Here is a 72,089-nt window from a genome sequence, read left to right on the forward strand (position 1 = left end):
ATTCAATCCCGATGCAATTTCTGTGTTTTGTCAACACTTTGAAGGTCCACAGATTACAGAATGCCTCCAGATGTGCATCGGAAACTACTACAGGTCCTCCAGCGAACGATCAAACCGTAGACTGTTTGAGACATTAGTCCCGTGGGGGAAAGTACGCATGGTGACTGTTGTATTCAATCCCGATGCAATTTCTGTGTTTCATCAACACTCTGATAGTCCACAGATTACAGAATGCCACCAGATGTGCATCGGAAACTACTGCTGGTCCTCCAGGGATCAATCAAATTGTAGACTATTTGAGACATTACTCCCATGGAGGAAAGTGCGCATGGTGACTGTTGTATACAATCCCGATGCAATTTCTGTGTTTCATCAACACTCTGATACTCCACAGATTACAGAATGCCTCCAGATGTGCATCGGAAACTACTACTGGTCTCCCAGGGAACGATCAAAGCGTAGACTGTTAAAGACATTACTAATATGGAGGAAAGTGCGCATGGTGACTGTTGTATTCAATCCCGATGCAATTTCTGTGTTTCACCAACACTCTGATAGTCCACAGATTACAGAATGCCTCCAGATGTGCATCGGAAACTACTACTGGTCTTCCAGGGAATGATCAAAGCGTAGACTGTTTGAGACATTACTCCCAAGGAGGAAAGTGCGCATGGTGACTGTTGTATTCAATCCCGATGCAATTTCTGTGTTTCATCAAAACTCAGTTAGTCCACAGATTTCAGAATGCCTTGAGATGTGCATCGGAAACTACTACTGGTCTTCCAGGGAACGATCAAAGCGTAGACTGTCTGAGATATTACTCGCATTTAGGAAAGTGCGCATGGTGACTGTTGTATTCAATCCCGATGCAATTTCTGAGTTTCACCAACACTCTGATAGTCCACAGAATACAGAATGCCTCCAGATTTGCATCGGAAACTACTACTGGTCTTCCAGGGAACGACCAAAGCGTAGACTGTTAGAGACATAACTCCCATGCAGGAAAGTGCGCATGGTGACTGTTGTATTCAATCCCAATGCAATTTCTGTGTTTCATCAACACTCTGATAGCCCACATATTACAGAATGCCTCCAGATGTGCATCGGAAACTACCACTGGTCTTCCAGGGAACGATCAAAGCGTAGACTGTTTGAGACATTACTAACATGGAGGAATGTGCGCATGGAGATTGTTGTATTCAATCCCGATGCAATTTCTGTGTTTCATCAACACTCTGATAGTCCAAAGATTCCAGAATGCCTCCAGATGTGCATCGGAACTACTACTGGTCTTCCAGGGAATGATCAGAGCGTAGACTGTTTGAGACATTACTCCCATTGAAGAAAGTGCGCATGGTGACAGTTGTATTCAATCCCGATGCAATTTCTGTGTTTCATCAGCACTCAGTTAAACTGGCAGAAGTAAAGCTGTGAGTACCGGGCGTGAGTCGTGCTTCGGTAGCTCAGTTGGTAGAGCACTTGCCCGCGAAAGGCAAAGGTCCCGAGTTCGAGTCTCGGTCGGGCACACAGTTTTAATCTGCCAGAAAGTTTCATATCAGCGCACACTCCGCTGCAGAGTGAAAATCTCATTCTGGGAACACTCAGTTAGTCCACAGATTTCAGAATGCCTCCAGATGTGCATCGGAAACTACCACTGGTCTTCCATGGACGATCAACGCGTAGACTCTTTGAGACATTACTCCAATGAAGGAAAGTGCGCATGGTGACTGTTGTATTCGATCCCGATGCAATTTCTGTGTTTCATCAACACTCAGTTAGTCCACAGATTTCAGAATGCCTCCAGATGTGCATCGGAATCTACTACTGGTCTTCCATTGAACGATCAAAGCGTAGACTGTTTGAGACATTGCGCATGGAGATTGTTGTATTCAATCCCGATGCAATTTCTGTGTTTTGTCAACACTTTGAAGGTCCACAGATTACAGAATGCCTCCAGATGTGCATCGGAAACTACTACTGGTCCTCCAAAGAACGATCAAAGCGTAGACTGTTTGAGACATTACTCCCGTGAAGGAAAGTGCGCATGGTGACTGTTGTATTCAATCCCGATTCATTTTCTGTGTTTCATTAACACTCTGACAGTCCACAGATTACAGAATGCCACCAGATGTGCATCGGAAACTACTGCTGGTCTTCCAGGGAACAATCCAATTGTAGACTATTTGAGACATTACTCCCATGGAGGAAAGTGCGCATGGTGACTGTTGTATTCAATCATGATGCAATTTCTGTGTTTCATCAACACTCTGATACTCCACAGATTACAGAATGCCTCCAGATGTGCATCGGAAACTACTACTGGTCTCCCAGGGAACGATCAGATCGTAGGCTGTTAGAGACATTACTCCCATGGAATAAAGTGCGCATGGTGACTGTTGTATTCAATCCCGATTCATTTTCTGTGTTTCATTAACACTCTGACAGTCCACAGATTACAGAATGCCTCCAGATGTGCATCGGAAACTACTACTGGTCTTTAAGGGTACGAACAAAGCGTAGACTGTTTAAGACCTTTACCCATGGAGGAAAGTGCGCATCGTGACCATTGTATTCAATCCCGATGCAATTTCTGTGTTTAAATAACACTCAGATAGTCCACAGATTACAGAATGCCTCCAGATGTGCATCGGAAACTACTACTGGTCTTCCACTCCATGGGAGTGCATCGGAAACTACTACTGGTCTTCCAGGGAATGATCAAAGCGTAGACTGTTTGAGACATTACTCCCATGGAAGAAAGTGCGCATGGTGACTGTTGTATTCAATCCCGATGCAATTTCTGTGTTTCATCAACACTCGGTTAGTCCACAGATTTCAGAATGCCTCCAGATGTGCATCGGAAACTACCACTGGTCTTCCAGGGACGATCAACGCGTAAACTCTTTGAGACATTACTAAATGAAGGAAAGTGCGCATGGTGACTGTTGTATTCAATCCCGATGCAATTTCTGTGTTTCATCAACTCTCTGATAGTCCACAGATTACAGAATGCCTCCAGATGTGCAACGGAAAATACTACTGGTCTTCCAGGGAAAGATCAAAGGGTAAACTGTTTTAGACATTACTAACATTGAGGAAAGTGCGCATGGTGACTGTTGTATTCAATCCCGATGCAATTTCTGTGTTTCATCAACACTTTGAAGGTCCACAGATTACAGAATGCCTCCAGATGTGCATCGGAAACTACTACTGGTCTTCAAGGGATCGATCAAAGCATAGACTGTTTGAGACATTACTCCCATGGAGACTGTTGTATTAAATCCCGATGCATTTTCTCTGTTTCATCGACACTCTGATAGTCCACAGATTACAGAATGCCTCCAGATGTGCATCAGAAACTACTTCTGGTCTTCCAGGGAACGGTCAAAGCGTAGATAGTTTGAGACACTGCTCCCATGGAGGAAAGTGCGCATGGTGACTGTTGTATTCAATCCCGATGCATTTTCTATAATCCATCAACACTCTGATAGTCCACAGATTACAGAATGCCACCAGATGTGCATCGGAAACTACTACTGGTCATCCAGGGAACGATCAAAGCGTAGACTGTTTGAGAATTACAACCATGGAGGAAAGTGCGCATGGTGACTGTTGTATTCCATCTCGATGCAATTTCTGTGTTTCATCAACACTCTGATGTTCCACAGATTACAGAATGCCACCAGATGTGCATCGGAAACTACTACTGGTCCTCCAGCGAACGATCACAGCATAGACTGTTTGAGACTTTACTCCCGTGAAGGAAAGTGCGCATGGTGACTGTTGTATTCAATCCCGATGCAATTTCTGTGTTTCATCAACACTCTGATAGTCCACAGATTACAGAATGCCACCAGATGTTCATCGGAAACTACTGCTGGACTTCCAGGGAACGATCGAAGCGTGGACTGTTTGAGACATTACTAACATGGAGGAAAGTGCGCATGGAGACTGTTGTATTCAATCGCGATGCAATTTCTGTGTCTTATCAACACTTTGAAGGTCCACAGATTACAGAATGCCACCAGATGTGCATCGGAAACTACTACTGGTCGTCCAGCGAACGATCAAAGCGTAGACTGTTTGAGACATAACTCCCGTGAAGGAAAGTGCGCATGGTGATTGTTGTATTCAATCCCGATGCAATTTCTGTGTTTCATTAACACTCTGATAGTCCACAGATTACAGAATGCCACCAGATATTCATCGGAAACTACTGCTGGTCTTCCAGGGAACGATCAAAGCGTAGACTATTTTAGACATTACTCCCATGGAGGAAAGTGCGCATGGTGACTGTTGTATTCAATCCCGATGCAATTTCTGTGTTTCATCAACACTCTGATACTTCACAGATTACAGAATGCCACCAGATGTGCATCGGAAACTACTACTGGTCTCCCAGGGAACGATCAAAGCGTAGACTGTTAGAAACATAACTAACATAGAGAATAGTGCGCATGGTGACTGTTGTATTCAATCCCGATGCAATTTCTGTGTTTCATCAACACTCAGTTAGTCCACAGATTTCAGAATGCCTCCAGATGTGCATCGGAAGCTACTACTGGTCTTCCAGGGAACGATCAAAGCGTAGACTGTTTGAGACATTACTAACATGGAGGAAAGTGCGCATGGAGATTGTTGTATTCAATCCCGATGCAATATCTGTGTTTAATCAACACTCTGATAGTCCACAGATTACAGAATGCCACCAGATGTGCATCGGAAACTACTGCTGGTCCTCCAGGGAACAATCAAATTGTAGACTATTTGAGACATTACTCCCATGGAGTGAAGTGCGCATGGTGACTGTTGTAATCAATCCCGATGCAATTTCTGTGTTTCATCAACACTCTGATACTCCACAGATTACAGAATGCCTCCAGATGTGCATCGGAAACTACTACTGGTCCCCCAGGGAACGATCAAAGCGTAGACTGTTAGAGACATTACTAACATGGAGGAAAGTGCGCATGGTGACTGTTGTATTCAATCCCGATAAAATTTCTGTGTTTCACCAACACTCTGATAGTCCACAGATTACAGAATGCCTCCAGATGTGCATCGGAAACTACTACTGGTCTACCAGCGAATGATCAAAGCGTGGACTGTTTGAGACATTACTCCCAATGGAGGAAAGTGCGCATGGTGACTGTTGTATTCAATCCCGATGCAATTTCTGTGTATCATCAAAACTCAGTTAGTCCACAGATTTCAGACTGCCTAGAGATGTGCATCGGAAACTACTACTGGTCTTCCAGGGAACGATCAAAGCGTAGACTGTCTGAGACATTACTCGCATTTAGGAAAGTGCGCATGGTGACTGTTGTATTCAATCCCGATGCAATTTCTGAGTTTCACCAACACTCTGATACTCCACTGATTGCAGAATGCCTCCAGATGTGCATCGGAAACTACTACTGGTCTTCCAGGGAATGATCAAAGCGTGGACTGTTTGAGGCATTACTCCCATGGAGGAAAGTGCGCATGGTGACTGTTGTATTCAATCCCGATGTAATTTCTGTGTTTCATCAACACTCTGATAGTCCACAGATTACAGAATGCCTCTAGATTTGCATCGGAAACTACTACTGGTCTTCCAGGGAAGGACCAAAGCGTAGACTGTTAGAGACATAACTCCCATGCAGGAAAGTGCGCATGGTGACTGTTGTATTCAATCCCAATGCAATTTCTGTGTTTCATCAACACTCTGATAGCCCACATATTACACAATGCCTCCAGATGTGCAGCGGAAACTACCACTGGTCTTCCAGGGAACGATCAAAACGTAGACTCTTTGAGACATTACTAACATGGAGGAAAGTACGCACGGAGATTGTTGTATTCAATCCCGATGCAATTTCTGTGTTTCATCAACACACTGATAGTCCAAAGATTACAGATTGCCTCCAGATGTGGCTCGGAAACTACTACTGGTCTTCCAGGGAATAATCAAAGCATAGACTGTTTGAGACATTACTCCCATGGAAGAAAGTGCGCATGGTGACTGTTGTATTCAATCCCGATGCAATTTCTGTGTTTCATCAACACTCAGTTAGTCCACAGATTACAGAATGCCTCCAGATGTGCATCGGAAACTACTACTGGTCCTCCAGCAAACGATCAAAGAATAGACTGTTTGAGACATTACTTCCGTGAAGGCAAGTGCGCATGGTGACTGTTGTATTCAATCCCGATGCAATTTCTGTGTTTCATCAACACTCTGATAATCCACAGATTACAGAATGCCACCAGATGTTCATCGGAAACTACTGCTGGTCTTCCAGGGAACATTCAAATTGTAGACTATTTGAGACATTACTCCCATGGAGAAAAGTGCGCATGGTGACTGTTGTATTCAATCCCGATGCAATTTCTGTGTTTCATCAACACTCTGATAGTCCACAGATTACAGAATGCCTCCAGATGTGCATCGGAAACTACCACTGGTCTTCCAGGGAACGATCAAAGCGTAGACTGTTAGAGACATTACTCCCAATGCAGGAAAGTGCGCATGGTGACTGTTGTATTCAATCCCAATGCAATTTCTGTGTTTCATTTACACTCTGATAGCCCACATATTACAGAATGCCTCCAGATGTGCATCGGAAACTACTACTGGTCTCCCCGGGAACGATCAAAGCATAGGCTGTTAGAGACATTACTCCCATGGAATTAAGTGCGAATGTTGACTGTTGTATTCAATCCCGATGCATTTTCCGTGTTTCATTAACACTCTGACAGTCCACAGATTACAGAATGCCTCCAGATGTGCATCGGAAAGTACTACTGGTCTTTAAGGGTACGAACAAAGCGTAGACTGTTTGAAACCTTTTCCCATGGAGGAAAGTGCGCATCGTGACCATTGTATTATATCCCGATGCAATTTCTGTGTTTCATCAACACTCAGATAGTCCACAGATTACAGAATGCCTGCAGATCAGCATCGTAAACTACTACTGGTCTCCCAGGGAACGATCAAAGCGTAGGCTGTTAGAGACATCACTCCCATGGAGGAAAGTGTGCATGGTGACTGTTCTATTCAATCCCAATGCAATTTCTATATTTCATCAACACTCTGATAGTCCACATATTACAGAATGCCTCCAGATGTGCATCGGAAACTACCACTGGTCTTCCAGTGAACGATCAAAGCGTAGACTGTTTGAGACATTACTTACATAGAGGAAAGTGCGCATGGTGACTTTTGTATTCAATCACGATGCAATTTCTGTCTTTCACCAACACTCTGATAGTCCACAGATTACAGAATGCCTCCAGATTTGCATCGGAAACTACTACTGGTCTTCCAGGGAACGATCAAAGCGTAGACTGTTAGAGACATTACTCCCATGCAGGAAAGTGCGCATGGTGACTGTTGTATTAAATCCCAATGCAATTTCTGTGTTTCATCAACACTCTGATAGCCCACATATTACAGAATGCCACCAGCTGTGCATCGGAAACTACCACTGGTCTTATAGGGAACGATCAAAGCGTAGACTGTTTGAGACATTACTAACATGGAGGAAAGTGCGCATGGAGATTGTTGTATTCAATCCCGATGCAATTTCTGTGTTTTGTCAACACTTTGAAGGTCCACAGATTACAGAATGCCTCCAGATGTGCATCGAAAACTTCTACTGGTCCTCCAGCGAACGATCAAAGCGTAGACTGTTTGAGACATTACTCCCGTGAAGGAAAGTGCGCATGGTGACTGTTGTATTCAATCCCGATGCAATATCTGTGTTTAATCAACACTCTGATGGTCCACAGATTACAGAATGCCACCAGATGTGCATCGGAAACTACTGCTGGTCCTCCAGGGAACAATCAAATTGTAGACTATTTGAGACATTACTCCCATGGAGGAAAGTGCGCATGGTGACTGTTGTAATCAATCCCGATGCAATTTCTGTGTTTCATCAACACTCTGATACTCCACAGATTACAGAATGCCTCCAGATGTGCATCGGAAACTACTACTGGTCCCCCAGGGAACGATCAAAGCGTAGACTGTTAGAGACATTACTAACATGGAGGAAAGTGCGCATGGTGACTGTTGTATTCAATCCCGATAAAATTTCTGTGTTTCACCAACACTCTGATAGTCCACAGATTACAGAATGCCTCCAGATGTGCATCGGAAACTACTACTGGTCTACCAGCGAATGATCAAAGCGTGGACTGTTTGAGACATTACTCCCAATGGAGGAAAGTGCGCATGGTGACTGTTGTATTCAATCCCGATGCAATTTCTGTGTATCATCAAAACTCAGTTAGTCCACAGATTTCAGACTGCCTAGAGATGTGCATCGGAAACTACTACTGGTCTTCCAGGGAACGATCAAAGCGTAGACTGTCTGAGACATTACTCGCATTTAGGAAAGTGCGCATGGTGACTGTTGTATTCAATCCCGATGCAATTTCTGAGTTTCACCAACACTCTGATACTCCACTGATTGCAGAATGCCTCCAGATGTGCATCGGAAACTACTACTGGTCTTCCAGGGAATGATCAAAGCGTGGACTGTTTGAGGCATTACTCCCATGGAGGAAAGTGCGCATGGTGACTGTTGTATTCAATCCCGATGTAATTTCTGTGTTTCATCAACACTCTGATAGTCCACAGATTACAGAATGCCTCTAGATTTGCATCGGAAACTACTACTGGTCTTCCAGGGAAGGACCAAAGCGTAGACTGTTAGAGACATAACTCCCATGCAGGAAAGTGCGCATGGTGACTGTTGTATTCAATCCCAATGCAATTTCTGTGTTTCATCAACACTCTGATAGCCCACATATTACAGAATGCCTCCAGATGTGCAGCGGAAACTACCACTGGTCTTCCAGGGAACGATCAAAACGTAGACTCTTTGAGACATTACTAACATGGAGGAAAGTACGCACGGAGATTGTTGTATTCAATCCCGATGCAATTTCTGTGTTTCATCAACACACTGATAGTCCAAAGATTACAGATTGCCTCCAGATGTGGCTCGGAAACTACTACTGGTCTTCCAGGGAATAATCAAAGCATAGACTGTTTGAGACATTACTCCCATGGAAGAAAGTGCGCATGGTGACTGTTGTATTCAATCCCGATGCAATTTCTGTGTTTCATCAACACTCAGTTAGTCCACAGATTACAGAATGCCTCCAGATGTGCATCGGAAACTACTACTGGTCCTCCAGCAAACGATCAAAGAATAGACTGTTTGAGACATTACTTCCGTGAAGGCAAGTGCGCATGGTGACTGTTGTATTCAATCCCGATGCAATTTCTGTGTTTCATCAACACTCTGATAATCCACAGATTACAGAATGCCACCAGATGTTCATCGGAAACTACTGCTGGTCTTCCAGGGAACAATCAAATCGTAGACTATTTGAGACATTACTCACATGGAGAAAAGTGCGCATGGTGACTGTTGTATTCAATCCCGATGCAATTTCTGTGTTTCATCAACACTCTGATAGTCCACAGATTACAGAATGCCTCCAGATGTGCATCGGAAACTACCACTGGTCTTCCAGGGAACGATCAAAGCGTAGACTGTTAGAGACATTACTCCCAATGCAGGAAAGTGCGCATGGTGACTGTTGTATTCAATCCCAATGCAATTTCTGTGTTTCATTTACACTCTGATAGCCCACATATTACAGAATGCCTCCAGATGTGCATCGGAAACTACTACTGGTCTCCCCGGGAGCGATCAAAGCATAGGCTGTTAGAGACATTACTCCCATGGAATAAAGTGCGAATGTTGACTGTTGTATTCAATCCCGATGCATTTTCCGTGTTTCATTAACACTCTGACAGTCCACAGATTACAGAATGCCTCCAGATGTGCATCGGAAAGTACTACTGGTCTTTAAGGGTACGAAGAAAGCGTAGACTGTTTGTAACCTTTTCCCATGGAGGAAAGTGCGCATCGTGACCATTGTATTATATCCCGATGCAATTTCTGTGTTTCATCAACACTCAGATAGTCCACAGATTACAGAATGCCTGCAGATGAGCATCGTAAACTACTACTGGTCTCCCAGGGAACGATCAAAGCGTAGGCTGTTAGAGACATCACTCCCATGGAGGAAAGTGTGCATGGTGACTGTTCTATTCAATCCCGATGCAATTTCTATATTTCATCAACACTCTGATAGTCCACATATTACAGAATGCCTCCAGATGTGCATCGGAAACTACCACTGGTCTTCTAGTGAACGATCAAAGCGTAGACTGTTTGAGACATTACTTACATAGAGGAAAGTGCGCATGGTGACTTTTGTATTCAATCACGATGCAATTTCTGTCTTTCACCAACACTCTGATAGTCCACAGATTACAGAATGCCTCCAGATTTGCATCGGAAACTACTACTGGTCTTCCAGGGAACGATCAAAGCGTAGACTGTTAGAGACATTACTCCCATGCAGGAAAGTGCGCATGGTGACTGTTGTATTAAATCCCAATGCAATTTCTGTGTTTCATCAACACTCTGATAGCCCACATATTACAGAATGCCACCAGCTGTGCATCGGAAACTACCACTGGTCTTATAGGGAACGATCAAAGCGTAGACTGTTTGAGACATTACTAACATGGAGGAAAGTGCGCATGGAGATTGTTGTATTCAATCCCGATGCAATTTCTGTGTTTTGTCAACACTTTGAAGGTCCACAGATTACAGAATGCCTCCAGATGTGCATCGGAAACTTCTACTGGTCCTCCAGCGAGCGATCAAAGCGTAGACTGTTTGAGACATTACTCCCGTGAAGGAAAGTGCGCATGGTGACTGTTGTATTCAATCCCGATGCAATATCTGTGTTTAATCAACACTCTGATAGTCCATAGATTACAGAATGCCACCAGATGTGCACCGGAAACTACTGCTGGTCCTCCAGGGAACAATCAAATTGTAGACTATTTGAGACATTACTCCCATGGAGGAAAGTGCGCATGGTGACTGTTGTATTCAATCCCGATGCAATTTCTGTGTTTCATCAACACTCTGATACTCCACAGATTACAGAATGCCTCCAGATGTGCATCGGAAACTACTACTGGTCCCCCAGGGAATGATCAAAGCGTAGACTGTTAGAGACATTACTAACATGGAGGAAAGTGCGCATGGTGACTGTTGTATTCAATCCCGATAAAATTTCTGTGTTTCACCAACACTCTGATAGTCCACAGATTACAGAATGCCTCCAGATGTGCATCGGAAACTACTACTGGTCTACCAGGGAATGATCAAAGCGTGGACTGTTTGAGACATTACTCCCAATGGAGGAAAGTGCGCATGGTGACTGTTGTATTCAATCCCGATGCAATTTCTGTGTATCATCAACACTCAGTTAGTCCACAGATTTCAGAATGCCTAGAGATGTGCATCGGAAACTACTACTGGTCTTCCAGGGAACGATCAAAGCGTAGACTGTCTGAGACATTACTCGCGTTTAGGAAAGTGCGCATGGTGACTGTTGTATTCAATCCCGATGCAATTTCTGAGTTTCACCAACACTCTGATAGTCCACTGATTGCAGAATGCCTCCAGATGTGCATCGGAAACTACTACTGGTCTTCCAGGGAATGATCAAAGCGTGGACTGTTTGAGGCATTACTCCCATGGAGGAAAGTGCGCATGGTGACTGTTGTATTCAATCCCGATGTAATTTCTGTGTTTCATCAACACACAGTTAGTCCACAGATATCTGAATGCCTCCAGATGTGCATCGGAAACTACTACTGGTCTTCCAGGGAACGATCAAAGCGTAGACTGTTTGAGACATTACTCGCATTTAGGAAAGTGCGCATGGTGACTGTTGTAATCAATCCCGATGCAATTTCTGTGTTTCACCAACACTCTGATAGTCCACAGATTACAGAATGCCTCCAGATTTGCATCGGAAACTACTACTGGTCTTCCAGGGAAGGACCAAAGCGTAGACTGTTAGAGACATAACTCCCATGCAGGAAAGTGCGCATGGTGACTGTTGTATTCAATCCCAATGCAATTTCTGTGTTTCATCAACACTCTGATAGCCCACATATTACAGAATGCCTCCAGATGTGCAGCGGAAACTACCACTGGTCTTCCAGGGAACGATCAAAACGTAGACTCTTTGAGACATTACTAACATGGAGGAAAGTACGCACGGAGATTGTTGTATTCAATCCCGATGCAATTTCTGTGTTTCATCAACACTCTGATACTCCAAAGATTACAGAATGCCTCCAGATGTGCATCGGAAACTACTACTGGTCTTCCAGGGAATAATCAAAGCATAGACTGTTTGAGACATTACTCCCATGGAAGAAAGTGCGCATGGTGACTGTTGTATTCAATCCCGATGCAATTTCTGTGTTTCATCAACACTCAGTTAGTCCACAGATTTCAGAATGCCTCCAGATGTGCATCGGAAACTACCACTCGTCTTCCATTGACGATCAATGCGTAGACTCTTTGATACATTACACCAATGAAGGTAAGTGCGCATGGTGACTGTTGTATTCAATCCCGATGCAATTTCTGTGTTTTATCAACACTTTGAAGGTCCACAGCTTACAGAATGCCACTAGATGTGCATCGGAAACTACTACTGGTCGTCCAGCGAACGATCAAAGCGTAGACTGTTTGAGACATTACTCCCGTGAAGGAAAGTGCGCATGGTGATTGTTGTATTCAATCCCGATGCAATTTCTGTGTTTCATCAACACTCTGATACTACACAGATTACAGAATGCCACCAGATGTGCATCGGAAACTACTACTGGTCTCCCAGGGAACGATCAAGGCGTAGACTGTTAGAAACATAACTAACATAGAGAAAAGTGCGCATGGTGACTGTTGTATTCAATCCCGAAGCAATTTCTGTGTATCATCAACTCTCAGTTAGTCCACAGATTTCAGAATGCCTAGAGATGTGCATCGGAAACTACTACTGGTCTTCCAGGGAACGATCAAAACGTAGACTGTCTGAGACATTACTCGCATTTAGGACAGTGCGCATGGTGACTGTTGTATTCAATCCCGATGCAATTTCTGAGTTTCACCAACACTCTGATAGTCCACTGATTGCAGAATGCCTCCAGATGTGCATCGGAAACTACTACTGGTCTTCCAGGGAATGATCAAAGCGTGGACTGTTTGAGGCATTACTCCCATGGAGGAAAGTGCGCATGGTGACTGTTGTATTCAATCCCAATGCAATTTCTGTGTTTCATCAACACTCTGATAGCCCACATATTACAGAGTGTATCCAGATGTGCAGCGGAAACTACCACTGGTCTTCCAGGGAACGATCAAAGCGTAGACTGTTTGTGACATTACTAACATGGAGGAAAGTGCTCACGGAGATTGTTGTATTCAATCCCGATGCAATTTCTGTGTTTCATCAACACACTGATAGTCCAAAGATTACAGAATGCCTCCAGATGTGCATCGGAAACTACTACTGGTCTTCCAGGGAATAATCAAAGCATAGACTGTTTGAGACATTACTCCCATGGAAGAAAGTGCGCATGGTGACTGTTGTATTTAATCCCGATGCAATTTCTGTGTTTCATCAACACTCAGTTAGTCCACAGGTTTCAGAATGCCTCCAGATGTGCAACGGAAAATACTACTGGTCTTCCAGGGAACGATCAAAGCGTAAACTCTTTGAGACATTACTCCCATGGAGGAAAGTGCGCATGGTGACTGTTGTATTCAATCCCGATGCAATTTCTGTGTTTCATCAACACTCTGATACTCCATAGATTACAGAATGCCTCCAGATGTGCATCGGAAACTACTACTGGTCTCCCAGGGAACGATCAAAGCATAGGCTGTTAGAGACATTACTCCCATGGAATAAAGTGCGCATGGTGACTGCTGTATTCAATCCCGATGCATTTTCTGTGTTTCATTAACACTCTGACAGTCCACAGATTACAGAATGCCTCCAGATGTGCATCGGAAGCTACTACTGGTCTTTAAGGGTACGAACAAAGCGTAGACTGTTTGAGACCTTTTCCCATGGAGGAATGTGCGCATCGTGACCATTGTATTCAATCCCGATGCAATTTCTGTGTTTCATCAACACTCAGATAGTCCACAGATTACAGAATGCCTCCAGATGTGCATCGGAAACTACTACTGGTCTTCCAGGGAATGATCAAAGCGTAGACTGTTTGAGACATTACTCCCATGGAGGGATGTGCGCATGGTGAATGTTGTATTCAATCCCGATGCAATTTCGGTGTTTCATCAACACTCAGTTAGTCCACAGATTTCAGAATGCCTCCAGATGTGCATCGGAAACTACTACTGGTCTTCCAGGGAACGATCAAAGCGTAGACTGTTTGAGACATTACTCGCATTTAGGAAAGTGCGCATGGTGACTGTTGAATTCAATCCCGATGCAATTTCTGTGTTTCATCAACACTCTGATACTCCACAGATTACAGAATGACTCCAGATGAGCATCGGAAACTACTACTGGTCTCCCAGGGAACGATTAAACGTAGGCTGTTAGAGACATTACTCCCATGGAGGAAAGTGTGCATGGTGACTGTTCTATTCAATCCCAATGCAATTTCTATATTTCATCAACACTCTGATAGTCCACATATTACAGAATGCCTCCAGATGTGCATCGGAAACTACCACTGGTCTTCCAGTGAACGATCAAAGCGTAGACTGTTTGAGACATTACTAACATGGAGGAAAGTGCGCATGGTGACTGTTGTATTCAATCCCGATGCAATTTCTGTGTTTATCAACACTTTGAAGGTCCACAGATTACAGAATGCCACCAGATGTGCATCGGAAACTACTACTGGTCGTCCAGCGAACGATCAAAGCGTAGACTGTTTGAGACATTACTCCCGTGAAGGAAAGTGCGCATGGTGATTGTTGTATTCAATCCCGATGCAATTTCTGTGTTTCATTAACATTCTGATAGTCCACAGATTACAGAATGCCTATAGATGTGCATCGCAAATTACTTCTGATCCTCCAGGGAACGATCAAATCGTAGTCTGTTTGAGACATTACTCCCATGGAGGAAAGTGCGCATGGTGACTGTTGTATTCAATCCTGATGCAGTTTCTGTGTTTCATCAACACTCTGATACTACACAGATTACAGAATGCCACCAGATGTGCATCGGAAACTACTACTGGTCTCCCAGGGAACGATCAAAGCGTAGACTGTTAGAAACATAACTAACATAGAGAAAAGTGCGCATGGTGACTGTTGTATTCAATCCCGATGCAATTTCTGTGTTTCACCAACACTCTGATAGTCCACAGATTACAGAATGCCTCCAGATGTGCATCGGAAACTACTACTGGTCTACCAGGGAATGATCAAAGCGTAGACTGTTTGAGACATTACTTCCCATGGAGGAAAGTGCGCATGGTGACAGTTGTATTCAATCCCGATGCAATTTCTGTGTATCATCAACACTCAGTTAGTCCACAGATTTCAGAATGCCTAGAGATGAGCATCGGAAACTACTACTGGTCTTTCAGGGAACGATCAAAGCGTAGACTGTCTGAGACATTACTCGCATTTAGGAAAGTGCGCATGGTGACTGTTGTATTCAATCCCGATGCAATTTCTGAGTTTCACCAACACTTTGATAGTCCACTGATTGCAGAATGCCTCCAGATGTGCATCGGAAACTACTACTGGTCTTCCAGGGAATGATCAAAGCGTGGACTGTTTGAGGCATTACTCCCATGGAGGAAAGTGCGCATGGTGACTGTTGTATTCAATCCCGATGTAATTTCTGTGTTTCATCAACACTCAGTTAGTCCACAGATATCTGAATGCCTCCAGATGTGCATCGGAAACTACTACTGGTCTTCCAGGGAACGATCAAAGCGTAGACAGTTTGAGACATTACTCGCATTTAGGAAAGTGCGCATGGTGACTGTTGTAATCATTCCCGATGCAATTTCTGTGTTTCACCAACACTCTGATAGTCCACAGATTACAGAATGCCTCCAGATTTGCATTGGAAACTACTACTGGTCTTCCAGGGAAGGACCAAAGCGTAGACTGTTAGAGACATAACTCCCATGCAGGAAAGTGCGCATGGTGACTGTTGTACTCAATCCCAATGCAATTTCTGTGTTTCATCAACACTCTGATAGCCCACATATTACAGAATGCCTCCAGATGTGCAGCGGAAACTACCACTGGTCTTCCAGGGAACGATCAAAGCGTAGACTGTTTGTGACATTACTAACATGGAGGAAGTGCTCACGGAGATTGTTGTATTCAATCCCGATGCAATTTCTGTGTTTCATCAACACACTGATAGTCCAAAGATTACAGAATGCCTCCAGATGTGCATCGGAAATTACTACTGGTCTTCTAGGGAATAATCAAATCATAGACTGTTTGAGACATTACTCCCATGGAAGAAAGTGCGCATGGTGACTGTTGTATTCAATCCCGATGCAATTTCTGTGTTTCATCAACACTCAGTTAGTCCACAGATTTCAGAATGCCTCCAGATGTGCAACGGAAAATACTACTGGTCTTCCAGGGAACGATCAAAGCGTAAACTCTTTGAGACATTACTCCCATGGAGGAAAATGCGCATGGTGACTGTTGTATTCAATCCCGATGCAATTTCTGTGTTTCATCAACACTCTGATAGTCCACAGATTACAGAATGCCTCGAGATGTGCATCGGAACCTAACATTGGTCTTCCAGGGAACGATCAAAGCGTAAACTGTTTGAGACATTACTAACATGGAGGAAAGTGCGCATGGTGACTGTTGTATTCAATCCCGATGCAATTTCTGTGTTTCATCAACACTCTGATACTCCACAGATTACAGAATGCCTCCAGATGTGCATCGGAAACTACTACTGGTCTCCCAGGGAACGATCAAAGCATAGGCTGTTAGAGACATTACTCCCATGGAATAAAGTGCGCATGGTGACTGTTGTATTCAATCCCGATGCATTTTCTGTGTTTCATTAACACTCTGACAGTCCACAGATTACAGAATGCCTCCAGATGTGCATCGGAAGCTACTACTGGTCTTTAAGGGTACGAACAAAACGTAGACTGTTTGAGACCTTTTCCCATGGAGGAATGTGCGCATCGTGACCATTGTATTCAATCCCGATGCAATTTCTGTGTTTCATCAACACTCAGTTAGTCCACAGATTTCAGAATGCCTCCAGATGTGCATCGGAAACTACTACTGGTCTTCCAGGGAACGATCAAAGCGTAGACTGTTTGAGACATTACTCGCATTTAGGAAAGTGCGCATGGTGACTGTTGAATTCAATCCCGATGCAATTTCTGTGTTTCATCAACACTCTGATACTCCACAGATTACAGAATGACTCCAGATGAGCATCGGAAACTACTACTGGTCTCCCAGGGAACGATCAAAGCGTAGGCTGTTAGAGACATTACTCCCATGGAGGAAAGTGCGCATGGTGACTGTTGTATTCAATCAAAATGCAATTTCTGTGTTTCATCAACACTCTGATAGCCCACATATTACAGAATGCCTCCAGATGTGCATCGGAATCTACCACTGGTCTTATATTGAACGATCAAAGCGTAGACTGTTTGAGACATTACTAACATGGAGGAAAGTGCGCATGGAGATTGTTGTATTCAATCCCGATGCAATTTCTGTGTTTTGTCAACACTTTGAAGGTCAACAGATTACTGAATGCCTCGAGATGTGCATCGGAAACTAACATTGGTCTTCCAGGCAACGATCAAAGCGTAAACTGTTTGAGACATTACTAACATGGAGGAAAGTGCGCATGGTGACTGTTGTCTTCAATCCCGATGCAATTTCTGTGTTACACCAACACTCTGATAGTCCACAGATTACAGAATGCCTCCAGATATGCATCGGAAACTACTACTGGTCTTCCAGGGAACGACCAAAGCGTAGACTGTTAGAGACATAACTCCCATGCAGGAAAGTGCGCATGGTGACTGTTGTATTCAATCCCAATGGAATTTCTGTGTTTCATCAACTCTCTGATAGTCCACAGATTACAGAATGCCTCCAGATGTGCAACGGAAAATACTACTGGTCTTCCAGGCAACGATCAAAGCGTAAACTCTTTGAGACATTACTCCCATGGAGGAAACTGCGCATGGTGACTGTTGTATTCAATCCCGATGCAATTTCTGTGTTTCATCAACACTCTGATGTTCCACAGATTACAGAATGCCACCAGATGTTCATCGGAAACTACTGCTGGACTTCCAGGGAACGATCAAAGCGTAGACTGTTGGAGACATTACTTCTATGGAGGAAAGTGTGCATGGTGACTGTTCTATTCAGTCCTGATGCAATTTCTGTGTTTCATTAACACTCTGGCAGTCCACAGATTACAGAGTGCCACCAGATGTGCATCGGAAACTACTCCTGGTCTTCCAGGGAACGATCAAACCGTAGACCTTTGAGACATTACTAACATGGAGAAAAGTTCGTATGGAGACTGTTGTTTTCAATCCCGATGCTATTTCTGTGTTTTATCAACACTTTGAAGGGCCACAGATTACAGTATGCCTCCAGATGTGCATCGGAAACTACTACTGTTAAAGCATGGAACGATCAAAGCGTAGACTGTTTGAGACATTACTCCCGTGAAGGAAAGTGCGGATGGTGACTGTTGTATTCAATCCCGATGCAATTTCTGTGTTTCATCAACACTCGGACAGTCCACAGATTACAGAGTGCCACCAGATGTGCATCGGAAACTACTACTGGTCTTGCAGGGAACGATCAAAGCGTAGACTATTTGAGACATTACTCCCATGGAGGAAAGTGCGCATGGTGACTGTTGTATTGAATCCCGATGCAATTTCTGTGTTCCATCAACACTCTGATAGTCAACAGATTACAGAATGCCACCAGATGAGCAACGGAAACTACTACTGGTCTTCCACTGAACGATGAAAGCGTAGACTTTTTCAGACATTAAGCCGATGGAGGAAAGTGCGGATGGTGTCTGTTGTATTTAATCACGATGCAATTTCTATATTTCATCAACACTCTGATAGTCCACAGATTACAGAATGCCACCAGATGTGCATCGGAAACTACTACTGGTCTTCCAGGGAACGATCAAATCCTTGCTGTCTGAGACATTACTCCCATGGAAGAAAGTGCGCATGGTGACCGTTGTATTCAATCCCGATGCAATTTCTGTGTTTCATTAATACTCTGATAGTCCACAGATTACAGAACGCCTCCAGATATGCATCAGAAACTACTGGTGGTCTTCCAGGGAACGATCAAACCGTAGACTGTTTGAGACATTACTCTAATGGAAAAAAGTGCGCATGGTGAATGTTGTATTCAATCCCGATGCAATTTCTGTGTTTCATAGACACTCAGTTAGTCCACAGATTTCAGAATGCCTCCAGATGTGCATCGGAAACTACTTCTGGTCTTCCAGGAAACGATCAAATCGTACACTGTTTGAGACATTACTCCCATGGAGGGAAGTGCGCATGGTGACTGTTGTATTCAATCCCGATGCAAATTCTGTGTTGCATCAACACTCTGATAGTCCACAGGTTACAGAATGCCTCCAAATGTGCATCGGAAACTGCTACTGGCCTTCCAGGAACGATCAAAGCGTAGACTGTTTGAGACATTACTCCCATTGAGGAAAGTACGCATGGTGACTGTTGTATTCAACTCCGATGCAATTTCTGTGTTTCATCAACACTCAGTTAGTCCACAGATTTCAGAATGCCTCCAGATGTGCATCGGAAACTACTACTGGTCTTCCAGTGAACGATCAAAGCGTAGACTGTTTGAGACATTACTCGCATTTAGGAAAGTGCGCATGGTGTCTGTTGTATTCAATCCCTATGCAATTTCTGTGTTTCATCAACACTCAGTTAGTCCACAGATTTCAGAATGCCTCCAGATGTGCATCGGAAACTACTACTGCTCTTCCAGGGAACGATCGAAGCGTAGACTGTTAGAGACATTACTCCCATGGAGGAAAGTGCGCATGGTGACTGTTGTATTAAAACCCAATGCAATTTCTGTGTTTCATCAACACTCTGATAGTCCACGTATTACAGAATGCCTCCAGATGTGCATCGGAACTACCACTGGACTTCCATGGAACGATCAAAGCGTAGACTGTTTGAGACATTACTATCATGGAGGAAAGTGCGCATGGAGACTGTTGTATTCAATCCCGATGCAATTTCTGTGTTTTATCAATACTTTGAAGGTCCACAGATTACAGAATGACACCAGATGTGCATCGGAAACTTCTACTGGTCCTCCAGGGAACGATCAAAGCGTAGCCTGTTTGATACATTATTCCCGTGAAGGAAAGTGCGCATGGTGACTGTTGTATTCGATACCGATGCAATTTCTGTGTTTCATCAACACTCTGACAGTCCACAGATTACATAATGCCTTCAGTTGTGCATCGGAAACTACTACTGGTCTTCAAGGGAACGATCAAAGCGTAGACTGCTTGAGACATTACTCCCATGGAGGAAAGTGCGCATGGTGACCGTTGTATTCAATCCCGATGCAATTTCTGTGTTTCATCATCACTCTGATAGTCCGCAGTTCACACAATGCCTACAGATGTGCATCGGTAACTACTACTTGTCTTCCAGGGAATGATCAAAGCGTAGACTTTTTGAGACATTACTCCCGTGGAGTAAAGTGGGCATGGTGACTGTTGTATTCAATCCCGATGCAATTTCTGTGTTCCATCAACACTCTGATAGTCCACAGATTACAGAAGGCCACGAGATGTGCATCGGAAACTACTACTGGTCTTCCATTGAACGATCAAAGCGTAGACTTTTTCAGACATTAATCCCATGGAGGAAAGTGCGGATGGTGACAGTTGTATTCAAACCCCATGCTATTTCTGTGTTTCATCAACACTCTAATAGTCCACAGATTACAGAATGCCATCAGATGTGCATCGGAAACTACTACTGGTCTTCCATTGAACGATCAATGCGTAGACAGTTTCAGACATTACTCCCATGGAGGAAAGTGCGTATGGTGACTGTTGTATTCAATCCCGATGCAATTTCTCTGTTTCATCAACACTCTGATAGTCTACAGATTACAGAATGCCACCAGATGTGCATCGGAAACTACTAATGGTCTCCCAGGGAACGATTAAAGCGTAGACTCTTTGAGACATTACTCCCATGGAGGAATGTGCGCATGGTGACTGTTGTATTCAATCCCGATGCAATTTCTGTGTTTCATCAACACTCTGATAGTTCACAGATTACAGAATGCCTCCAGATGTGCATCGGAAACTACTACTGGTCTTCCACGGAACAATCAAACCGTAGACTGTTTGAGACATTAGTCTAATGGAGCAATAGTGTGCATGGTGATTGTTGTATTCAATCCCGATCCAACTTCTGTGTTTCATAGACACTCAGTTAGTCCACAGATTTAAGAATGCCTCCAGATGTGCATCGGAAATTACTTCTGGTGTTCCAGGGAACGATCAAAGCGTACACTGTTTGAGACATTACTCCCATGGAGGGAAGTGCGCATGGTGACTGTTGTATTGAATCCCCATGCAATTTCTGTGTTTCATCAACACTCCGACAGTTCACAGATTACAGAATGCCTCCAGATGTGCATCCTAAACTACTACTGGTCTTCAAGGGAACGATCAAAGCGTAGACTGTTTGAGACCATTTCCCATGGAAGAAAGTGCGCATGCTGACCGTCGTATTCAATCCCGATGCAATTTCTGTGTTTCATCAACACTCTGATAGTCCACAGATTACAGAATGCCTCCAGATATGCATCGGAAACTACTACTGGTCTTCCAGGGAACGATCAAACCGTAGAATGTTTGAGACATTTTTCTAATGGAGAAAAGTGCGCATGGTGAATGTTGTATTCAATCCCGATGCATTTTCTGTGTTTCATAGACACTCAGTTAGTCCACAGATTTCAAAATGTCTCCAGATGTGCATCGGAAACTACTTCTGGTCTTCCAGGGAACGATCAAAGCGTACACAGTTTGAGACATTACTCCCATGGAGGGAAGTGCGCATGGTGACTGTTGTATTCAACCCCGATGCAATTTCTGTGTTTCATCAACACTCTGATAGTCCACAGATTACAGAATGCCTCCAGATGTGCATCGGAAACTACTACTGGTCTTCCAGTGAACGATCAAAGCGTAGACTGTTTGAGACATTACTCCCATTGAGGAAAGTGCGCATGGTGATTGTTGTATTCAATCCCGATGCATTTTCTGTAATCCATCAACACTCGGATAGTCCACAGGTTACAGAATGCCACCAGATGTGCATCGGAATCTACTACTGGTCTTCCATTGAACGATCAAAGCGTAGAATCTTTCAGACATTAATCCAATGGAGGAAAGTGCGCATGGTGACTGTTGTATTCCATTTCGATGCAATTTCTGTGTTTCATCAACACTCTGATGTTCCACAGATTACAGAATGCCACCAGATGTGCATCGGAAACTACTACTGGTCCTCCAGCGAACGATCAAAGCGTAGACTGTTTGAGACTTTACTCCCGTGAAGGAAAGTGGGCATGGTGACTGTTGTATTCACTCCCGATGCAATTTCTGTGTTTCATCAGCACTCTGATAGTCCACAGATTACAGAATGCCACCAGATGTTCATCGGAGACTACTGCTGGACTTCCAGGGACAGATCAAAGCGTGGACTGTTTGAGACATTATTAACATGGAGGAAAGTGCGCATGGAGACTGTTGTATTCAATCCCGATGCAATTTCTGTGTTTTATCAACACTTTGAAGGTCCACAGAATACAGAATGCCACCAGATGTGCATCGGAAACTACTACTGGTCCTTCAGCGAACGATCAAATCGTAGACTGTTAGAGACATTACTCCCGTGAAGGAAAGTGCGCATGGTGACTGTTGTATTCAATCCCGATGCAATACCTGTGTTTCATTAACACTCTAATAGTCCACAGATTACAGAATGCCACCAGATATTCATCGGAAACTACTGGTGGTCTTCCAGGGAACGATCAAATCGTAGACTATTTTAGACATTACTCCCATGGAGGAAAGTGCGCATGTTGACTGTTGCATTCAATCGCGATGCAATTTCTGTGTTTCATCAACACTCTGATAGTCCACAGATTACAGAATGCCTCCAGATGTGCATCGCAAACTACTTCTGATCTTCCAGGGAACGATCAAATCGTAGACTGTTTGAGACACTACTCCCATGGAGGAAATTGCGCATGGTGACTGTTGTATTCAATCCCGATGCAATTTCTGTGTTTCATCAACACTTTGAAGGTCCACAGATTACAGAATGCCACCAGATGTGCATCGGAAACTACTACTGGTCCTTCAGCGAACGATCAAATCGTAGACTGTTAGAGACATTACTCCCGTGAAGGAAAGTGCGCATGGTGAGTGTTGTATTCAATCCCGATGCAATTTCTGTGTTTCATCAACACTCCGACAGTTCACAGATTACAGAATGCCTCCAGATGTGCATCCTAAACTACTAATGATCTTTAAGGGAACGATCAAAGCGTAGACTGTTTGAGACCATTTCCCATGGAAGAAAGTGCGCATGCGGACCGTCGTATTCAATCCCGATGCAATTTCTGTTTCATCATCACTCTGATAGTCCACAGATTACAGAATGCCTCCAGATATGCACCGGAAACTACTACTGGTCTTCCAGGGAGCGATCAAACCGTAGAATGTTTGAGACATTTTTCTAATGGGGAAAAGTGCGCATGGTGAATGTTGTAATCAATCCCGATGGAATTTCTGTGTTTCATCAACACTCAGTTAGTCCACAGATTTCTAAATGTCTCCAGATGTGCATCGGAAACTACTGCTGGTCTTCCAGGGAACGGTCAAAGTGTAGATAGTTTGAGACACTGCTCCCATGGAGGAAAGTGCGCAGGGTGACTGTTGTATTCAATCCCGATGCATTTTCTGTAATCCATCAACACTCGGAAAGTCCACAGATTACAGAATGCCACCAGATGTGCATCGGAATCTACTACTGGTCTTCCATTGAACGATCAAAGCTTAGACTGTTTCAGACATTAATCCAATGGAGGAAAGTGCGCATGGTGACTGTTGTATTCCATCTCGATGCAATTTCTGTGTTTCATCAACACTCTGATGTTCCACAGATTACAGAATGCCACCAGATGTGCATCGGAAACTACTACTGGTCCTCCAGCGAACGGTCAAAGCGAGACTGTTTGAGACTTTACTCCAGTGAAGGAAAGTGGGCATGGTGACTGTTGTATTCAATCCCGATGCAATTTCTGTGTTTCATCAACACTCTGATAGTCCACAGATTACAGAATGCCACCAGATGTTCATCGGAAACTACTGCTGGACATCCAGGGAACGATCAAAGCGTGGACTGTTTGAGACATTACTAACATGGAGGAAAGTGCGCATGGAGACTGTTGTACTCAATCCCGATGCAATTTCTGTGTTTTATCAACACTTTGAAGGTCCACAGATTACAGAATGCCACCAGATGTGCATCGGAAACTACTACTGGTCCTCCAGCGAACGATCAAAGCGTAGACTGTTTGAGACATTACTCCCGTGAAGGAAAGCGCGCATGGTGACTGTTGTATTCAATCCCGATGCAATTTCTGTGTTTCATTAACACTCTGATAGTCCACAGATTACAGAATGCCACCAGATATTCATCGGAAACTACTGCTGGTCTTCCAGGGAACGTTCAAAGCGTAGACTATTTTAGACATTACTCCCATGGAGGAAAGTGCGCATGTTGACTGTTGCATTCAATCGCGATGCAATTTCTGTGTTTCATCAACACTCTGATAGTCCACAGATTACAGAATGCCTCCAGATGTGCATCGCAAACTACTTCTGATCTTCCAGGGAACGATCAAAACGTAGACTGTTTGAGACACTACTCCCATGGAGGAAATTGCGCATGGTGACTGTTGTATTCAATCCCGATGCAATTTCTGTGTTTCATCAACACTTTGAAGGACCACAGATTACAGAATGCCTCCAGATGTGCATCGGAAACTACTACTGGTCTTTAAATGAACGATCAAAGCGTAGACTGTTTGAGACCTTTTCCCATGGAGGAAAGCGCGCATGGTGACCGTTGTATTCAATCCCGATGCAATTTCTGTGTTTCATCAACACTCTGATAGTCCACAGATTACAGAATGCCTCCAGATGTGCGCCGGAAACTATACCTGGACTTCCAGGGAACGTTCAAAGCGTAGACTGTTAGAGACATTACTTCTATGGAGGAAAGTGTGCATGGTGACTGTTCTAATCAGTCCTGATGCAATTTCTGTGTTTCATCAACACTCTGACAGTCCACAGATTACAGAGTGCCACCAGATGTGCATCGGAAACTACTCCTGGTCTTCCAGGGAACGATGAAAGCGTAGACTGTTGAGACATTACTAACATGGAGGAAAGAGCGTATGGAGACTGTTGTTTTCAATCCCGATGCTATTTCTGTGTTTTATCAACACTTTGATGGTCCACAGATTACAGAATGCCTCCAGATGTGCATCGGAAACTACTACTGGTCTCCCAGGGAACGATCAAAGCGTAGACTGTTTGAGACATTAGTCTTATGGAGGAAAGTGCGCATGGTGCTATTGTATTCAATCCCAATGCAATTTCTGTGTTTTATCAACACTCTGATAGTCCATAGATTACAGAATGCCACCAGATGAGCAACGGGAACTACTACTGGTCTTCCATTGAACGATCAAAGCGTAGACTTTTTCAGACATTAAGCCCATGGAGGAAAGTGCGGATGGTGTCTGTTGTATTCAATCCCGATGCAATTTCTGTATTTCATCAACACTCTGATAGTCCACAGATTAAAGAATGCCACCAGATGTGCATCGGAAACTACTACTGGTCTCCCAGGGAACGATCAAAGCGTAGACTGTTTGAGACATTAGTCTTATATAGGAAAGTGCGCATGGTGCTATTGTATTCAATCCCAATGCAATTTCTGTGTTTTATCAACACTCTGATAGTCCATAGATTACAGAATGCCTCCAGATGTGCATCATAAACTACTACTGGTCTTCCAGGGAACGATCAAAGCCTTGCTGTTTGAGACATTACTCCCATGGAAGAAAGTGCGCATGGTGACCGTTGTATTCAATCCCGATGCAATTTCTGTGTTTCATTAACACTCTGATAGTCCACGGTTTACAAAACGCCTCCAGATAAGCATCGGAAACTACTACTGGTCTTCCACGGAACGATCAAACCGTAGACTGTTTGAGACATTACTCTAATGGAAAAAAGTGCGCATGGTGAATGTTGTATTCAATCCCTATGCAATTTCTGTGTTGCATCAACACTCTGATAGTCCAAAGGTTACAGAATGCCTCCAAATGTGCATCGGAAACTACTACTGGTCTTCCAGGGAACGATCAAAACGTAGACTGTTTGAGACATTACTTCCATATAGGAAAGTGCGCATGGTGACTTTTGTATTCAATCCCGATGCAATTTCTGTGTTTCATCAACACTCTGATAGTCCACAGATTACAGAATGCCTCCAGATGTGCATCGGAAACTAGTACTTGTTTTCCAGGGAATGATCAAAGCGTAGACTGTTTGAGACATTACTCCCATTGAGGAAAGTACGCATGGTGACTGTTGTATTCAATCCCGATGCAATTTCTGTGTTTCATCAACACTCAGTTAGTCCACAGATTTCAGAAGGCCTCCAGATGTGCATCGGAAACTACTACTGGTCTTCCAAGGAACGATCAAAGCGTAGACTGTTTGAGAAATTACTCGCATTTAGGAAAGTGCGCATGGTGACTGTTGTATTCAATCCCTATGCAATTTCTGTGTTTCATCAACACTCAGTTAGTCCACAGATTTCAGAATGCCTCCAGATGTGCATCGGAAACTACTACTGGTCTTCCAGGGAACGATCGAAGCGTAGACTGTTAGAGACATTACTCCCATGGAGGAAAGTGCGCATGGTGACTGTTGTATTAAAACGCAATGCAATTTCTGTGTTTCATCAACACTCTGATAGTCCACGTATTACAGAATGCCTCCAGATGTGCATCGGAACTACCACTGGACTTCCATGGAACGATCAAAGCGTAGACTGTTTGAGACATTACTAACATGGAGGAAAGAGCGCATGGAGACTGTTGTATTCAATCCCGATGCAATTTCTGTGTTTTATCAATACTTTGAAGGTCCACAGATTACAGAATGACACCAGATGTGCATCGGAAACTACTACTGGTCCTCCAGGGAACGATCAAATCGTAGACTGTTTGATACATAATTCCCGTGAAGGAAAGTGCGCATGGTGACTGTTGTATTCAATCCCGATGCAATTTCTGTGTTTCATCAACACTCTGACAGTCCACAGATTACAGAACGCCTTCAGATGTGCATCGGAAACTACTACTGGTCTTCAAGGGAACGATCAAAGCGTAGACTGTTTGAGACATTACTCCCATGGAGGAAAGTGCGCATGGTGACCGTTGTATTCAATCCCGATGCAATTTCTGTGTTTCATCATCACTCTGATAGTCCGCAGTTTACAGAATGCCTTCAGATGTGCATCGGTAACTACTACTTGTCTTCCAGGGAATGATCAAAGCGTAGACTGTTTGAGACATTACTCCCGTGGAGGAAAGTGGGCAAGGTGACTGTTGTATTCAATCCCGATGCAATTTCTGTGTTCCATCAACACTCTGATAGCCCACAGATTACAGAAGGCCACCAGATGTGCATCGGAAACTACTACTGGTCTTCCATTGAACGATCAAAGCGTAGACTTTTTCAGACATTAATCCCATGGAGGAAAATGCGGATAGTGACGGTTGTATTCAATCCCGATGCTATATCTGTGTTTCATCAACACTCTTATATTCCACAGATTACATAATGCCACCAGATGTGCATCGGAAACTACTACTGGTCTTCCATTGAACGATCAATGCGTAGACAGTTTCAGACATTACTCCCAAGGAGGAAAGTGCGTATGGTGACTGTTGTATTCAATCCCGATGCAATTTCTGTGTTTCATCAACACTCTGATAGTCTACAGATTACAGAATGGCACCAGATGTGCATCGGAAACTACTAATGGTCCCCAGGGAACGATTAAAGCGTAGACTCTTTGAGACATTACTCCCATGGAGGAATGTGCGCATGGTGACTGTTGTATTCAAGCCCAATGCAATTTCTGTGTTTGATCAACACTCTGATAGTCCACAGATTACAGAATGCCTCCAGATGTGCATCAGAAACTACCACTGGTCTTCCAGGGAACGATCAAAGCTTTGTTGTTTGAGACATTACTCCCATGGAGGTGAGTGCGCATGGTGGCTGTTGTATTCAATCCCGATGCAATTTCTGTGTTTCATCAACACTCTGATAGTTCACAGATTACAGAATGCCTCCAGATGTTCATCGGAAACTACTACTGGTCTTCCACGGAACGATCAAACGGTAGACTGTTTGAGACATTAGTCTAATGGAGCAAAAGTGCGCATGGTGATTGTTGTATTCAATCCCGATCCAATTTCTGTGTTTCATCATCACTCTGATAGTCCACAGATTACAGAATGCCTCCAGATGTGCATCGGAAACTAGTACTTGTCTTCCAGGGAATGATCAAAGCGTAGACTGTTTGAGACATTACTCCCATTGAGGAAAGTACTCATGGTGACTGTTGTATTCAATTCCGATGCATTTTCTGTGTTTCATCAACACTCAGTTAGTCCACAGATTTCAGAAGGCCCCCAGATGTGCATCGGAAACTACTACTTGTCTTCCAAGGAACGATCAAAGCGTAGACTGTTTGAGACATTACTCGCATTTAGGAAAGTGCGCATGGTGACTGTTGTATTCAATCCCTATGCAATTTCTGTGTTTCATCAACACTCAGTTAGTCCACAGATTTTAGAATGCCTCCAGATGTGCATCGGAAACTACTACTGGTCTTCCAGGGAAAGATCGAAGCGTAGACTGTTAGAGACATTACTCCCATGGAGGAAAGTGCGCATGGTGACTGTTGTATTTAAACCCAATGCAATTTCTGTGTTTCATCAAAACTCTGATAGTCCACGTATAACAGAATGCCTCCAGATGTGCATCGGAACTACCACTGGACTTCCATGGAACGATCAAAGCGTAGACTGTCTGAGACATTACTAACATGGAGGAAAGTGCGCATGGAGACTGTTGTATTCAATCCCGATGCTATATCTGTGTTTCATCAACACTCTAATGGTCCACAGATTACAGAATGCCACCAGATGTGCATCGGAAACTACTACTGGTCTTCCATTGAACGATCAATGCGTAGACAGTTTCAGACATTACTCCCATGGAGGAAAGTGCGTATGGTGACTGTTGTATTCAATCCCGATGCAATTTCTGTGTTTCATCAACACTCTGATAGTCTACACATTACAGAATGGCACCAGATGTGCATCGGAAACTACTAATGGTCTCCCAGGGAACGATTAAAGCGTAGACTCTTTGAGACATTACTCCCATGGAGGAATGTGCGCATGGTGACTGTTGTATTCAAGCCCAATGCTATTTCTGTGTTTGATCAACACTCAGTTAGTCCACAGATTTAAGAATGCCTCCAGATGTGCATCGGAAACTACTTCTGGTGTTCCAGGGAACGATCAAAGCGTACACTGTTTGAGACATTACTCCCATGGAGGGAAGTGCGCATGGTGACTGTTGTATTCAATCGCGATGCAATTTCTGTGTTTCATCAACACTCTGATAGTCCACTGGTTACAGAATGCCTAAAAATGTGCATCGGAAACTACTACTGGTCTTCCAGGGAACGATCAAAGCGTAGACTGTTAGAGACATTACTCCCATGGAGGAAAGTGTGCATGGTGACTGTTCTATTCAGTCCTGATGCAATTTCTGTGTTTCATCAACACTCTGACAGTCCACAGATTACAGAGGGCCACCAGATGTGCATCGGAAACTACTGCTCGTCTTCCAGGGAACGATCAAAGCGTAGACTATTTGAGACATTACTCCCATGGAGGAAAGTGCGCATGGTGACTGTTATATTGAATCCCGATGCAATTTCTGTGTTCCATCAACACTCTGATAGTCCACAGATTACAGAATGCCACCAGATGAGCAACGGAAACTACTACTGGTCTTAAATTGAACGATCAAAGCGTAGACTTTTTCAGACATTAATCCCATGGAGGAAAGTGCGGATGGTGTCTGTTGTATTCAATCCCGATGCAATTTCTATATTTCATCAACACTCTGATAGCCCACAGATTACAGAATTCCACCAGATGTGCATCGGAAACTACTACTGGTCTCCCAGGGAACGATCAAAGCGTAGACTGTTTGAGACATTACTCCCATGGAGGAAAGTGCGCATGGTGACTATTGTATTCAATCCCAATGCAATTTCTGTGTTTTATCAACACTCTGATAGTCCATAGATTACAGAATACCTCCAGACGTGCATCATAAACTACTACTGGTCTTCCAGGGAACGATCAAAGCTTTGCTGTGTGAGACATTACTCCCATGGAAGAAAGTGCGCATGGTGACCGTTGTATTCAATCCCGATGCAATTTCTGTGTTTCAATAACACTCTGATAGTTTACGGATTACAGAACGCCTCCAGGTACGCATCGGAAACTACTACTGGTCTTCCAGGGAACGATCAAACCGTAGACTGTTTGAGACATTACTAGCATTTAGAAAAGTGCGCATGGTGACTGTTGTATTCAATCCCTATGCAATTTCTGTGTTTCATCAACACTCAGTTAGTCCACAGATTTCAGAATGCCTCCAGATGTGCATCGGAAACTACTACTGGTCTTCCGGGGAACGAATGAAGCGTAGACAGTTAGAGACATTACTCCCATGGAGGAAAGTGCGCATGGTGACCGTTGTATTCAATCCCGATGCAATTTCTGTGTTTCATCATCACTCTGATAGTCCGCAGTTTACAGAATGCCTACAGATGTGCATCGGTAACTACTTCTTGTCTTCCAGGGAATGATCAAAGCGTAGACTGTTTGAGACATTACTCCAGTGGAGGAAAGTGGGCATGGTGACTGTTGTATTCAATCCCGATGCTATTTCTGTGTTTCATCAACACTCTAATAGTCCACAGATTACAGAATGCCACCAGATGTGCATCGGAAACTACTACTGGTCTTCCATTGAACGATCAAAGCGTAGACTTTCCAGACATTAATCCCATGGAGGAAAGTGCGGATGGTGACTGTTGTATTCAATCCCGATGCTATTTCCGTGTTTCATCAACACTCTAATAGTCCACAGATTACAGAAGGCCACCAGATGTGCATCGGAAACTACTACTGGTCTTCCATTGAACGATCAAAGCGTACACTTTTTCAGACATTAATCCCATGGAGGAAAGTGCGGATGGGGACTGTTGTATTCAATCCCGATGCTATTTCTGTGTTTCATCAACACTCTAATAGTCCACAGATTACAGAATGCCACCAGATGTGCATCGGAAACTACTACTGGTCTTCCAATGAACGATCAATGCGTAGACAGTTTCAGACATTACTCCCATGGAGGAAAGTGTGCATGGTGACTGTTCTATTCAGTCCTGATGCAATTTCTGTGTTTCAACAACACTCTGACAGTCCACAGATTACAGAGTTCCACCAGATGTGCATCGGAAACTACTCCTGGTCTTCCAGGGAACAATCAAAGCGTAGACTGTTGAGACATTACTAACATGGAGGAAAGTGCGTATGGAGACCGTTGTTTTCAATCCCCATGCAATTTCTGTGTTTTATCAACACTTTGAAGGTCCACAGATTACAGAATGCCTCCAGATGTGCATCGGAAACTACTACTGGTCCAGCAGGGAACGATCAAAACGTAGACTGTTTGAGACCATTTCCCATGGAAGAAAGTGCGCATGCTGACCGTCGTATTCAATCCCGATGCAATTTCTGTGTTTCATCAACATTCTGATAGTCCACAGATTACAGAATGCCTCCAGATATGCATCGGAAACTACTACTGGTCTTCCAGGGAACGATCAAACCGTAGACTGTTTGAGACCATTTCCCATGGAAGAAAGTGCGCATGCTGACCGTCGTATTCAATCCCGATGCAATTTCTGTGTTTCATCAACACTCTGATAGTCCACAGATTACAGAATGCCTCCAGATGTGCATCGAAAACTACTACTGGTCTTCAAGGGAACGATCAAAGCGTAGACTGTTTGAGACCATTTCCCATGGAAGAAAGTGCGCATGCGGACCGTCGTATTCAATCCCGATGCAATTTCTGTGTTTCATCAACACTCTGATAGTCCACAGATTACAGAATGCCTCCAGATATGCATCGGAAACTACTACTGGTCTTCCAGGGAACGATCAAACCGTAGACTGTTTGAGACATTTTTCTAATTGAGAAAAGTGCGCATGGTGAATGTTGTATTCAATCCCGATGCAATTTCTGTGTTTCATAGACACTCAGTTAGTCCACAGATTTCAAAATGTCTCCAGATGTGCATCGGAAACTACTTCTGGTCTTCCAGGGAACGATCAAAGCGTACACAGTTTGAGACATTACTCCCATGGAGGGAAGTGCGCATGGTGACTGTTGTATTTAACCCCGATGCAATTTCTGTGTTTCATCAACACTCTGATAGTCCACTGATTACGGAATGCCTCCAGATGTGCGACGGAAACTACTACTGGTCTTCCAGGGAACGATCAAAGCGTAGACTGTTTGAGACATTACTTCCATGGAGGAAAGTGCGCATGGTGACTGTTGTATTCAATCCCGAGGCAATTTCTGTGTTTCATCAACACTCTGATTGTCCACAGATTACAGAATGCCTCCAGATGTGCATCGGAAACTACTACTTGTCTTCCAGGGAATGATCTAAGCGTAGACTGTTTGAGACATTACTCCCATTGAGGAAAGTGCGCATGGTGACTGTTGTATTCAATCCCGATGCAATTTCTGTGTTTCATCAACACTCAGTTAGTCCACAGATTTCAGAATGCCTCCAGATGTGCATCGGAAACTACTACTGGTCCTCCGGGGAACGATCAAAGCGTAGACTGTTTGATACATCATTCCCGTGAAGGAAAGTGCGCATGGTGACTGTTGTATGCAATCCCGATGCAATTTCTGTGTTTCATCAACACTCTGACAGTCCACAGATTACAGAATGCCTTCAGATGTGCATCGGAAACTACTACTGGTCTTCAAGGGAACGATCGAAGCGTAGACTGCTTGAGACATTACTCCCATGGAGGAAAGTGCGCGTGGTGACCGTTGTATTCAATCCCGATGCAATTTCTGTGTTCCATCAACACTCTGATAGTCCACAGATTACAGAATGCCACCAGATGTGCATCGGAAACTACTACTGGTCTTCCATTGAACGATCAAAGCGTAGACTTTTTCAGACTTTAATCCCATGGAGGAAAGTGCGGATGGGGACTGTTGTATTCAATCCCGATGCTATTTCTGTGTTTCATCAACACTCTAATAGTCCACAGATTACAGAAGGCCACCAGATGTGCATCGGAAACTACTACTGGTCTTCCATTGAACGATCAAAGCGTAGACTATTTCAGACATTAATCCCATGAAGGAAAGTGCGGATGGGGACTGTTGTATTCAATCCCGATGCTATTTCTGTGTTTCATCAACACTCTAATAGTCCACAGATTACAGAATGCCACCAGATGTGCATCGGAAACTACTACTGGTCTTCCATTGAACGATCAATGCGTAGACAGTTTCAGACATTACTCCCATGGAGGAAAGTGTGCATGGTGACTGTTCTATTCAGTCCTGATGCAATTTCTGTGTTTCATCAACACTCTGACAGTCCACAGATTACAGAGTGCCACCAGATGTGCATCGGAAACTACTGCTCGTCTTCCAGGGAACGATCAAAGCGTAGACTATTTGAGACATTACTCCCATGGAGGAAAGTGCGCATGGTGACTGTTGTATTGAATCCCGATGCAATTTCTGTGTTCCATCAACACTCTGATAGTCCACAGATTACAGAATGCCACCAGATGAGCAACGGAAACTACTACTGGTCTTCCATTGAACGATCAAAGTGTAGACTTTTTCAGACATTAATCCCATGGAGGAAAGTGCGGATGGGGACTGTTGTATTCAATCCCGATGCTATTTCTGTGTTTCATCAACACTCTAATAGTCCACAGATTACAGAAGGCCACCAGATGTGCATCGGAAACTACTACTGGTCTTCCATTGAACGATCAAAGCGTAGACTTTTTCAGACATTAATCCCATGGAGGAAAGTGCGGATGGGGACTGTTGTATTCAATCCCGATGCTATTTCTGTGTTTCATCAACACTCTAATAGTCCACAGATTACAGAATGCCACCAGATGTGCATCGTAAACTACTACTGGTCTTCCATTGAACGATCAATGCGTAGACAGTTTCAGACATTACTCCCATGGAGGAAAGTGTGCATGGTGACTGTTCTATTCAGTCCTGATGCAATTTCTGTGTTTCAACAACACTCTGACAGTCCACAGATTACAGAGTTCCACCAGATGTGCATCGGAAACTACTCCTGGTCTTCCAGGGAACAATCAAAGCGTAGACTGTTGAGACATTACTAACATGGAGGAAAGTGCGTATGGAGACCGTTGTTTTCAATCCCCATGCAATTTCTGTGTTTTATCAACACTTTGAAGGTACACAGATTACAGAATGCCTCCAGATGTGCATCGAAAACTACTACTGGTCCAGCAGGGAACGATCAAAACGTAGACTGTTTGAGACCATTTCCCATGGAAGAAAGTGCGCATGCTGACCGTCGTATTCAATCCCGATGCAATTTCTGTGTTTCATCAACATTCTGATAGTCCACAGATTACAGAATGCCTCCAGATATGCATCGGAAACTACTACTGGTCTTCCAGGGAACGATCAAAGCGTACACAGTTTGAGACATTACTCCCATGGAGGGAAGTGCGCATGGTGACTGTTGTATTTAACCCCGATCCAATTTCTGTGTTTCATCAACACTCTGATAGTCCACTGATTACGGAATGCCTCCAGATGTGCATCGGAAACTACTAGTGGTCCTCCAGGGAACGATCAAAGCGTAGACTGTTTGAGACATTACTTCCATGGAGGAAAGTGCGCATGGTGACTGTTGTATTCAATCCCGATGCAATTTCTGTGTTTCATCAACACTCTGATAGTCCACAGATTACAGAATGCCTCCAGATGTGCATCGGAAACTACTACTTGTCTTCCAGGGAATGATCTAAGCGTAGAGTGTTTGAGACATTACTCCCATTGAGGAAAGTGCGCATGGTGACTGTTGTATTCAATCCCCATGCAATTTCTGTGTCTCATCAACACTCAGTTAGTCCACAGATTTCAGAATGCCTCCAGATGTGCATCGGAAACTACTACTGGTCCTCCGGAGAACGATCAAAGCGTAGACTGTTTGATACATCATTCCCGTGAAGGAAAGTGCGCATGGTGACTGTTGTATGCAATCCCGATGCAATTTCTGTGTTTCATCAACACTCTGACAGTCCACAGATTACAGAATGCCTTCAGATGTGCATCGGAAACTACTACTGGTCTTCAAGGGAACGATCAAAGCGTAGACTGCTTGAGACATTACTCCCATGGAGGAAAGTGCGCGTGATGACCGTTGTATTCAATCCCGATGCAATTTCTGTGTTCCATCAACACTCTGATAGTCCACAGATTACAGAATGCCACCAGATGTGCATCGGAAACTACTACTGGTCTTCCATTGAACGATCAAAGCGTAGACTTTTTCAGACATTAATCCCATGGAGGAAAGTGCGGATGGGGACTGTTGTATTCAATCCCGATGCTATTTCTGTGTTTCATCAACACTCTAATAGTCCACAGATTACAGAAGGCCACCAGATGTGCATCGGAAACTACTACTGGTCTTCCATTGAACGATCAAAGCGTAGACTTTTTCAGACATTAATCCCATGGAGGAAAGTGCGGATGGGGACTGTTGTATTCAATCCCGATGCTATTTCTGTGTTTCATCAACACTCTAATAGTCCACAGATTACAGAATGCCACCAGATGTGCATCGGAAACTACTACTGGTCTTCCATTGAACGATCAATGCGTAGACAGTTTCAGACATTACTCCCATGGAGGAAAGTGTGCATGGTGACTGTTCTATTCAGTCCTGATGCAATTTCTGTGTTTCATCAACACTCTGACAGTCCACAGATTACAGAGTGCCACCAGATGTGCATCGGAAACTACTGCTCGTCTTCCAGGGAACGATCAAAGCGTAGACTATTTGAGACATTACTCCCATGGAGGAAAGTGCGCATGGTGACTGTTGTATTGAATCCCGATGCAATTTCTGTGTTCCATCAACACTCTGATAGTCCACAGATTACAGAATGCCACCAGATGAGCAACGGAAACTACTACTGGTCTTCCATTGAACGATCAAAGCGTAGACTTTTTCAGACATTAATCCCATGGAGGAAAGTGCGGATGGGGACTGTTGTATTCAATCCCGATGCTATTTCTGTGTTTCATCAACACTCTAATAGTCCACAGATTACAGAAGGCCACCAGATGTGCATCGGAAACTACTACTGGTCTTCCATTGAACGATCAAAGCGTAGACTTTTTCAGACATTAATCCCATGGAGGAAAGTGCGGATGGGGACTGTTGTATTCAATCCCGATGCTATTTCTGTGTTTCATCAACACTCTAATAGTCCACAGATTACAGAATGCCACCAGATGTGCATCGTAAACTACTACTGGTCTTCCATTGAACGATCAATGCGTAGACAGTTTCAGACATTACTCCCATGGAGGAAAGTGTGCATGGTGACTGTTCTATTCAGTCCTGATGCAATTTCTGTGTTTCAACAACACTCTGACAGTCCACAGATTACAGAGTTGCACCAGATGTGCATCGGAAACTACTCCTGGTCTTCCAGGGAACAATCGAAGCGTAGACTGTTGAGACATTACTAACATGGAGGAAAGTGCGTATGGAGACCGTTGTTTTCAATCCCCATGCAATTTCTGTGTTTTATCAACACTTTGAAGGTCCACAGATTACAGAATGCCTCCAGATGTGCATCGGAAACTACTACTGGTCCAGCAGGGTACGATCAAAACGTAGACTGTTTGAGACCATTTCCCATGGAAGAAAGTGCGCATGCTGACCGTCGTATTCAATCCCGATGCAATTTCTGTGTTTCATCAACATTCTGATAGTCCACAGATTACAGAATGCCTCCAGATATGCATCGGAAACTACTACTGGTCTTCCAGGGAACGATCAAACCGTAGACTGTTTGAGACCATTTCCCATGGAAGAAAGTGCGCATGCTGACCGTCGTATTCAATCCCGATGCAATTTCTGTGTTTCATCAACACTCTGATAGTCCACAGATTACAGAATGAATCCAGATGTGCATCGGAAACTACTACTGGTCTTCAAGGGAACGATCAAAGCGTAGACTGTTTGAGACCATTTCCCATGGAAGAAAGCGCGCATGCGGACCGTCGTATTCAATCCCGATGCAATTTCTGTGTTTCATCAACACTCTGATAGTCCACAGATTACAGAATGCCTCCAGATATGCATCGGAAACTACTACTGGTCTTCCAGGGAACGATCAAACCGTAGACTGTTTGAGACATTTTTCTAATTGAGAAAAGTGCGCATGGTGAATGTTGTATTCAATCCCGATGCAATTTCTGTGTTTCATAGACACTCAGTTAGTCCACAGATTTCAAAATGTCTCCAGATGTGCATCGGAAACTACTTCTGGTCTTCCAGGGAACGATCAAAGCGTACACAGTTTGAGACATTACTCCCATGGAGGGAAGTGCGCATGGTGACTGTTGTATTTAACCCCGATGCAATTTCTGTGTTTCATCAACACTCTGATAGTCCACTGATTACGGAATGCCTCCAGATGTGCATCGGAAACTACTACTGGTCTTCCAGGGAACGATCAAAGCGTAGACTGTTTGAGACATTACTTCCATGGAGGAAAGTGCGCATGGTGACTGTTGTATTCAATCCCGATGCAATTTCTGTGTTTCATCAACACTCTGATAGTCCACAGATTACAGAATGCCTCCAGATGTGCATCGGAAACTACTACTTGTCTTCCAAGGAATGATCTAAGCGTAGACTGTTTGAGACATTACTCCCATTGAGGAAAGTGCGCATGGTGACTGTTGTATTCAATCCCGATGCAATTTCTGTGTTTCATCAACACTCAGTTACTCCACAGATTTCAGAATGCCTCCAGATGTGCATCGGAAACTACTACTGGTCCTCCGGGGAACTATCAAAGCGTAGACTGTTTGATACATCATTCCCGTGAAGGAAAGTGCGCATGGTGACTGTTGTATGCAATCCCGATGCAATTTCTGTGTTTCATCAACACTCTGACAGTCCACAGATTACAGAATGCCTTCAGATGTGCATCGGAAACTACTACTGGTCTTCAAGGGAACGATCAAAGCGTAGACTGCTTGAGACATTACTCCCATGGAGGAAAGTGCGCGTGGTGACCGTTGTATTCAATCCCGATGCAATTTCTGTGTTCCATCAACACTCTGATAGTCCACAGATTACAGAATGCCACCAGATGTGCATCGGAAACTACTACTGGTCTTCCATTGAACGATCAAAGCGTAGACTTTTTCAGACATTAATCCCATGGAGGAAAGTGCGGATGGGGACTGTTGTATTCAATCCCGATGCTATTTCTGTGTTTCATCAACACTCTAATAGTCCACAGATTACAGAAGGCCACCAGATGTGCATCGGAAACTACTACTGGTCTTCCATTGAACGATCAAAGCGTAGACTTTTTCAGACATTAATCCCATGGAGGAAAGTGCGGATGGGGACTGTTGTATTCAATCCCGATGCTATTTCTGTGTTTCATCAACACTCTAATAGTCCACAGATTACAGAAGGCCACCAGATGTGCATCGGAAACTACTACTGGTCTTCCATTGAACGATCAAAGCGTAGACTTTTTCAGACATTAATCCCAAGGAGGAAAGTGCGGATGGGGACTGTTGTATTCAATCCCGATGCTATTTCTGTGTTTCATCAACACTCTAATAGTCCACAGATTACAGAATGCCACCAGATGTGCATCGGAAACTACTACTGGTCTTCCATTGAACGATCAATGCGTAGACAGTTTCAGACATTACTCCCATGGAGGAAATTGTGCATGGTGACTGTTCTATTCAGTCCTGATGCAATTTCTGTGTTTCATCAACACTCTGACAGTCCACAGTTTACAGAGTGCCACCAGATGTGCATCGGAAACTACTGCTCGTCTTCCAGGGAACGATCAAAGCGTAGACTATTTGAGACATTACTCCCATGGAGGAAAGTGCGCATGGTGACTGTTGTATTGAATCCCGATGCAATTTCTGTGTTCCATCAACACTCTGATAGTCCACAGATTACAGAATGCCACCAGATGAGCAACGGAAACTACTACTGGTCTTCCATTGAACGATCAAAGCGTAGACTTTTTCAGACATTAATCCCATGGAGGAAAGTGCGGATGGGGACTGTTGTATTCAATCCCGATGCTATTTCTGTGTTTCATCAACACTCTAATAGTCCACAGATTACAGAAGGCCACCAGATGTGCATCGGAAACTACTACTGGTCTTCCATTGAACGATCAAAGCGTAGACTTTTTCAGACATTAATCCCATGGAGGAAAGTGCGGATGGGGACTGTTGTATTCAATCCCGATGCTATTTCTGTGTTTCATCAACACTCTAATAGTCCACAGATTACAGAATGCCACCAGATGTGCATCGTAAACTACTACTGGTCTTCCATTGAACGATCAATGCGTAGACAGTTTCAGACATTACTCCCATGGAGGAAAGTGTGCATGGTGACTGTTCTATTCAGTCCTGATGCAATTTCTGTGTTTCAACAACACTCTGACAGTCCACAGATTACAGAGTTGCACCAGATGTGCATCGGAAACTACTCCTGGTCTTCCAGGGAACAATCGAAGCGTAGACTGTTGAGACATTACTAACATGGAGGAAAGTGCGTATGGAGACCGTTGTTTTCAATCCCCATGCAATTTCTGTGTTTTATCAACACTTTGAAGGTCCACAGATTACAGAATGCCTCCAGATGTGCATCGGAAACTACTACTGGTCCAGCAGGGTACGATCAAAACGTAGACTGTTTGAGACCATTTCCCATGGACGAAAGTGCGCATGCTGACCGTCGTATTCAATCCCGATGCAATTTCTGTGTTTCATCAACATTCTGATAGTCCACAGATTACAGAATGCCTCCAGATATGCATCGGAAACTACTACTGGTCTTCCAGGGAACGATCAAACCGTAGACTGTTTGAGACCATTTCCCATGGAAGAAAGTGCGCATGCTGACCGTCGTATTCAATCCCGATGCAATTTCTGTGTTTCATCAACACTCTGATAGTCCACAGATTACAGAATGAATCCAGATGTGCATCGGAAACTACTACTGGTCTTCAAGGGAACGATCAAAGCGTAGACTGTTTGAGACCATTTCCCATGGAAGAAAGCGCGCATGCGGACCGTCGTATTCAATCCCGATGCAATTTCTGTGTTTCATCAACACTCTGATAGTCCACAGATTACAGAATGCCTCCAGATATGCATCGGAAACTACTACTGGTCTTCCAGGGAACGATCAAACCGTAGACTGTTTGAGACATTTTTCTAATTGAGAAAAGTGCGCATGGTGAATGTTGTATTCAATCCCGATGCAATTTCTGTGTTTCATAGACACTCAGTTAGTCCACAGATTTCAAAATGTCTCCAGATGTGCATCGGAAACTACTTCTGGTCTTCCAGGGAACGATCAAAGCGTACACAGTTTGAGACATTACTCCCATGGAGGGAAGTGCGCATGGTGACTGTTGTATTTAACCCCGATGCAATTTCTGTGTTTCATCAACACTCTGATAGTCCACTGATTACGGAATGCCTCCAGATGTGCATCGGAAACTACTACTGGTCTTCCAGGGAACGATCAAATCGTAGACTGTTTGAGACATTACTTCCATGGAGGAAAGTGCGCATGGTGACTGTTGTATTCAATCCCGATGCAATTTCTGTGTTTCATCAACACTCTGATAGTCCACAGATTACAGAATGCCTCCAGATGTGCATCGGAAACTACTACTTGTCTTCCAAGGAATGATCTAAGCGTAGACTGTTTGAGACATTACTTCCATTGAGGAAAGTGCGCATGGTGACTGTTGTATTCAATCCCGATGCAATTTCTGTGTTTCATCAACACTCAGTTAGTCCACAGATTTCAGAATGCCTCCAGATGTGCATCGGAAACTACTACTGGTCCTCCGGGGAACTATCAAAGTGTAGACTGTTTGATACATCATTCCCGTGAAGGAAAGTGCGCATGGTGACTGTTGTATGCAATCCCGATGCAATTTCTGTGTTTCATCAACACTCTGACAGTCCACAGATTACAGAATGCCTTCAGATGTGCATCGGAAACTACTACTGGTCTTCAAGGGAACGATCAAAGCGTAGACTGCTTGAGACATTACTCCCATGGAGGAAAGTGCGCGTGGTGACCGTTGTATTCAATCCCGATGCAATTTCTGTGTTCCATCAACACTCTGATAGTCCGCAGATTACAGAATGCCACCAGATGTGCATCGGAAACTACTACTGGTCTTCCATTGAACGATCAAAGCGTAGACTTTTTCAGACATTAATCCCATGGAGCAAAGTGCGGATGGGGACTGTTGTATTCAATCCCGATGCTATTTCTGTGTTTCATCAACACTCTAATAGTCCACAGATTACAGAAGGCCACCAGATGTGCATCGGAAACTACTACTGGTCTTCCATTGAACGATCAAAGCGTAGACTTTTTCAGACATTAATCCCAAGGAGGAAAGTGCGGATGGGGACTGTTGTATTCAATCCCGATGCTATTTCTGTGTTTCATCAACACTCTAATAGTCCACAGATTACAGAATGCCACCAGATGTGCATCGGAAACTACTACTGGTCTTCCATTGAACGATCAATGCGTAGACAGTTTCAGACATTACTCCCATGGAGGAAAGTGTGCATGGTGACTGTTCTATTCAGTCCTGATGCAATTTCTGTGTTTCATCAACACTCTGACAGTCCACAGATTACAGAGTGCCACCAGATGTGCATCGGAAACTACTGCTCGTCTTCCAGGGAACGATCAAAGCGTAGACTATTTGAGACATTACTCCCATGGAGGAAAGTGCGCATGGTGACTGTTGTATTGAATCCCGATGCAATTTCTGTGTTCCGTCAACACTCTGATAGTCCACAGATTACAGAATGCCACCAGATGAGCAACGGAAACTACTACTGGTCTTCCTTTGAACGATCAAAGCGTAGACTTTTTCAGACATTAATGCCATGGAGGAAAGTGCGGATGGTCACTGTTGTATTCAATCCCGATGCTATTTCTGTGTTTCATCAACACTCTAATAGTCCACAGATTACAGAATGCCACCAGATGTGCATCGGAAACTACTACTGGTCCTCCAGGGAACGATCAAAGCGTAGACTGTTTGATACATTGTTCCCGTGAAGGAAAGTGCGCATCGTGACTGTTGTATTCAATCCCGATGCAATTTCTGTGTTTCATCAACACTCTGACAGTCCACAGATTACAGAATGCCTTCAGGTGTGCATCGGAAACTACTACTGGTCTTCAAGGGAACGATCAAAGCGTAGACTGTTTGAGACATTACTCCCATGGAGGAAAGTGCGCATGGTGACCGTTGTATTCAATCCCGATGCAATTTCTGTGTTTCATCATCACTCTGATAGTCCGCAGTTTACAGAATGCCTACAGATGTGCATCGGTAACTACTACTTGTCTTCCAGGGAATGATCAAAGCGTAGAGTGTTTGGGACATTACTCCAGTGGAGGAAAGTGGGCATGGTGACTGTTGTATTCAATCCCGATGCAATTTCTGTGTTCCATCAACACTCTGATAGTCCACAGATTACAGAAGGCCACCAGATGTGCATCGGAAACTACTACTGGTCTTCCTTTGAACGATCAAAGCGTAGACTTTTTCAGACATTAATGCCATGGAGGAAAGTGCGGATGGTCACTGTTGTATTCAATCCCGATGCTATTTCTGTGTTTCATCAACACTCTAATAGTCCACAGATTACAGAATGCCACCAGATGTGCATCGGAAACTACTACTGGTCTCCCAGGTAACGATCAAAGCGTAGACTGTTTGAGACATTACTCCCATGGAGGAAAGTGCGCATGGTGACTATTGTATTCAATCCCAATGCAATTTCTGTGTTTTATCAACACTCTGATAGTCCATAGATTACAGAATGCCTCCAGATGTGCATCATAAACTACTACTGGTCTTCTAGGGAACGATCAAAGCTTTGCTGTTTGAGACATTACTCCCATGGAAGAAAGTGCGCATGGTGACCGTTGTATTCAATCCCGATGCAATTTCTGTGTTTCATTAACACTCTGATAGTCCACGGATTACAGAACGCCTCCAGGTATGCATCGGAAACTACTACTGGTCTTCCGGGAACGATCAAACCGTAGACTGTTTGAGACATTACTCTAATGGAAAAAAGTGCGCATGGTGAATGTTGTATTCAATCCCGATGCAATTTCTATGTTTCATAGACACTCAGTTAGTCCACAGAATTCACAACGCCTCCAGATGTGCATCGGAAACTACTTCTGGTCTTCCAGGAAACGATCAAAGCGTACACTGTTTGAGACATTACTCCCATGGAGGGAAGTGCGCAAGGTGACTGTTGTATTCAATCCCGATGCAAATTCTGTGTTGCATTAACACTCTGATAGTCCACAGGTTACAGAATGCCTAAAAATGTGCATCGGAAACTACTACTGGTCTTCCAGGGAACGATCAAAGCGTAGACTGTTTGAGACATTACTTCCAAGGAGGAAAGTACGCATGGTGACTGTTGTATTCAATCCCGATGCAATTTCTGTGTTTCATCAACACTCTGATAGTCCACAGAATACAGAATGCCTCCAGATGTGCATCGGAAACTAGTACTTGTCTTCCAGGGAGTGATCAAAGCGTAGACTGTTTGAGACATTACTCCCATTGAGGAAAGTACGCATTTTGACTGTTGTATTCAATTCCGATGCAATTTCTTTGTTTCATCAATACTCAGTTAGTCCACAGATTTCAGAAGCCCTCCAGATGTGCATCGGAAACTACTACTGGTCTTCCAAGGAGCGATCAAAGCGTAGACTGTTTGAGACATTACAAGCATTTAGAAAAGTGCGCATGGTGACTGTTGTATTCAATCCCTATGCAATTTCTGTGTTTCATCAACACTCAGTTAGTCCACAGATTACAGAATGCCACCAGATGTGCATCGGAAACTACTACTGGTCTTCCATTGAACGATCAAAGCGTAGACTTTTTCAGACATTAATCCCATGGAGGAAAGTGCGGATGGGGACTGTTGTATTCAATCCCGATGCTATTTCTGTGTTTCATCAACACTCTAATAGTCCACAGATTACAGAAGGCCACCAGATGTGCATCGGAAACTACTACTGGTCTTCCATTGAACGATCAAAGCGTAGACTTTTTCAGACATTAATCCCATGGAGGAAAGTGCGGATGGGGACTGTTGTATTCAATCCCGATGCTATTTCTGTGTTTCATCAACACTCTAATAGTCCACAGATTACAGAATGCCACCAGATGTGCATCGGAAACTACTACTGGTCTTCCATTGAACGATCAATGCGTAGACAGTTTCAGACATTACTCCCATGGAGGAAAGTGTGCATGGTGACTGTTCTATTCAGTCCGATGCAATTTCTGTGTTTCATCAACACTCTGACAGTCCACAGATTACAGAGTGCCACCAGATGTGCATCGGAAACTACTGCTCGTCTTCCAGGGAACGATCAAAGCGTAGACTATTTGAGACATTACTCCCATGGAGGAAAGTGCGCATGGTGACTGTTGTATTGAATCCCGATGCAATTTCTGTGATCCATCAACACTCTGATAGTCCACAGATTACAGAATGCCTCCAGATGTGCATCATATACTAATACTGGGCTTCTAGGGAACGATCAAAGCTTTGCTGTTTGAGACATTACTCCCATGGAAGAAAGTGCGCATGGTGACCGTTGTATTCAATCCCGATGCAATTTCTGTGTTTCATTAACACTCTGATAGTCCACGGATTACAGAACGCCTCCAGGTAGGCATCGGAAACTACTACTGGTCTTCCGGGAACGATCAAACCGTAGACTGTTTGAGACATTACTCTAATGGAAAAAAGTGCGCATGGTGAATGTTGTATTCAATCCCGATGCAATTTCTATGTTTCATAGACACTCAGTTAGTCCACAGATTTCACAACGCCTCCAGATGTGCATCGGAATTTACTTCTGGTCTTCCAGGAAACGATCAAAGCGTACACTGTTTGAGACATTACTCCCATGGAGGGAAGTGCGCATGGTGACTGTTGTATTCAATCGCGATGCAAATTCTGTGTTGCATTAACACTCTGATAGTCCACAGGTTACAGAATGCCTAAAAATGTGCATCGGAAACTACTACTGGTCTTCCAGGAAACGATCAAAGCGTAGACTGTTTGAGACATTACTTCCATGGAGGAAAGTGCGCATGGTGACTGTTGTATTCAATCCCGATGCAATTTCTGTGTTTCATCAACACTCTGATAGTCCACAGAATACAGAATGCCTCCAGATGTGCATCGGAAACTAGTACTTGTCTTCCAGGGAATGATCAAAGCGTAGACTGTTTGAGACATTACTCCCATTGAGGAAAGTACGCATGGTGACTGTTGTATTCAATTCCGATGCAATTTCTTTGTTTCATCAACACTCAGTTAGTCCACAGATTTCAGAAGGCCTCCAGATGTGCATCGGAAACTACTACTGGTCTTCCAAGGAGCGATCAAAGCGTAGACTGTTTGGGACATTACTAGCATTTAGAAAAGTGCGCATGGTGACTGTTGTATTCAATCCCTATGCAATTTCTGTGTTTCATCAACACTCAGTTAGTCCACAGATTTCAGAATGCCTCCAGATGTGCATCGGAAACTACTACTGGTCTTCCAGGGAACGAATGAGGCGTAGACAGTTAGAGACATTACTCCCATGGAGGAAAGTGCGCATGGTGACTGTTGTATTAAAACCCAATGCAAATTCTGTGTTTCATCAACACTCTGATAGTCCACGTATTACAGAATGCCTCCAGATGTGCATCGGAACTACCACTGGACTTCCATGGAACGATCAAAGCGTAGACTGTTTGAGACATTACTAACATGGAGGAAAGTGCGCATGGAGACTGTTGTATTCAATCACGATGCAATTTCTGTGTTTTATCAATACTTTGAAGGTCCACAGATTACAGAATGACACCAGATGTGCATCGGAAACTACTACTGGTCCTCCAGGGAACGATCAAAGCGTAGACTGTTTGATACATTATTCCCGTGAAGGAAAGTGCGCATCGTGACTGTTGTATTCAATCCCGATGCAATTTCTGTGTTTCATCAACACTCTGACAGTCCACAGATTACAGAATGCCTTCAGGTGTGCATCGGAAACTACTACTGGTCTTCAAGGGAACGATCAAAGCGTAGACTGTTTGAGACATTACTCCCAAGGAGGAAAGTGCGCATGGTGACCGTTGTATTCAATCCCGATGCAATTTCTGTGTTTCATCATCACTCTGATAGTCCGCAGTTTACAGAATGCCTACAGATGTGCATCGGTAACTACTAATTGTCTTCCAGGGAATGATCAAAGCGTAGAGTGTTTGGGACATTACTCCAGTGGAGGAAAGTGGGCATGGTGACTGTTGTATTCAATCCCGATGCAATTTCTGTGTTCCATCAACACTCTGATAGTCCACAGATTACAGAAGGCCACCAGATGTGCATCGGAAACTACTACTGGTCTTCCTTTGAACGATCAAAGCGTAGACTTTTTCAGACATTAATGCCATGGAGGAAAGTGCGGATGGTCACTGTTGTATTCAATCCCGATGCTATTTCTGTGTTTCATCAACACTCTAATAGTCCACAGATTACAGAATGCCACCAGATGTGCATCGGAAACTTCTACTGGTCTCCCAGGGAACGATCAAAGCGTAGACTGTTTGAGACATTACTCCCATGGAGGAAAGTGCGCATGGTGACTATTGTATTCAATCCCAATGCAATTTCTGTGTTTTATCAACACTCTGATAGTCCATAGATTACAGAATGCCTCCAGATGTGCATCATAAACTACTACTGGTCTTCTAGGGAACGATCAAAGCTTTGCTGTTTGAGACATTACTCCCATGGAAGAAAGTGCGCATGGTGACCGTTGTATTCAATCCCGATGCAATTTCTGTGTTTCATTAACACTCTGATAGTCCACGGATTACAGAACGCCTCCAGGTATGCATCGGAAACTACTACTGGTCTTCCGGGAACGATCAAACCGTAGACTGTTTGAGACATTACTCTAATGGAAAAAAGTGCGCATGGTGAATGTTGTATTCAATCCCGATGCAATTTCTATGTTTCATAGACACTCAGTTAGTCCACAGATTTCACAACGCCTCCAGATGTGCATCGGAAACTACTTCTGGTCTTCCAGGAAACGATCAAAGCGTACACTGTTTGAGACATTACTCCCATGGAGGGAAGTGCGCAAGGTGACTGTTGTATTCAATCCCGATGCAAATTCTGTGTTGCATTAACACTCTGATAGTCCACAGGTTACAGAATGCCTAAAAATGTGCATCGGAAACTACTACTGGTCTTCCAGGGAACGATCAAAGCGTAGACTGTTTGAGACATTACTTCCATGGAGGAAAGTGCGCATGGTGACTGTTGTATTCAATCCCGATGCAATTTCTGTGTTTCATCAACACTCTGATAGTCCACAGAATACAGAATGCCTCCAGATGTGCATCGGAAACTAGTACTTGTCTTCCAGGGAGTGATCAAAGCGTAGACTGTTTGAGACATTACTCCCATTGAGGAAAGTACGCATTTTGACTGTTGTATTCTATTCCGATGCAATTTCTTTGTTTCATCAACACTCAGTTAGTCCACAGATTTCAGAAGGCCTCCAGATGTGCATCGGAAACTACTACTGGTCTTCCAAGGAGCGATCAAAGCGTAGACTGTTTGGGACATTACTAGCATTTAGAAAAGTGCGCATGGTGACTGTTGTTTTCAATCCCTATGCAATTTCTGTGTTTCATCAACACTCAGGTAGTCCACAGATTTCAGAATGCCTCCAGATGTGCATCGGAAACTACTACTGGTCTTCCAGGGAACGAATGAGGCGTAGACAGTTAGAGACATTACTCCCATGGAGGAAAGTGCGCATGGTGACTGTTGTATTAAAACCCAATGCAATTTCTGTGTTTCATCAACACTCTGATAGTCCACGTATTACAGAATGCCTCCAGATGTGCATCGGAACTACCACTGGACTTCCATGGAACGATCAAAGCGTAGACTGTTTGAGACATTACTAACATGGAGGAAAGTGCGCATGGAGACTGTTGTATTCAATCACGATGCAATTTCTGTGTTTTATCAATAGTTTGAAGGTCCACAGATTACAGAATGACACCAGATGTGCATCGGAAACTACTACTGGTCCTCCAGGGAACGATCAAAGCGTAGACTGTTTGATACATTATTCCCGTGAAGGAAAGTGCGCATCGTGACTGTTGTATTCAATCCCGATGCTATTTCTGTGTTTCATCAACACTCTGACAGTCCACAGATTACAGAATGCCTTCAGGTGTGCATCGGAAACTACTACTGGTCTTCAAGGGAACGATCAAAGCGTAGACTGTTTGAGACATTACTCCCAAGGAGGAAAGTGCGCATGGTGACCGTTGTATTCAATCCCGATGCAATTTCTGTGTTTCATCATCACTCTGATAGTCCGCAGTTTACAGAATGCCTACAGATGTGCATCGGTAACTACTACTTGTCTTCCAGGGAATGATCAAAGCGTAGAGTGTTTGGGACATTACTCCAGTGGAGGAAAGTGGGCATGGTGACTGTTGTATTCAATCCCGATGCAATTTCTGTGTTCCATCAACACTCTGATAGTCCACAGATTACAGAAGGCCACCAGATGTGCATCGGAAACTACTACTGGTCTTCCTTTGAACGATCAAAGCGTAGACTTTTTCAGACATTAATGCCATGGAGGAAAGTGCGGATGGTCACTGTTGTATTCAATCCCGATGCTATTTCTGTGTTTCATCAACACTCTAATAGTCCACAGATTACAGAATGCCACCAGATGTGCATCGGAAACTTCTACTGGTCTCCCAGGGAACGATCAAAGCGTAGACTGTTTGAGACATTACTCCCATGGAGGAAAGTGCGCATGGTGACTATTGTATTCAATCCCAATGCAATTTCTGTGTTTTATCAACACTCTGATAGTCCATAGATTACAGAATGCCTCCAGATGTGCATCATAAACTACTACTGGTCTTCTAGGGAACGATCAAAGCTTTGCTGTTTGAGACATTACTCCCATGGAAGAAAGTGCGCATGGTGACCGTTGTATTCAATCCCGATGCAATTTCTGTGTTTCATTAACACTCTGATAGTCCACGGATTACAGAACGCCTCCAGGTATGCATCGGAAACTACTACTGGTCTTCCGGGAACGATCAAACCGTAGACTGTTTGAGACATTACTCTAATGGAAAAAAGTGCGCATGGTGAATGTTGTATTCAATCCCGATGCAATTTCTATGTTTCATAGACACTCAGTTAGTCCACAGATTTCACAACGCCTCCAGATGTGCATCGGAAACTACTTCTGGTCTTCCAGGAAACGATCAAAGCGTACACTGTTTGAGACATTACTCCCATGGAGGGAAGTGCACAAGGTGACTGTTGTATTCAATCCCGATGCAATTTCTGTGTTTCATCAACACTCTGATAGTCCACAGAATACAGAATGCCTCCAGATGTGCATCGGAAACTAGTACTTGTCTTCCAGGGAGTGATCAAAGCGTAGACTGTTTGAGACATTACTCCCATTGAGCAAAGTACGCATTTTGACTGTTGTATTCTATTCCGATGCAATTTCTTTGTTTCATCAACACTCAGTTAGTCCACAGATTTCAGAAGGCCTCCAGATGTGCATCGGAAACTACTACTGGTCTTCCAAGGAGCGATCAAAGCGTAGACTGTTTGAGACATTACAAGCATTTAGAAAAGTGCGCATGGTGACTGTTGTATTCAATCCCTATGCAATTTCTGTGTTTCATCAACACTCAGTTAGTCCACAGATTACAGAATGCCACCAGATGTGCATCGGAAACTACTACTGGTCTTCCATTGAACGATCAAAGCGTAGACTTTTTCAGACATTAATCCCATGGAGGAAAGTGCGGATGGGGACTGTTGTATTCAATCCCGATGCTATTTCTGTGTTTCATCAACACTCTAATAGTCCACAGATTACAGAAGGCCACCAGATGTGCATCGGAAACTACTACTGGTCTTCCATTGAACGATCAAAGCGTAGACTTTTTCAGACATTAATCCCATGGAGGAAAGTGCGGATGGGGACTGTTGTATTCAATCCCGATGCTATTTCTGTGTTTCATCAACACTCTAATAGTCCACAGATTACAGAATGCCACCAGATGTGCATCGGAAACTACTACTGGTCTTCCATTGAACGATCAATGCGTAGACAGTTTCAGACATTACTCCCATGGAGGAAAGTGTGCATGGTGACTGTTCTATTCAGTCCGATGCAATTTCTGTGTTTCATCAACACTCTGACAGTCCACAGATTACAGAGTGCCACCAGATGTGCATCGGAAACTACTGCTCGTCTTCCAGGGAACGATCAAAGCGTAGACTATTTGAGACATTACTCCCATGGAGGAAAGTGCGCATGGTGACTGTTGTATTGAATCCCGATGCAATTTCTGTGTTCCATCAACACTCTGATAGTCCACAGATTACAGAATGCCTCCAGATGTGCATCATAAACTAATACTGGGCTTCTAGGGAACGATCAAAGCTTTGCTGTTTGAGACATTACTCCCATGGAAGAAAGTGCGCATGGTGACCGTTGTATTCAATCCCGATGCAATTTCTGTGTTTCATTAACACTCTGATAGTCCACGGATTACAGAACGCCTCCAGGTATGCATCGGAAACTACTACTGGTCTTCCGGGAACGATCAAACCGTAGACTGTTTGAGACATTACTCTAATGGAAAAAAGTGCGCATGGTGAATGTTGTATTCAATCCCGAAGCAATTTCTATGTTTCATAGACACTCAGTTAGTCCACAGATTTCACAACGCCTCCAGATGTGCATCGGAATTTACTTCTGGTCTTCCAGGAAACGATCAAAGCGTACACTGTTTGAGACATTACTCCCATGGAGGGAAGTGCGCATGGTGACTGTTGTATTCAATCCCGATGCAAATTCTGTGTTGCATTAACACTCTGATAGTCCACAGGTTACAGAATGCCTAAAAATGTGCATCGGAAACTACTACTGGTCTTCCAGGGAACGATCAAAGCGTAGACTGTTTGAGACATTACTTCCATGGAGGAAAGTGCGCATGGTGACTGTTGTATTCAATCCCGATGCAATTTCTGTGTTTCATCAACACTCTGATAGTCCACAGAATACAGAATGCCTCCAGATGTGCATCGGAAACTAGTACTTGTCTTCCAGGGAATGATCAAAGCGTAGACTGTTTGAGACATTACTCCCATTGAGGAAAGTACGCATGGTGACTGTTGCATTCAATTCCGATGCAATTTCTTTGTTTCATCAACACTCAGTTAGTCCACAGATTTCAGAAGGCCTCCAGATGTGCATCGGAAACTACTACTGGTCTTCCAAGGAGCGATCAAAGCGTAGACTGTTTGGGACATTACTAGCATTTAGAAAAGTGCGCATGGTGACTGTTGTATTCAATCCCTATGCAATTTCTGTGTTTCATCAACACTCAGTTAGTCCACAGATTTCAGAATGCCTCCAGATGTGCATCGGAAACTACTACTGGTCTTCCACGGAACGAATGAGGCGTAGACAGTTAGAGACATTACTCCCATGGAGGAAAGTGCGCATGGTGACTGTTGTATTAAAACCCAATGCAATTTCTGTGTTTCATCAACACTCTGATAGTCCACGTATTACAGAATGCCTCCAGATGTGCATCGGAACTACCACTGGACTTCCATGGAACGATCAAAGCGTAGACTGTTTGAGACATTACTAACATGGAGGAAAGTGCGCATGGAGACTGTTGTATTCAATCACGATGCAATTTCTGTGTTTTATCAATAGTTTGAAGGTCCACAGATTACAGAATGACACCAGATGTGCATCGGAAACTACTACTGGTCCTCCAGGGAACGATCAAAGCGTAGACTGTTTGATACATTATTCCCGTGAAGGAAAGTGCGCATCGTGACTGTTGTATTCAATCCCGATGCAATTTCTGTGTTTCATCAACACTCTGACAGTCCACAGATTACAGAATGCCTTCAGGTGTGCATCGGAAACTACTACTGGTCTTCAAGGGAACGATCAAAGCGTAGACTGTTTGAGACATTACTCCCATGGAGGAAAGTGCGCATGGTGACCGTTGTATTCAATCCCGATGCAATTTCTGTGTTTCATCATCACTCTGATAGTCCGCAGTTTACAGAATGCCTACAGATGTGCATCGGTAACTACTACTTGTCTTCCAGGGAATGATCAAAGCGTAGAGTGTTTGGGACATTACTCCAGTGGAGGAAAGTGGGCATGGTGACTGTTGTATTCAATCCCGATGCAATTTCTGTGTTCCATCAATACTCTGATAGTCCACAGATTACAGAAGGCCACCAGATGTGCATCGGAAACTACTACTGGTCTTCCTTTGAACGATCAAAGCGTAGACTTTTTCAGACATTAATGCCATGGAGGAAAGTGCGGATGGTCACTGTTGTATTCAATCCCGATGCTATTTCTGTGTTTCATCAACACTCTAATAGTCCACAGATTACAGAATGCCACCAGATGTGCATCGGAAACTACTACTGGTCTTCCATTGAACGATCAATGCGTAGGCAGTTTCAGACATTACTCCCATGGAGGAAAGTGTGCATGGTGACTGTTCTATTCAGTCCTGATGCAATTTCTGTGTTTCAACAACACTCTGACAGTCCACAGATTACAGAGTTCCACCAGATGTGCATCGGAAACTACTCCTGGTCTTCCACGGAACAATCAAAGCGTAGACTGTTGAGACATTACTAACATGGAGGAAAGTGCGTATGGAGACCGTTGTTTTCAATCCCCATGCAATTTCTGTGTTTTATCAACACTTTGAAGGTCCACAGATTACAGAATGCCTTCAGATGTGCATCGGAAACTACTACTGGTCTTCAAGGGAACGATCAAAGCGTAGACTGCTTGAGACATTACTCCCATGGAGGAAAGTGCGCGTGGTGACCGTTGTATTCAATCCCGATGCAATTTCTGTGTTCCATCAACACTCTGATAGTCCACAGATTACAGAATGCCACCAGATGTGCATCGGAAACTACTACTGGTCTTCCATTGAACGATCAAAGCGTAGACTTTTTCAGACATTAATCCCATGGAGGAAAGTGCGGATGGGGACTGTTGTATTCAATCCCGATGCTATTTCTGTGTTTCATCAACACTCTAATAGTCCACAGATTACAGAAGGCCACCAGATGTGCATCGGAAACTACTACTGGTCTTCCATTGAACGATCAAAGCGTAGACTTTTTCAGACATTAATCCCATGGAGGAAAGTGCGGATGGGGACTGTTGTATTCAATCCCGATGCTATTTCTGTGTTTCATCAACACTCTAATAGTCCACAGATTACAGAAGGCCACCAGATGTGCATCGGAAACTACTGCTCGTCTTCCAGGGAACGATCAAAGCGTAGACTATTTGAGACATTACTCCCATGGAGGAAAGTGCGCATGGTGACTGTTGTATTGAATCCCGATGCAATTTCTGTGTTCCATCAACACTCTGATAGTCCACAGATTACAGAATGCCACCAGATGAGCAACGGAAACTACTACTGGTCTTCCACTGAACGATCAAAGCGTAGAATTTTTCAGACATTAAGCCCATGGAGGAAAGTGCGGATGGTGACTGTTGTATTCAATCCCGATGCAATTTCTATATTTCATCAACACTCTGATAGTCCACAGATTACAGAATGCCACCAGATGTGCATCGGAAACTACTACTGGTCTCCCAGGGAACGATCAAAGCGTAGACTGTTTGAGACATTACTCCCATGGAGGAAAGTGCGCATGGTGACTATTGTATTCAATCCCAATGCAATTTCTGTGTTTTATCAACACTCTGATAGTCCATAGATTACAGAATGCCTCCAGATGTGCATCATAAACTACTACTGGTCTTCCAGGGAACGATCAAAGCGTACACTGTTTGAGACATTACTCCCATGGAGGGAAGTGCGCATGGTGACTGTTGTATTCAATCCCAATGCAAATTCTGTGTTGCATTAACACTCTGATAGTCCACAGGTTACAGAATGCCTAAAAATGTGCATCGGAAACTACTACTGGTCTTCCAGGGAACGATCAAAGCGTAGACTGTTTGAGACATTACTTCCATGGAGGAAAGTGCGCATGGTGGCTGTTGTATTCAATTCCGATGCAATTTCTTTGTTTCATCAACACTCAGTTAGTCCACAGATTTCAGAAGGACTCCAGATGTGCATCGGAAACTACTACTGGTCTTCCAAGGAGCGATCAAAGCGTAGACTGTTTGAGACATTACTCCCATTGAGGAAAGTACGCATGGTGACTGTTGTATTCAATTCCGATGCAATTTCTTTGTTTCATCAACACTCAGTTAGTCCACAGATTTCAGAAGGCCTCCAGATGTGCATCGGAAACTACTACTGGTCTTCCAAGGAGCGATCAAAGCGTAGACTGTTTGAGACATTACTAGCATTTAGAAAAGTGCGCATGGTGACTGTTGTATTCAATCCCTATGCAATTTCTGTGTTTCATCAACACTCAGTTAGTCCACAGATTTCAGAATGCCTCCAGATGTGCATCGGAAACTACTACTGGTCTTCCAGGGAACGAATGAAGCGTAGACAGTTTGAGACATTACTCCCATGGAGGAAAGTGCGCATGGTGACTGTTGTATTAAAACCGAATGCAATTTCTGTGTTTCATCAACACTCTGATAGTCCACGTATTACAGAATGCCTCCAGATGTGCATCGGAACTACCACTGGACTTCCATGGAACGATCAAAGCGTAGACTGTTTGAGACATTACTAACATGGAGGAAAGTGCGCATGGAGACTGTTTTATTCAATCACGATGCAATTTCTGTGTTTTATCAATACTTTGAAGGTCCACAGATTACAGAATGACACCAGATGTGCATCGGAAACTACTACTGGTCCTCCAGGGAACGATCAAAGCGTAGACTGTTTGATACATTATTCCCGTGAAGGAAAGTGCGCATGGTGACTGTTGTATTCAATCCCGATGCAATTTCTGTGTTTCATCAACACTCTGACAGTCCACAGATTACAAAATGCCTTCAGGTGTGCATCGGAAACTACTACTGGTCTTCAAGGGAACAATCAAAGCGTAGACTGTTTGAGACATTACTCCCATGGAGGAAAGTGCGCATGGTGACCGTTGTATTCAATCCCGATGCAATTTCTGTGTTTCATCATCACTCTGATAGTCCGCAGTTTACAGAATGCCTACAGATGTGCATCGGTAACTACTACTTGTCTTCCAGGGAATGATCAAAGCGTAGAGTGTTTGGGACATTACTCCAGTGGAGGAAAGTGGGCATGGTGACTGTTGTATTCAATCCCGATGCAATTTCTGTGTTCCATCAACACTGTGATAGTCCACAGATTACAGAAGGCCACCAGATGTGCATCGGAAACTACTACTGGTCTTCCATTGAACGATCAAAGCGTAGAATTTTTCAGACATTAATGCCATGGAGGAAAGTGCGGATGGTGACTGTTGTATTCAATCCCGATGCTATTTCTGTGTTTCATCAACACTCTAATAGTCCACAGATTACAGAATGCCACCAGATGTGCATCGGAAACTACTACTGGTCTTCCATTGAACGATCAAAGCGTAGACTTTTTCATACATTAATCCCATGGAGGAAAGTGCGGATGGTGACTGTTGTATTCAATCCCGATGCTATTTCTGTGTTTCATCAACACTCTAATAGTCCACAGATTACAGAAGGCCACCAGATGTGCATCGGAAACTACTACTGGTCTTCCATTGAACGATCAAAGCGTAGACTTTTTCAGACATTAATCCCATGGAGGAAAGTGCGGATGGGGACTGTTGTATTCAATCCCGATGCTATTTCTGTGTTTCATCAACACTCTAATAGTCCACAGATTACAGAATGCCACCAGATGTGCATCGGAAACTACTACTGGTCTTCCATTGAACGATCAATGCGTAGACAGTTTCAGACATTACTCCCATGGAGGAAAGTGTGCATGGTGACTGTTCTATTCAGTCCTGATGCAATTTCTGTGTTTCAACAACACTCTGACAGTCCACAGATTACAGAGTTCCACCAGATGTGCATCGGAAACTACTCCTTGTCTTCCAGGGAACAATCAAAGCGTAGACTGTTGAGACATTACTAACATGGAGGAAAGTGCGTATGGAGACCGTTGTTATCAATCCCCATGCAATTTCTGTGTTTTATCAACACTTTGAAGGTCCACAGATTACAGAATGCCTCCAGATGTGCATCGGAAAGTACTACTGGTCCAGCAGGGAACGATCAAAACGTAGACTGTTTGAGACATTACTCCCATGAAGGAAAGTGCGCATGGTGACTGTTGTATTGGATCCCGATGCAATTTCTGGGTTTCATCAACACTCAGTTAGTCCACAGATTTCGGAATGCCTCCAGATGTGCATCGGAAACTACTACTGGTCTTCCAGGGAACGATCAAAGCGTAGACTGTTTGAGACATTACTCCCATGGAGGAAAGTGCGCATGGTGACCGTTGTATTCAATCCCGATGCAATTTCTGTGTTTCATCATCACTCTGATAGTCCGCAGTTTACAGAATGACTACAGATGTGCATCGGTAACTACTACTTGTCTTCCAGGGAATGATCAAAGCGTAGAGTGTTTGGGACATTACTCCAGTGGAGGAAAGTGGGCATGGTGACTGTTGTATTCAATCCCGATGCAATTTCTGTGTTCCATCAACACTGTGATAGTCCACAGATTACAGAAGGCCACCAGATGTGCATCGGAAACTACTACTGGTCTTCCATTGAACGATCAAAGCGTAGACTTTTTCAGACATTCCTCCCATGGAGGGAAGTGCGCATGGTGTCTGTTGTATTCAACCCCGATGCAATTTCAGTGTTTCATCAACACTCTGATAGTCCACAGATTACAGAATGCCTCCAGATGTGCATCGGAAACTACTACTGGTCTTCCAGGGAACGATCAAAGCGTAGACTGTTTGAGACATTACTTCCATGGAGGAAAGTGCGCATGGTGACTGTTGTATTCAATCCCGATGCAATTTCTGTGTTTCATCAACACTCTGATAGTCCACAGATTACAGAATGCCTCCAGATGTGCATCGGAAACTACTACTTGTCTTCCAGGGAATGATCTAAGCGTAGACTGTTTGAGACATTACTCCCATTGAGGAAAGTGCGCATGGTGACTGTTGTATTCAATCCCGATGCAATTTCTGTGTTTCATCAACACTCAGTTAGTCCACAGATTTCGGAATGCCTCCAGATGTGCATCGGAAACTACTACTGGTCCTCCAGGGAACGATCAAAGCGTACACTGTTTGATACATTATTTACGTGAAGGAAAGTGCGCATGGTGACTGTTGTATGCAATCCCGATGCAATTTCTGTATTTCATCAACACTCTGACAGTCCACAGATTACAGAATGCCTTCAGATGTGCATCGGAAACTACTACTGGTCTTCAAGGGAACGATCAAAGCGTAGACTGCTTGAGACATTACTCCCATGGAGTAAGTGCGCGTGGTGACCGTTGTATTCAATCCCGATGCAATTTCTGTGTTCCATCAACACTCTGATAGTCCACAGATTACAGAATGCCACCAGATGAGCAACGGAAACTACTACTGGCCTTCCATTGAACGATCAAAGCGTAGACTTTTTCAGACATTAAGCCCTTGGAGGAAAGTTCGGATGGTGACTGTTGTATTCAATCCCGATGCAATTTCTATATTTTATCAACACTCTGATAGTCCACAGATTACAGAATGCCACCAGATGTGCATCGAAAACTGCTACTGGTCTCCCAGGGAACGATCAAAGCGTAGACTCTTTGAGACATTACTCCCATGGAGGAAAGTGCGCATGGTGGCTGTTGTATTCAATCCCGATGCAATTTCTGTGTTTCATAGACACTCAGTTAGTCCACAGATTTGAGAATGCCTCCAGATGTGCATCGGAAACTACTTCTGGTGTTCCAGGGAACGATCAAAGCGTACACTGTTTGAGACATTACTCCATGGAGTGAAGTGCGCATGGTGACTGTTGTATTCAATCCCGATGCAATTTCTGTGTTTCATCAACACTCTGATAGTGCACTGGTTACAGAATGCCTCCAAATGTGCATCGGAAACTACTACTGGTCTTCCAGGGAACGATCAAAGCTTAGACTGTTAGAGACATTACTCCCATGGAGGAAAGTGTGCTTGGTGACTGTTCTATTCAGTCCTGATGCAATTTCTGTGTTTCATCAACACTCTGACAGTCCACAGATTACAGAGTGCCACCAGATATGCATCGGAAACTACTCCTGGTCTTCCAGGGAACAATCAAAGCGTAGACTGTTGACACATTACTAACATGGAGGAAAGTGCGTATGGAGACTGTTGTTTTCAATCCCGATGCAATTTCTGTGTTTTATCAACACTTTGAAGGTCCACAGATTACAGAATGCCTCCAGATGTGCATCGGAAACTACTACTGGTCCAGCAGGGAACGATCAAAGCGTAGACTGTTTGAGATATTACTCCCGTGAAGGAAAGTGCGCATGGTGACAGTTGTATTCAATCCCGATGCAATTTCTGTGTTTCATAGACACTCAGTTAGTCCACAGATTTGAGAATGCCTCCAGATGTGCATCGGAAACTACTTCTGGTGTTCCAGGGAACGATCAAAGCGTACACTGTTTGAGACATTACTCCCATGGAGGGAAGTGCGCATGGTGACTGTTGTATTCAATCAAAATGCAATTTCTGTGTTTCATCAACACTCTGATAGTGCACTGGTTACAGAATGCCTCCAAATGTGCATCGGAAACTACTACTGGTCTTCAAGGGAACGATCAAAGCGTAGACTGTTAGAGACATTACTCCCATGGAGGAAAGTGTGCTTGGTGACTGTTCTATTCAGTCCTGATGCAATTTCTGTGTTTCATCAACACTCTGACAGTCCACAGATTACAGAGTGCCACCAGATATGCATCGGAAACTACTCCTGGTCTTCCAGGGAACGATCAAAGCGTAGACTGTTGAGACATTACTAACATGGAGGAAAGTGCGTATGGAGACTGTTGTTTTCAATCCCGATGCAATTTCTGTGTTTTATCAACACTTTGAAGGTCCACAGATTACAGAATGCCTCCAGATGTGCATCGGAAACTACTACTGGTCCAGCAGGGAACGATCAAAGCGAAGACTGTTTGAGACATTACTCCCGTGAAGGAAAGTGCGCATGGTGACAGCTGTATTCAATCCCGATGCAATTTCTGTGTTTCATCAACACTCTGACAGTCCACAGATTACAGAGTGCCACCAGATGTGCATCGGAACTACTGCTGGTCTTCCAGGGAACGATCAAAGCGTAGACTATTTGAGACATTACTCCCATGGAGGAAAGTGCGCATGGTGACTGTTGTATTGAATCCCGATGCAATTTCTGTGTTCCATCAACACTCTGATAGTCCACAGATTACAGAATGCCACCAGATGAGCAACGGAAACTACTACTGGCCTTCCATTGAACGATCAAAGCGTAGACTTTTTCAGACATTAAGCCCTTGGAGAAAAGTGCGGATGGTGACTGTTGTATTCAATCCCGATGCAATTTCTATATTTTATCAACACTCTGATAGTCCACAGATTACAGAATGCCACCAGATGTGCATCGAAAACTGCTACTGGTCTCCCAGGGAACGATCAAAGCGTAGAGTCTTTGAGACATTACTTCCATGGAGGAAAGTGCGAATGGTGACTGTTGTATTCAATCCCGATGCAATTTCTGTGTTCCATCAACACTCTGATAGTCCACAGATTACAGAAGGCCACCAGATGTGCATCCGAAACTACTACTGGTCTTCCATTGAACGATCAAAGCGTAGACTTTTTCAGACATTAATCCCATGGAGGAAAGTGCGGATGGTTACTGTTGTATTCAATCCCGATGCTATTTCTGTGTTTCATCAACACTCTAATAGTCCACAGATTACAGAATGCCACCAGATGTGCATCGGAAACTACTACTGGTCTTCCATTGAACGATCAATGCGTAGACAGTTTCAGACATTACTCCCATGGAGGAAAGTGCGTATGGTGACTGTTGTATTCAATCCCGATGCAATTTCTGTGTTTCATCAACACTCTGATAGTCTACAGATTACAGAATGCCACCAGATGTGCATCGGAAACTACTAATGGTCTCCCAGGGAACGATTAAAGCGTAGACTCTTTGAGACATTACTCCCATGGAGGAATGTGCGCATGGTGACTGCTGTATTCAAGCCCAAAGCAATTTCTGTGTTTGATCAACACTCTGGTAGTCCACAGATTACAGAATGCCTCCTGATGTGCATCAGAAACTACTACTGCTCTTCCAGGGAACGATCAAAGCTTTGTTGTTTGAGACACTACTCCCATGGAGGTGAGTGCGCATGGTGGCTGTTGTATTCAATCCCGATGCAATTTCTGTGTTTCATCAACACTCTGATAGTTCACAGATTACAGAATGCCTCCAGATGTTCATCGGAAACTACTACTGGTCTTCCACGGAACGATCAAACCGTAGACTGTTTGAGACATTAGTCTAATGGAGCAAAAGTGCGCATGGTGATTGTTGTATTCAATCCCGATCCAATTTCTGTGCTTCATAGACACTCAGTTAGTCCACAGATTTAAGAATGCCTCCAGATTTGCATCGGAAAGTACTTCTGGTGTTCCAGGGAACGATCGAAGCGTACACTGTTTGAGACATTACTCCCATGGAGGGAAGTGCGCATGGTGACTGTTGTATTCAATCCCGATGCAATTTCTGTGTTTCATCAACACTCTGATAGTCCACTGGTTACAGAATGCCTCCTGATGTGCATCAGAAACTACTACTGCTCTTCCAGGGAACGATCAAAGCTTTGTTGTTTGAGACACTACTCCCATGGAGGTGAGTGCGCATGGTGGCTGTTGTATTCAATCCCGATGCAATTTCTGTGTTCCATCAACACTCTGATAGTCCACAGATTACAGAAGGCCACCAGATGTGCATCGGAAACTACTACTGGTCTTCAATTGAACGATCAAAGCGTAGTCTTTTTCAGACATTAATCCCATGTAGGAAAGTGCGGATGGTGACTGTTGTATTCAGTCCCGATGCTATTTCTGTGTTTCATCAACACTCTAATAGTCCACAGATTACAGAAGGCCACCAGATGTGCATCGGAAACTACTACTGGTCTTCCATTAAACGATCAAAGCGTAGACTTTTTCAGACATTAATCCCATGGAGGAAAGTGCGGATGGTGACTGTTGTATTCAATCCCGATGCTATTTCTGTGTTTCATCAACACTCTAATAGTCCACAGATTGCAGAATGCCACCAGATGTGCATCGGAAACTACTACTGGTCTTCCATTGAACGATCAAAGCGTAGCCTTTTTCAGACATTAATCCCATGGAGGAAAGTGCGGATGGTGACTGTTGTATTCAATCCCGATGCTATTTCTGTGTTTCATCAACACTCTAATAGTCCACAGATTACAGAATGCCACCAGATGTGCATCGGAAACTACTACTGGTCTTCCATTGAACGATCAATGCGTAGACAGTTTCAGACATTACTCCCATGGAGGAAAGTGTGCATGGTGACTGTTCTATTCAGTCCTGATGCAATTTCTGTGTTTCAACAACACTCTGACAGGCCACAGATTACAGAGTTCCACCAGACGTGCATCGGAAACTACTCCTGGTCTTCCAGGGAACAATCAAAGAGTAGACTGTTGAGACATTACTAACATGGAGGAATGTGCGCATGGTGACTGCTGTATTCAAGCCCAATGCAATTTCTGTGTTTGATCAACACTCTGATAGTCCACAGATTACAGAATGCCTCCTGACATGCATCAGAAACTACTACTGCTCTTCCAGGGAACGATCAAAGCTTTGTTGTTTGAGACACTACTCCCATGGAGGTGAGTGCGCATGGTGGCTGTTGTATTCAATCCCGATGCAATTTCTGTGTTTCAATAACACTCTGATAGTTCACAGATTACAGAATGCCTCCAGATGTTCATCGGAAACTACTACTGGTCTTCCACGGAACGATCAAACCGTAGACTGTTTGAGACATTAGTCTAATGGAGCAAAAGTGCGCATGGTGATTGTTGTATTCAATCCCGATCCAATTTCTGTGTTTCATAGACACTCAGTTAGTCCACAGATTTAAGAATGCCTCCAGATGTGAATCGGAAACTACTTCTGGTGTTCCAGGGAACGATCAAAGCGTACACTGTTTGAGACATTACTCCCTAGGAGGGAAGTGCGCATGGTGACTGTTGTATTCAATCCCGATGCAATTTCTGTGTTTCATCAACACTCTGATAGTCCACTGGTTACAGAATGCCTCCAAATGTGCATCGGAAACTACTACTGGGCTTCCAGTGAATGATCAAAGCGTAGACTGTTAGAGACATTACTCCCATGGAGGAAAGTGTGCATGGTGACTGTTCTATTCAGTCCTGATGCAATTTCTGTGTTTCAACAACACTCTGACAGTCCACAGAATACAGAGTTCCACCAGATGTGCATCGGAAACTACTCCTGGTCTTCCAGGGAACAATCAAATCGTAGACTGTTGAGACATTACTAACATGGAGGAAAGTGCGTATGGAGACTGTTGTTTTCAATCCCGATGCAATATCTGTGTTTTATCAACACTTTTAAGGTCCACAGATTACAGAATGCCTCCAGATGTGCATCGGAAACTACTACTGGTCCAGCAGGGAACGATCAAATCGTAGACTGTTTGAGACATTACTCCCATTAAGGAAACTGCGCATGGTGACTGTTGTATTCAATAACGATGCATTTTCAGTGTTTCATCAACACTCTGATAGTCCACAGATTACAGAATGCCTCCAGATGTTCATCGGAAACTACTACTGGTCTTCAAGGGAACGATCAAAGCGTAGACTGTTTGAGACCATTTCCCATGGAAGAAAGTGCGCATGCTGACCGTCGTATTCAATCCCGATGCAATTTCTGTGTTTCATCAACACTCTGATAGTCCAAAGATTACAGAATGCCTCCAGATATGCATCGGAAACTACTACTGGTCTTCCAGGGAACGATCAAACCGTAGTCTGATTGAGACATTTTTCTAATTGAGAAAAGTGCGCATGGGAAATGTTTATTCAATCCCGATGCAATTTCTGTGTTTCATAGACACTCAGTTAGTCCACAGATTTCAAAATGTCTCCAGATGTGCATCGGAAACTACTTCTGGTCTTCCAGGGAACGATCAAAGCGTACACAGTTTGAGACATTACTCCCATGGAGGGAAGTGCGCATGGTGACTGTTGTATTCAACCCCGATGCAATTTCTGTGTTTCATCAACACTCTGATAGTCCACAGATTACAGAATGCCTCCAGATGTCCATCGGAAACTACTACTGGTCTTCTAGGGAACGATCAAATCGTAGACTGTTTGAGACATTACTTCCATGGAGGAAAGTGCGCATGGTGACTGTTGTATTCAATCCCGATGCAATTTCTGTGTTTCATCAACACTCTGATAGTCCACAGATTACAGAATGCCTCCAGATGTGCATCGGTAACTACTACTTGTCTTCCAGGGAAAGATCAAAGCGTAGACTGTTTGAGACATTACTCCCGTGGAGGAAAGTGGGCATGGTGACTGTTGTATTCAATCCCGATGCAATTTCTGTGTTCCATCAACACTCTGATAGTCCACAGATTACAGAAGGCCACCAGATGTGCATCGGAAACAACTACTGGTCTTCCATTGAACGATCAAAGCGTAGACTTTTTCAGACATTAATCCCATGTAGGAAAGTGCGGATGGTGACTGTTGTATTCAATCCCGATGCTATTTCTGTGTTTCATCAACACTCTAATAGTCCACAGATTACAGAAGGCCACCAGATGTGCATCGGAAACTACTACTGGTCTTCCATTGAACGATCAAAGCGTAGACTTTTTCAGACATTAATCCCATGGAGGAAAGTGCGGATGGTGACTGTTGTATTCAATCCCGATGCTATTTCTGTGTTTCATCAACACTCTGATAGTCCACAGATTACAGAATGCCACCAGATGTGCATCGGAAACTACTACTGGTCTTCCATTGAACGATCAATGCGTAGACAGTTTCAGACATTACTCCCATGGAGGAAAGTGTGCATGGTGACTGTTCTATTCAGTCCTGATGCAATTTCTGTGTTTCAACAACACTCTGACAGTCCACAGATTACAGAGTTCCACCAGACGTGCATCGGAAACTACTCCTGGTCTTCCAGGGAACAATCAAAGCGTAGACTGTTGAGACATTACTAACATGGAGGAAAGTGCGTATGGAGAGTGTTGTTTTCAATCCCCATGCAATTTCTGTGTTTTATCAACACTTTGAAGGTCCACAGATTACAGAATGCCTCCAGATGTGCATCGGAAACTACTACTGGTCCAGCAGGGAACGATCAAAACGTAGACTGTTTGAGACATTACTCCCGTGAAGGAAAGTGCGCATGGTGACTGTTGTATTCAATAACGATACAATTTCTGTGTTTCACAACACTCTGATAGTCCACAGATTACAGAGTGCCACCAGATGTGCATCGGAAACTACTACTGGTCTTCCATGGAACGATCAAAGCGTAGACTATTTGAGACATTACTCCCATGAAGGAAAGTGCGCATGGTGACTGTTGTATTGAATCCCGATGCAATTTCTGTGTTTCATCAACACTCCGACAGTTCACAGATTACGGAATGCCTCCAGATGTGCATCGGAAACTACTACTGGTCTTCAAGGGAACGATCAAAGCGTAGACTGTTTGAGACCATTTCCCATGGAAGAAAGTGCGCATGCTGACTGTCGTATTCAATCCCGATGCAATTTCTGTGTTTCATCGACACTCTGATAGTCCACAGATTACAGAATGCCTCCAGATATGCATCGGAAACTACTACTGGTCTTCCAGGGAACGATCAAACCGTAGACTGTTTGAGACATTTTTCTAATTGAGAAAAGTGCGCATGGTGAAAGTTGTATTCAATCCCGATGCAATTTCTGTGTTTCATAGACACTCAGTTAGTCCACAGATTTCAAAATGTCTCCAGATGTGCATCGGAAACTACTTCTGGTCTTCCAGGGAACGATCAAAGCGTACACAGTTTGAGACATTACTCCCATGGAGGGAAGTGCGCATGGTGACTGTTGTATTCAACCCCGATGCAATTTCTGTGTTTCATCAACACTCTGATAGTCCACAGATTACAGAATGCCTCCAGATATGCATCGGAAACCACTACTGGTCTTCCACGGAACGATCAAACCGTAGACTGTTTGAGACATTAGTCTAATGGAGCAAAAGTGCGCATGGTGACAGTTGTATTCAATCCCGATCCAATTTCTGTGTTTCATAGACACTCAGTTAGTCCACAGATTTGAGAATGCCTCCAGATGTGCATCGGAAACTACTTCTGGTGTTCCAGGGAACGATCAAAGCGTACACTGTTTAAGACATTACTCCCATGGAGGGAAGTGCGCATGGTGACTGTTGTATTCAATCCCGATGCAATTTCTGTGTTTCATCAACACTCTGATAGTCCACTGGTACAGAATGCCTCCAAATGTGCATCGGAAACTACTACTGGTATTCCAGGTAACGATCAAAGCGTAGACTGTTAGAGACATTACTCCCATGGAGGAAAGTGTGCTTGGTGACTGTTCTATTCAGTCCTGATGCAATTTCTGTGTTTCATCAACACACTGACAGTCCACAGATTACAGAGTGCCAACAGATATGCATCGGAAACTACTCCTGGTCTTCCAGGGAACGATCAAAGCGTAGACTGTTGAGACATTACTAACATGGAGGAAAGTGCGTATGGAGACTGTTGTTTTCAATCCCGATGCAATTTCTGTGTTTTATCAACACTTTGAAGGTCCACAGATTACAGAATGCCTCCAGATGTGCATCGGAAACTACTACTGGTCCAGCAGGGAAGGATCAAAGCGTAGACTGCTTGAGACATTACTCCCGTGAAGGAAAGTGCGCATGGTGACAGTTGTATTCAATCCCGATGCAATTTCTGTGTTTCATCAACACTCTGACAGTTCACAGATTACAGAGTGCCACCAGATGTGCATCGGAAACTATTGCTGGTCTTCCAGGGAACGATCAAAGCGTAGACTATTTGAGACATTACTCCCATGGAGGAAAGTGCGCATGGTGACTGTTGTATTGAATCCCGATGCAATTTCTGTGTTTCATCAACACTCTGACAGTTCACAGATTACAGAATGCCTCCAGATGTGCATCGGAAACTACTACTGGTCTTCAAGGGAACGATCAAAGCGTAGACTGTTTGAGACCATTTCCCATGGAAGAAAGTGCGCATGCTGACCGTTGTATTCAATCCCGATGCAATTTCTGTGTTTCATCAACACTCTGATAGTCCACAGATTACAGAATGCCACCAGATGAGCAACGGAAACTACTACTGGCCTTCCATTGAACGATCAAAGCGTAGACTTTTTCAGACATTAAGCAATTGGAGGAAAGTGCGGATGGTGACTGTTGTATTCAATCCCGATGCAATTTCTATATTTTATCAACACTCTGATAGTCCACAGATTACAGAATGCCACCAGATGTGCATCGAAAACTGCTACTGGTCTCCCAGGGAACGATCAAAGCGTAGACTCTTTGAGACATTACTCCTAATGAGGAAAGTGCGAATGGTGACTGTGGTATTCAATCCCGATGCAATTTCTGTGTTCCATCAACACTCTAATAGTCCACAGATTACAGAAGGCCACCAGATGTGCATCGGAAACTACTACTGGTCTTCCGTTGAACGATCAAAGCGTAGACTATTTCAGACATTAATCCCATGGATGAAAGTGCGGATGGTGACTGTTGTATTCAATCCCGATGCTATTTCTGTGTTTCATCAACACTCTAATAGTCCACAGATTACAGAATGCCACCAGATGTGCATCTGAAACTACTACTGGTCTTCCATTGAACGATAAATGCGTAGACAGTTTCAGACATTACTCCCATGGAGGAAAGTGCGTATGGTGACTGTTGTATTCAATCCCGATGCAATTTCTGTGTTTCATCAACACTCTGATAGTCTACAGATTACAGAATGCCACCTGATGTGCATCGGTAACTACTAATGGTCTCCCAGGGAACAATTAAAGCGTAGACTCTTTGAGACATTACTCCCATGGAGGAATGTGCGCATGGTGACTGCTGTATTCAAGCCCAATGCAATTTCTGTGTTTGATCAACACTCTGATAGTCCACAGATTACAGAATGCCTCCAGATGTGCATCAGAAACTACTACTGGTCTTCCAGGGAACGATCAAAGCTTTGTTGTTTGAGACACTACTCCCATGGAGGTGAGTGCGCATGGTGGCTGTTGTATTCAATCCCGATGCAATTTCTGTGTTTCATCAACACTCTGATAGTTCACAGATTACAGAATGCCTCCAGATGTTCATCGGAAACTACTACTGGTCTTCCACGGAACGATCAAACCGTAGACTGTTTGAGACATTAGTCTAATGGAGCAAAAGTGCGCATGGTGATTGTTGTATTCAATCCCGATCCAATTTCTGTGTTTCATAGACACTCAGTTAGTCCACAGATTTAAGAATGCCTCCAGATGTGCATCGGAAACTACTTCTGGTGTTCCAGGGAACGATCAAAGCGTACACTGTTTGAGACATTACTCCCATTGAGGGAAGTGCGCATGGTGACTGTTGTATTCAATCCCGATGCAATTTCTGTGTTTCATCAACACTCTGATAGTCCACTGGTTACAGAATGCCTCCAAATGTGCATCGGAAACTATTACTTGTCTTCCAGGGAATGATCAAAGCGTAGACTGTTAGAGACATTACTCCCATGGAGGAAAGTGTGCATGGTGACTGTTCTATTCAGTCCTGATGCAATTTCTGTGTTTCAACAACACTCTGACAGTCCACAGATTACAGAGTTCCACCAGATGTGCATCGGAAACTACTCCTGGTCTTCCAGGGAACAATCAAAGCGTAGACTGTTGAGACATTACTAACATGGAGGAAAGTGCGTATGGAGACTGTTGTTTTCAATCCCGATGCAATTTCTGTGTTTTATCAACACTTTGAAGGTCCACAGATTACAGAATGCCTCCAGATGTGCATCGGAAACTACTACTGGTCCAGCAGGGAACGATCAAAGCGTAGACTGTTTGAGACATTACTCCCGTGAAGGAAAGTGCGCATGGTGACTGTTGTATTCAATAACGATGCATTTTCTGTGTTTCATAGACACTCAGTTAGTCCACAGATTTCAAAATGTCTCCAGATGTGCATCGGAAACTACTTCTGGTCTTCCAGGGAACGATCAAAGCGTACACAGTTTGAGACATTACTCCCATGGAGGGAAGTGCGCATGGTGACTGTTGTATTCAACCCCGATGCAATTTCTGTGTTTCATCAACACTCTGATAGTCCACAGATTACAGAATGCCTCCAGATGTCCATCGGAAACTACTACAGGTCTTCCAGGGAACGATCAAAGCGTAGACTGTTTGAGACATTACTTCCATGGAGGAAAGTGCGCATGGTGACTGTTGTATTCAATCCCGATGCAATTTCTGTGTTTCATCAACACTCTGATAGTCCACAGATTACAGAATGCCTCCAGATGTGCATCGGAAACTACTACTTGTCTTCCAGGGAATGATCTAAGCGTAGACTGTTTGAGACATTACTCCCATTGAGGAAAGTGCGCATGGTGACTGTTGTATTCAATCCCGATGCAATTTCTGTGTTTCATCAACAATCAGTTAGTCCACAGATTTCAGAATGCCTCCAGATGTGCATCGGAAACTACTACTGGTCCTCCATGGAACGATCAAAACGTAGACTGTTTGATACATTATTCCCGTGAAGGAAAGTGCGCATGGTGACTGTTGTATGCAATCCCGATGCATTTTCTGTGTTTCAATAACACTCTGACAGTCCACAGATTACAGAATGCCTTCAGATGTGCATCGGAAACTACTACTGGTCTTCAAGGGAACGATCAAAGCGTAGACGGCTTGAGACATTACTCCCATGGAGGAAAGTGCGCGTGGTGACCGTTGTAATCAATCCAGATGCAATTTCTGTGTTCCATCAACACTCTGATAGTCCACAGATTACAGAATGCCTCCAGATGTGCATCAGAAACTACTACTGGTCTTCCAGGGAATGATCAAAGCTTTGTTGTTTGAGACATTACTCCCATGGAGGAGAGTGTTCATGGTGGCTGTTGTATTCAATCCCGATGCAATTTCTGTGTTTCATCAACAGTCTGATAGTTCACAGATTACAGAATGCTTCCAGATGTGCATCGGAAACTACTACTGGTCTTCCACGGAACGGTCAAACCGTAGACTGTTTGAGACATTAGTCTAATGGAGAAAAAGTGCGCATGGTGACTGTTGTATTCAATCCCGATCCAATTTCTGTGTTTCATAGACACTCAGTTAGTCCACAGATTTGAGAATGCCTCCAGATGTGCATCGGAAACTACTTTTGGTGTTCCAGGGAACGATCAAAGCGTACACTGTTTGAGACATTAGTCCCATGGAGGGAAGTGCGCATGGTGACTGTTGTATTCAATCCCGATGCAATTTCTGTGTTTCATCAACACTCTGATAGTCCACTGGTTACAGAATGCCTCCTAATGTGCATCGGAAACTACTACTGGTCTTCCAGGGAACGATCAAAGCGTAGACTGTTAGAGACATTACTCCCATGGAGGAAAGTGTGCTTGGTGACTGTTTTATTCAGTCCTGATGCAATTTCTGTGTTTCATCAACACTCTGACAGTCCACAGATTACAGAGTGCCACCAGATATGCATCGGAAACTACTCCTGGTCTTCCAGGGAACGTTCAAAGCGTAGACTGTTGAGACATTACTAACATGGAGGAAAGTGCGTATGGAGACTGTTGTATTCAATCCCGATGCAATTTCTGTGTTTCATCAACACTCTGATAGTCCACAGATTACAGAATGCCTCCAGATGTGCATCGGAAACTACTACTGGTCTCCCAGGGAACGATCAAAGCGTAGGCTGTTAGAGACATTACTCCCATGGAGGAAAGTGTGCATGGTGACTGTTCTATTCAATCCCAATGCAATTTCTATATTTCATCAACACTCTGATAGTCCACATATTACAGAATGCCTCCAGATGTGCATCGGAAACTACCACTGGTCTTCCAGTGAACGTTCAAAGCGTACACTGTTTGAGACATTACTCCCACGGAGGGAAGTGCACATGGTGACTGTTATATTCAATCTCGATGCAATTTCTGTGTTTCATCATCACCCTGATAGTCCACAGGTTACAGAATGCCTCCTAATGTGCATCGGAAACTACTACTGGTCTTCCAGGGAATGATCAAAGCTTTGTTGTTTGAGACATTACTCCCACGGAGGAGAGTGTTCATGGTGGCTGTTGTATTCAATCCCGATCCAATTTCTGTGTTTCATCAACACTCTGATAGTCCACAGATTACAGAATGCTTCCAGATGTGCATCGGAAACTACTACTTGTCTTCCAGGGAATGATCTAAGCGTAGACTGTTTGAGACATTACTCCCATTGAGGAAAGCGCGCATGGTGACTGTTGTATTCAATCCCGATGCAATTTCTGTGTTTCATCAACACTCAGTTAGTCCACAGATTTCAGAATGCCTCCAGATGTGCATCGGAAACTACTACTGGTCCTCCATGGAACGATCAAAGCGTAGACTGTTTGATACATTATTCCCGTGAAGGAAAGTGCGCATGGTGACTGTTGTATGCAATCCCGATGCAATTTCTGTGTTTCATCAACACTCTGACAGTCCACAGATTACAGAATGCCTTCAGATGTGCATCGGAAACTACTACTGGTCTTCAAGGGAACGATCAAAGCGTAGACTGCTTGAGACATTACTCCCATGGAGGAAAGTGCGCGTGGTGACCGTTGTATTCAATCCCGATGCAGTTTCTGTGTTCCATCAACACTCTGATAGTCCACAGATTACAGAATGCCACCAGATGTGCATCGGAAACTACTACTGGTCTTCCATTGAACGATCAATGCGTAGACAGTTTCAGACATTACTCCCATGGAGGAAAGTGCGCATGGTGACTGTTGTATTCAATCCCGATGCAATTTCTCTGTTTCATCAACACTCTGATAGTCTACAGATTACAGAATGCCACCAGATGTGCATCGGAAACTACTAATGGTCTCCCAGGGAACGATTAAAGCGTAGACTCTTTGAGACATTACTCCCTT

The sequence above is a fragment of the Schistocerca gregaria genome, unplaced genomic scaffold, assembly GCF_023897955.1.
Source record: "Schistocerca gregaria isolate iqSchGreg1 unplaced genomic scaffold, iqSchGreg1.2 ptg000156l, whole genome shotgun sequence".
In the NCBI taxonomy this organism is placed as follows: domain Eukaryota; kingdom Metazoa; phylum Arthropoda; class Insecta; order Orthoptera; family Acrididae; genus Schistocerca; species Schistocerca gregaria.